Source organism: Microcebus murinus, chromosome 8, assembly GCF_040939455.1.
Source record: "Microcebus murinus isolate Inina chromosome 8, M.murinus_Inina_mat1.0, whole genome shotgun sequence".
Taxonomy (NCBI): domain Eukaryota; kingdom Metazoa; phylum Chordata; class Mammalia; order Primates; family Cheirogaleidae; genus Microcebus; species Microcebus murinus.
In genome coordinates, this window is record NC_134111.1 from 52,010,609 (window position 1) to 52,082,697 (window position 72,089).

The window sequence follows — 72,089 nt, forward strand, 5'->3', positions numbered from 1 at the left end:
CTACAGGCATGAGCCACCGCACCTGGCTTTGACCCTGATTTTCATTCAAGCTCCACACCAACCATACCACTAAGGCCTGATATCTTTATAATTCAAGGAATTCCATTCTCTTTATCCAGGACATTGACATTCCTTGGTATTCTAAAATTTCTAATTATTGCAACACTCCTGAAGTTATCTTCATGTCAGTCCAAGAGGCTTAGTCCACTAACATTAGATTTCTGAGTTGTAGCAATTTTCCATAAAAAAAAAATGTTTTATTTATTTCTACCTTGTCAATAACCTGTCTTAGAAAAAGAATGCTCAAAATTATCTTAATCTTAAACTGGAAAACTTAAGAGGTGGCTTTACCTAACAAATAATAATAAATAAATAACCTGACCACAATAAGTAACAACCATTAAAGTGTGACACCCTTAAGCAATGAGTAACAACCTTCAGACTGGAGTATATTCATACTTTATTTCATGATTCAGTCTTTATCTTACGATAAAATTTGTTCCCTTTAATTATGTAACCCAGACTTATATAGCAACTAATCCCAAAAGAGACAAGCATACCCAAAGTCTAGCTAGAGAAGGTAAGAGGAAGAGGAATAAAATAAAGAATGACATCGCTGGGAGAAGACTGGATAAAACTGTAGAAAATACTGTAGACAGTTCTTACCTGTCTTTAAGGAATAGAATTTTTCCAATTTCCCCTAAAATGGCTGACATGCTGCACCATATAATCAATCCATTTCAACCTAAGAGCTGAAGTAAAAAATAAATGCAATTATATGCACATACACATATATAATAGACACATATGTATAAAAGATATAAATATACAAACATACAGTATAATCCACAATGAATTTATAAATTATGGATATAGTCATTAAATGAAATTTAAAATAAATGAAGAAAGAGATGATTGTCATCATGGATAAACCTCAAAAACAATATTAAGTGAAAAATGCGAGGATAAATGGTATAATACTATAATATTTATATAAAGCTTTAAAATGTACCAAATCATATTCTATACTATATGGATATATACATGTGTAGTAACACTATAATATCTTGCAAGGGAATGATAAATGCTTAATTTAAAATGGTGATTACCTTTGGTATGAAGAGAATGATATTTGAATGAGTTCCCATAGGCTTTGTTTATATTTGCAAGTTTTTCTTAAGCTAGGCTGAGTGTACTATTATTATTATATTCTCTATACTGCTCTCTTTGCCTGAAATACTATATAATCATTATTTTAAACTAAAAAAAAGAAAATTAACAAATGAGTCCATGATAGAAATACCGTAGTAAAATAAGTATGCCAGGCAACTGATTGACTGAAAGGGTGAAGGTAAGGGAGAGAATGATTCAAATATGACTAAGTTTTCCAGGTTTAGCAACTGAAATTTTTCATTTTACTTAATTTTAATTAGTGTCAATTTAAATCTGAATGGCCACATGTGGCTACTGGCTAGCATATTGGTCAGTGCAGCTTTAGTGTTTCTTTTCCTCCCTCCAGCCCCTAAATATGAACATTACTCCAGACTCAGTTTTTGATTCCTTCAGCTTTTCTTTAGAAGCTCATCCCCTAGAAACTCAACATTCTGCAACTTCAGCCCTCATCTCTAAACTCAATCCCAAATCCTATCTTTAGTTATCTCCTGTCACCAGAGTTCCATTCCATACCCTTAAGCACTGCAAATTCCTCTTGAACGTCTCACTCTCACCTCGCACTCAGAATGCTCATAACTTTCTGTACAGAACCAGCTCCACCTCCCTCTGACACTTCAGTGTGACAACGGTGCCATCGTTTCCTCAGAAGCCTCTGACACATTTCCTCCCTTCCCTCTCACGTAGGCTGCCACTTACCAGGTGCGGACAAGTTTTCCTGCAGAGTCTCTCTCAGCTACCTGTTCCCTGAAATCACAAAATTTATTAAACCTTGTTCTTCAAGACACTGTGTAGTCCCTGTTCTCAAGAAACAGATAATCCACTTAAGAAACAAAATATAAACATACACAAATGCAAATAATAGAGAAAAGAAATAACAGAGTCTAAAATACACCAGATGCATTATGAAAGGACTGCCCTCTGCATTCAGAAATCACTGGGGGTCAGTTAGCTCCTTCTGGAAGGGATCAAAGCATGCTTTGCCCTGGCCAACTTCTGCAGCCCTGGACGGGACCAGATGTTCCTGCTCCTTTCTGTTCCACGTGTATTAACACATTAATCTTCCTTTACTTGGCTCAAAAATTTTTAGTTATTCCCATGTATAATATCTCTCACAACTCTTCATGGTCACACAGTTAGTAGCTCTTACCCCTGAAAATTTACTCATTCTCTGCCAACAAATTTTCTTTCCCCTTCCCTGTGCTTGTGCAAATTCTAACAAGACTGTAAACTTCAGTTCTTGTTCTCATTTTAATCTCTTTCCATAAAACCATTGTTTCCAGCTATTGGTCATTCCCTCTCCTTTAACTTTCTATTAACCTTAGAATGTACCCTTTAATACTACACTTACTTAATTCATGATTTAGCATTGTCACCACAATTAGAATCATAAGCACTTTGGGCACAAGCATATCTTACTCTTCTGTATTTCTTAAGCAGTGATTTTCAAGGAAAGAGGTATATATATAGCTTGAAAACAAAATAGCTCTTTGTCCCATGGGGACTTTGTTTTAAAGCTATGACATGTAACTTATGTGAAGTTCAAATATTAAAGGAAAATGTGAGCTTTTAATACTTTATCAAAAGAGGCATGTTGTTTAATGAAAGAGGTCAACAAACAGTTCTACAGTATTGAGCAATAGAACACAATCAACAGGTATCTATTGAAGAATTGATTCATTTCAATAAGCCCTGAATTTGGATTCTTTTAGGATTAAGATTTCAGACTTATTTTAATGGAGAAACTGTTGATAATATGACTTGCTGATTATAAAGGGGCCACAAAACTGGTATTCACCAGCTGAACAAATCATCCAACACTTATAAGGAAATCTTTAAATGTTTTTATTATGAACCATTTGATATATATAAAATATGTACAATGTATATGTTATAAGACATAATAAATAATAAATTAAGTGATGAAGTCACCTAATTTAAGAGATTTCTGGAACTAAATAGACATCCATAATTTAAGGGTTCTATCCCCCTTCACAACAAATGACTTCATTTTTGTTCTTACTATATATATTTCAGTGAGTTATTTTATTAGTCTAGTATATCAAAAATATGCTATTTCTTTAAATGCTATAGTCAATATTCCTGTCTTACTCATAGCATTGGAATTAATTTGTTTCTAGCATGCTTATTTACTCATCTCATGAGTTTTTACTTTTTTACTCTATTTTGAACATTCTGATTTCACATTACTGTGAGATAATCTTTCTACTTCATATTTCCTGCACACTGAATTGAATAAGCCACTTATCTGCTTATGTTCCTAGTCTACTCAAGTCATTTTATTCCTTCTTTGTATTGACTGACCCTCCCTCTAGTTTTGTGTAACAAGCTTACTACATGTTCCTTCTTCCAAGTCATTGACATACAAAATGAATAAAATTGTTCCTAATATTGATCCCTGGAGCTTTGTAACCCATCCACTCCAAACTATTCCAGACTTTGATATCAAAGCCAATGTTTAATCTACTTAAGTAGTTCATCCCTGTACCATACTTATCTGACTTCCAGATTAGGTATTTGTATAGTGTTCTTTTCATGGTACTTTATCCTAAAGTCCAAGTAATCGGTTCACAGGTTCCCTTAGCTGATAGTTGTGATGAGAACCAGAAGTAATTTTACATCACTGAAGCAGATCAGATGAGAATCCATGTTGACTCTTTAAATTGAATCATAACTTTCTGATACTTCTGATTGTCGATTTCCTACAAAATTTACCAATGTCTTATTAAGTTAAATGTCATACTTCCAAATTTCCTGCTCAGGAGAAAAAGGGATATTTGGGGAACAATAATTTAATGAGGGTTTTACTTACTATAACTCAGGAGTCCCCAACCTTTTGGCACAGGGGACAGTATCATGGAAGACAATTTTTCTATGGATTGAGGGCTGGGGTTTGGGGGTGGGGGTTGTACAGCAGAGCTTTGAGGCCCTGACCCTAACATGCTGGTCCAAGGCCTAAAGGTAGTGAGTTATCTCAGTTGATTGTTCACAGTCATTAACAGATCAAACTTTGTTCTACTCTTCCCCACTTCTCACTACTGCATTTGACTAGTCTTTAAAAAAAAGATAGGCCGGGGAGAGGTGGCTCACGCCTATAATCCTAGCACTCTGGGAGGCCTAGGCCGGTGGATGGCTCAAGGTCAGGAGTTTGAAACCAGCCTGAGCAAGAGGGAGACCCCGTCTCTACTAAAAGTAGAAAGAAATTAATTGGCCAACTAAAAACATATAGAAAAAATTAGCTGGGCATGGTAGTACATGCCTGTAGTCCCAGCTACTCAGGAGGCTGAGGCAGAAGGATTGCTTGAGCCCAGGAGTTTGAGGTTGCTGTGATCTAGGCTGATGCCATGGCACTCTAGCATGGGCAACAAAGTGAGACTCTGCCTCAAAAAAAAAAGATAAAGTATTTCAAGTCATTTTCTCTTTATTGATGAATTCAAACATCTGTTTACAATTAAGAAGAAAATATTTGGCCAGAAAAAATCAAACAACCCCATCAAAAAATGGGCAAAGGACATGAACAGAAACTTTTCAAAAGAAGACAGAATAGGCCAGGTAAGGTGGCTCACGCCTGTAATCCTAGCACTCTAGGAGGCCGAGGAGGGCGGATAACTTGAGGTCAGGAGTTCGAAACCAGCCTGAGCAAGAGCAAGACCCATCTCTACTATAAATAGAAAGAAATTAATTGGCCAACTAATATATATAGAAAAAATTAGCCGGGCATGGTGGTGCATGCCTGTAGTCCCAGCTACTCGGGAGGCTGAGGCAGTAGGATTGCTTGAGTCCAGGAGTTTGAGGTTGCTGTGAGCTAGGCTGATGCCATGGCACTCACTCTTGCCTGGGCAACAAAGTGAAACTCTGTCTCAAAAAAAAGAAGAAGAAGAAGAAGAAGAAGAAGACAGGATAATGGAGATATCACTTAACTCCAGTGAGAATGGCCTTTATCAAAAAGTCACCAAACAATAAATGCTGGCGTGGTTGCGGAGAGAGAGGAACATTCCTATACTGCTGGTGGGACTGCAAACTAGTTCAACCTCTGTGGAAAGCAATATGGAGATACCTCAAAGCAATACAAGTAGATCTACCATTTGATCCAGCAATTCCACTATTGGGCATCTACCCAAAAGATCAAAAGTCACTTTATGAAACACTTGTACCCCCATAATATGCTAAAATAAAAAGAAGAAGAAGAAAATATTTGAATTACAATAGTAAAAATCTATTACAGTAGTCAAAATTCATAGAACTGTGTACCTACAAAGCGTGAGTTTTACCATGTATAAATTATACCTTAATTTTTTTAAATGCAAGAAAGAAATAGAGAGGATCTTTACTTAAAAGAAAAAAATGTAGTAGACTACTGAAAGTGAAACACTGTGAGAATAGCATAGAGGATGGCACAGGCCCCTGTACCTAGAGGGGTTTATCGTGGACTATTTAATTGTGAAAACTTTTTTGAGAAGGAGATAAAAATGTACGAATAAAGGCTTAGAAATTAATAGTTTGGAAGTAGGTAAAATTCATGGATAAAGCAGAATGGAAAAAAGTACAAACTTTTAAAAATTTATTTAATGTATGCTAAAAGTACATGCATGAAAAGGGCAAATGAATAAACCCACAGAGTTCTCCACAAACACATTATGTCTGAAAATATAACAGCAAGATACTGGAAAGAAGAGCAGTTTTATATTTGTACTTATCTGTTTTGCCCACTCAAAAGTAGAGACCAGCAGAAAATTTTGCACATAGAACTTCAGTAAATTTTTTTATAGATGGATATTTAGCTTCTCTTACCCCATTATGAGTCAACTGTCCCTAACTTGTTTTGTGTTGTTTTTAATGAATTTTTTTTTTTTTGAGACAGAGTCTCACTCTGTTGCCAGGGCTAGAGTGCCATGGTATCGGCCTAGCTCACAGCAACCTCAAACTCCTGGGCTCAAGCAATCCTTCTGCCTCAGCCTCCTGAGTAGCTGGGACTACAGGAATGTTGTGCCACCATGCCCGGCTAATTTTTTCTATATATTTTTAGTTGGCCAATTAATTTCTTTCTACTTTTAGTAGAGACGGGGTCTCACTCTTGCTCAGGCTGGTTTCGAACTCCTGACCTTGAGCGATCCACCGGCCTAGGCCTCCCAGAGTGCTAGGATTACAGGCGTGTGTGTTGTCTTTTAAATTTTAAAAAATATGGCTCTCTTTTATTTTAAGTTGTATTTCTTTGATTACTAGTGAGAGTGAGCATTTTATGTGATTCATGCCATTTGTATCATACTATGAATTTCTTGTTTATAACCTTTGTCCAATTTTTTATTAAGGCATTCATCATTTTCTTATTAATTTGAAAGTGCACATCAATGGCATTAAGCTTTTTCTCTCAATGTTTCAAATATTTTTTCCCAGTTTTTCATTTGCCATTTAATGATGTCTTGCTATTCAGAGGTGTGAGCCATTCTCATATGCTTTCTGCCTTTGGAAGCTGTCTGTGTTGTTTGGTTTGGTGTTGGTTCTGGACCCTGGTTGCTCCAGTCATCTCGCGTGAGGTTGTGAGCCTTCAAGCCCTGTGGCACAGGAGTCTCCTCACACATGACAGTGCTCTCCTTCCCAGCGAGGCAGTGCCCCATCCTCACAGCCCCAAGCTTTGGGAGACAAACAAGAAGTGAAAACAAATTCAAAAGCAGCTGCCCTGCAATAAATTACAAAGATAATGATAACCTTCAGTGACAACAACAACAAAAAGCCCATCTTTTAACACAATTCGGCTCCAAAACCTCAAAATAGTCTGTTTTAGTGGCTTTAGTGCAGCAGAAAGTAGGGGTTCCCAGCACAGGGTTTGCGCCTCCTTCCATGGAGTCCTCCCCTAAGGCTCCCGGCTGCCTCAGAAGGAGGAATAAGAGCCTGGGCCCCCCCTCCTGCTCACAGAGGCCAGGCTTTCTCTTCCTGTTTCTCCTTCTCCTTCACTCCATTTTAGGGCTTTAAAAATCATGACAATTTTATGACAGATGTCAAGACTGATAGTTATTAGAAAGAACTAGAAAGATTAGAAAAGCCTTCTTCTTCCTCTCTTTTTAACATAAAAACACTTAAGACAATGAAAGCTTTATATTCAATTTAAGTACAGAAAAAATAAATAAGAAAGAAACACTTAAGGCAAGAAGGAGAATTGGTTCACAGATGGTAAATACAGTTTGCTTTTTCTTTTTTTTGAGACAGAGTCTCACTCTGTTGCCCGGCCTAGAGTGCCGTGGCATCAGCCTAGCTCACAGCAATCTCAAACTCCTGGACTCAAGTGATCCTCCTGCCTCAGCCTCCCGAGTAGCTGCAAATACAGGCATGTGCCACCATGCCCGGCTAATATTTTTTTCTACATATTTTTAGTTGTCTAATTTATTTCTATTTTTAGTACAGACACAGTCTCATTCTTGCTCAAGCTGGTCTTGAACTCCTGACCTCAAGTGATCCTCTTGCCTCGGCCTCCCAGAATGCTAGGATTACAGGCGTGAGCCACCACGCCTAGCCAGTTTGCTTTTTTTTTAATTGACAAAAATTATATATATGGTGTACAAAACATGATGTTTTGAAATACGAATACATTGTGGAATGGCTAAATCAAGCTAATTAACATATGCATTACCTCACATGCTTATTTTTTTGTAGTGAGAACACTTAAAATCCACTCTCAGCAGTTTTCAAGGATACCATACATTGTTATTAAATATAGTCACCAATGGATCTCATATATATATATATATATATATGGAGAGAGAGAGAGAGAGAGAGAGAGAGAGAGAGAAAAAGAGAGGGAGTACAAGAGATATCTTGAATTTATTTCTCCAGTCTAACTGAAATTTTGTATCCTTCAACCAACATCTCCCCACCTCAATCTCCAGGTCACCACCATTCTACGCTGCTTCCAAAAATAGACTATTTTAGATTCCACATATAAGTGAGATCATGCAGTATTTATCCTTCTGTGTCTGGCTTATTTCACTTAATGTCTCCCATGTTCATCTATGTTGTCACAAATGACAGGATTTCCTTCTTTTATAAGGCTAAATAGTATTCCACTGTGTATAATATACCACATTTTCTTTATTGGGGGTACAGGCATGCACCACCACGCCTGGCTAATTTTTTATATTATTTTAGAGACAGGGCTTTGCTATGTTGCCCAGGCTGGTCTTGAACACCTCAGCCTCCCAAAGTGCTGGGATTACAGGCGTGAGCCATTGCACCTGGCCTCATCTTTTTGATAATAGCCATTCTGACAGGTATGAGCATAGTTTGCTTTTCTTTGAGGAATCAAGGGACCTCAAGAAGGTCTCCTCCTTACACATTCCCCAGAATATCTCTCTGCCACAAACTCATCATAAATGGTTTGTTTCTGAAGTTCCTGACCCAATACTCAGAGTGGGAATGTGTGAGTAAGTGTTAGAAATGTAATAATCCTTGGGAATTCCTGAGGTGTATGAAGTAGGTGTCTGTCCTCAAGTCTTTGGAGATGCAGATTGCCTGGCAGAAACAAAGGAGTACCTGTAGTTCTGCCTGGATTGCTCTTTCCCATTGAGAAAAGGGGTCTTGATGGAGAAAGAGCACACAGGGCCCTGATTAAGAAGGAGCAGACTATGGGGGGGTTCTGCTAAGGTCTCAAGCATGTGCTTCCTCCTGCCTACTGGGTAAATCCAGCTTTGGTCCTCAGGGAGCTACCGCACTGATATTAAAATAGTCAAAAGGATGTGGGGTACACCCCAACCTACTCACTGCTCCCAGAAGCTGGCCTAATTCTAATGCTACAAATCAGAACAACTCAACCTTCAGCCAGCAACCCCAGGTCACATCCCTGATTCCAAAAGGCTCCAGCCCAGGTCCTGTTCAATGAAGCTGTGTTATAGAAATATTTTTTTAACACTTGTAAGCTGCCTGTTTTCTAGAGCTTCCTTGTTGGTGACCTTATTTTGCCATCCAGTTTCAATGTTACTGCAGCATGGAAGGGGAGTGGGAGGGATGTCCTAGTCTGAGCCAAAGCTGGGCTCTGAGCCAGGATACAGATTCATCTGGGCATGTCTGCTGGGCTTGCCAGGAGTCTCTCGGCATGAGGGATTGAGGAGCTCATAGAAAATAACATCCTAAGGCAGTGGGTGTGGGAGGGGACACATCGCAGATATCAGGATCACCAGGAAATCTTTTAAAAAGTGTACCCTGAACAAGTACATCTCTCATTCTGATTGTGCGCGCGTGTGTGTTGTGCACACTCGCAAGGAGCCCTGCTTTTGCACCAAAATTGGCCCTCAAAGTTATGCAGATCAGCCTGCACCCAAGGCACTGAGAGCTTCAGAGAAAACAATGTGGCTCTGTACATCAGAGTTCCCAAGACTCTGGCACTGGGAGCCTGCTATGCTGGTCTGAACACCAATCGCTTCAGTACTTCAGGTACTGTCTGCATCAGCAATTCTTAAACTAGAAACCATGGACTCCTGGGAGTCCAAGAGTAGCCTGCAAGGGTCCATGAACTCCTGAAAACTGCATGCAATTTACTAAGTATATGTTTATTTTTCTACAAAGAGGTTCTATACGTTTTATCAGATTCTCAAAAGAGAATGTCATCCTCAAAAGAACTACTGCCCTGGCAACTGCCAAAAAAATACTGGGCCAAGCAGAGTTTGTAAGATGCTGCACATGCTACTATGGTTAACCTTGGCCAAAGCCAGAAAAATGCTGCTTTTTCAGTTAATGTAACTTATTTTTACCTTGAGGCATCAGTGACCTTGAAAACACTGGTTATGTGAAAACTATGAAATCCCACCCATGCTTCAAGCCCACTTTAAATGCTTTCACCTCCTCCCTAGCCAAAAATCATCACTCCCTTGCCGAAGCTTGTGTCCCTCTTCTGTAACACTTACCATTTTTTACCTAGTGTTTTAGATATGAGTGCATACATCATTTCTCTTCTACAAACTATAACCTTTGAGAGTGGGAATGATGTCTCATCCATCTTCTATCTTACAGTGTCCAACATAGAACATTTACTTACTGATCATTAGAACAAATCATAAATCCAATCTACCTGCCAGAACTTTTCACTCTCTCTACTAAAAACAACCTCATTTCCTTATAAATTATGCATATTATACATATTCCTTGTAACTTATATTGTCCTAGTCAATTGATTTTCTTATTTACACATCAGCCAGTAGTTGCTTGCCTTCTCTGTTTACCTGGCTGTAACCTGCTTAGAGGGCAAGGATCACATATAACCCAAACCATGTAAACCTAAATGCCTCTTGGGGAAGAACACACGGGGTTCGGCACCCTGGTGTGTGTGTCTCACAGCACAGATACGCCACGAGGAATTGTTTTGTGTGACACAGACACAGAACAGAGGTTGGCAGGGAAATAAAAAAGCAACTACTAATGTAGGAATTAAGCAAAAGAGATAAATCATCAGAGTATAGGGCTGGATTCTGAAGAGGAGACAAACCAAAAAGAGAGACGCCTGAACCTGTCAGGAGAAAGAGCCAACGGACAGCAGCCTGGCCTCAGGGGGTGTGCGTGGCTCAACAACAGTTCAGAGCTTTGCAATTGGCCCCGCGCAGGTCTTCCAAGAGCTGCCAGGTTTTTCTAACCCTATTACCCTATTTGGTTTGTTCCATTTTTGTGTCAGGCTTTTCTTGTGTTCAAAAAAACCCTATATGTAAGTTATTATATGTAACATGATGTTAATGAAATCATTTTACATCTTTCTGTTTACAAAGTGGAACACAGGCAGAGTATTTTTAAACTGATCTGAGCACATTCCTGATTATCAGAGCAACAAGGGCACAAAGACATGGTGGCTTTCTCCTTTTTCTACTTTGTGTCTCAGTTTACTGTTTACTTACACAGCCACTCACATGTTAACACACCCTTAGTTCTGTACAAAGTTTCCAGGAGACTGCGGGATCTTACTGACCATCTCCACTTACTGACTGAATTGTGTTACAGTGTGATTATTCTGAGGACGCTGGTTAACTGATGACGGGCAGAGTCATAAATTAAACCAACCATTCCACAGGCAAGGGTCAATGCAGGTTATAGATGGAAAGGCCACACCATTTAGTGGCTACATGGACAGTAGCTTAGCTAGTGATTCTAAATACACCACTACCACCCACAGCCCTGCTGGGGTGATTTTAGGGTGAATGCACGTAGATAAATTAGATAATCTCACATGGCTCATTGAGCTTATCACAAGTTTAAAGAGTTCATTTGTCATTCAACAAGCACATATTGAACACCTATGTGTGGGATCCATCACTAAACAGAATAAAAATCCTGCCTGTTAGGATGAAGTTCACATTCTAACAGAAACAAGTCCCACCTGGGCATCATCTGTCAATCCTTGTGGTAGTTTCACATTTTCTCTAGGTCTCAATTCTTGGAGGTTATTACCTTGTTCGTCCCTGATATTTGCATCTCTGGGTCGAAGACTGAGTTCGTTTTCAGCACCCTGGGTCTTTGGAGAGGCAAGATCTCTGCATTTCTGAGTCCCGGGTTCAACCCAATCCTCTCCCATGTGCATATGCAATGGTTAAAGAGGATACTTTTCTCACCACCTCAGCTGGGGCTTCTTAGGCTCTGGCCTTCAGGCTCTCCGACTGCTGAGAGAGACTTCTGGGACAGGGGCTGAGAAAATAGGAATGGGTCCAGCTTAATCCACTTACTTCCCCAAAGAGGAAACTGAGGCCAGAAAAGCAAAGTGACTTGCCAGTGCACACAAGAGGACTTGGATGTGTCCCTTGTCCCCTGGTCCCTTCCTCTCAGCCTAGTGCTTTTCTATCATGTTATAAATGACACACCCTATACGGTTAGACCCTATGGAACAGAGGCATAGCAGGACACATGGTCAGAGACAGCTCATATTGAGAATGACGACAGAGATTTCTTGTTAGGCTGGAAATCTCAAGTACCTTGGTATCACATCTTCTCTATCGCCCCAAACAGGATTAAACTAAGGCATAGGAACCGGTATCCAGTGTTCTGAAAGATACTGTGGCTATAGGCCAGGCTATAGTTAAGTTAGAATAAAATCTGTGTTCTGTAAACTAATCCATTTACATGTTTTTATAATTGTTTTCTCAGCTTATTAGGATACGCCAATTTTGAAAGGGGTCCAGTGTTGTCACAGCTGAGCTGGACTATGCTAAGAGGAAAGAATTTTTCTAGATCTCATTCAATATTGGGACCAGGAACAACAGCTGCCTGAGCCAACAGCACTGATGACTATGGGGCCAAGAAAACTGAAACCATAGGAAGCTTACCCTTGCTTCCCATCTGAGATTTTTCTCTCAAAGAACTCTGACAAAACTTAAAACTTTAATAAGAAACCATATGATCCAAGACACCCTATACATAATTCATTAGGTTTTAACAGTCCTTACCAACTAATCAATTAGCAGTTAAGCAAGAGCACGGGTTTGGTGTCAGATTTAATTTTTCCAAGTACCAGTGTTATGACTTGGGGCAAGCTCCTTAACTTTTCTGAGACTTGGTCTCGCTACCAATAAAGTGGAAATAATAAAACCTCCCCGATCTTCCTCTCTAGGTTGTGAAAATTAAGTGAGCAAGCATATGAACACTTTTTATAAACTGTAAAGCACTGCAAATATTTAATTATCCTTATCAATTAGCATTCCACTTAAAAATTTTCTTAATTAAGCTCAATCTTAAATTTAATAACAATACGAACTTGAAACTCTGCTTTGGGGGGTTTACATGTTACCAATGTCACTATTTTAAAATTCAAGGACAAAGCAAATTCCTGTATAATCATGTGCACAAAAAAAAGGGTTTTCTTCTTACTTGCTTGCTTTCTTGCTTTTTCTCTTTCTTTTTCTTTCTTCCTTTTTTCCTTTAATAAATATACAATTTCTTTCTCTTATCACAGATAATTTTTTTTAAAAAAGAGCCACCGAGATGAGTTTTTCTTTACACATTTTATGGAGTAGATAACATATTGTTTACTCAATGCTGAGTTCTGCAGCAGAGCTCCAATCTGCATTCTGCTTAGTAGTAACTGCCTGTCCTTCAAAAGGGCTCACACTTTGATGACTGGGAAAATCTGTTCCTTCAGATCCTGTACTTTTATTTTCAACCATGGAAACATTTATTCTTCCATCCCAAACTGTATGAAAACTTCCTTTGCTGAGATAGGCAAAGCTTTTCCACTTTTGGTAGCTTCAATCCCAAACTGATCCTACAGCTCTGGTTGCCCAGACAAGGTGACTGACAGGCAGATGTTTGTTAACATGCACAGGACTGGCCGGGCGCGGTGGCTCACGCCTGTAATCTTAGCTCTTGGGAGGCCGAGGCGGGCGGATTGCTCAAGGTCAGGAGTTCAAAACCAGCCTGAGCAAGAGCAAGACCCCGTCTCTACTATAAGTAGAAAGAAATTAATTGGCCAACTAATATACATAGAAAAAATTAGCCGGGCATGGTGGCGCATGCCTGTAGTCCCAGCTACTCGGGAGGCTGAGGCAGAAGGATCGCTCAAGCCCAGGAGTTTGAGGTTGCTGTGAGCTAGGCTGACGCCACAGCACTCACTCTAGCCTGGACAACAAAGCGAGACTCTGTCTCAAAAAAAAAAAAAAAAAACATGCACAGGACTGAGGGATACCCTTACAATGAAAGAATTCTTAGACTCACATCTGCCAACCTCCAGGGCATAATTCACATTTGTATTTTATTACTTTATTTTATTTTTAAAATTGTACACTGTGCAATTGCCACTCTTGGATGTTAATAGAGAAAACGAGCACATTTTAATAAAGTATTACAGAACAATAACTAATAGTTTATACCAATTAAAAATGAGAACCTACAAAATAGTCTTATTGCCAGGCTGCTGGGGAGGAGCAAAGTCCTTTAACCACTAAGACTGGGACGCAATAGAAAGAGACTTTGCAAGTCAGGTGAGGTGGTGAGTGCCTGTAGTTCCAGCTACTCGGAAGGCCGAGGCAAGAGGACCCTTAGCAACTGTAGTGCACTCAACTGCACCTGTGAATAGCCTCTGCAGCCAGCCTGGGTGACACAGAAAGACCTCAGCTCTAAAAAACACAAAAAGAAAGAAAGAGACTTTTTGTAAGCAATTCAAGAGACATAGGAATTGGTAAAGGGAAAAAGGACTGGAGGAAGAAAACAGCAAGCTTTATTAGGAGCAAACTATTTCCCAGCCAGGCCCATGGAAGGATCCTGATGTGGTAATGAGCTAGTAACGCCCAGATGACCACAAACAGGTCAGGTCATCTTTGATTCTGGAGACACAGAGTCCAACTTTAAATTGTTAACTGAAGCCTCCTCCCCTGTCTAACTTTCCCACCAGAGCTACTTGATGTTATCGCCCTCATTTTCCCAAATGAGAAAACTAAAAAAAATACATTATAAACATACACATGTATACACACACACACACACACACACACAAAAGTATACACATACACTTGAACGTGTATGTTCATGAACTTACAGGCCCTTCCGCCAATCTGATAACACAGGGAAACATAATTAATCTACTGGCCAAAATACAGAGCCAGTCCACTAGGCTTCCTTAAAATAAGAATGTACTCTAATTTTTCTTTAAGCCTCTACAAAGTTTTGCATTGCTATCAAAATATTTTTGGAAATTCTGTAATGTTTCTCCTTTTCTCTTGGCTTCTTATTTCTGGCAAGGACTAAACCCCAAAATATCTTTCCTCTGGGACACTGAAATAACCGTCCCAATGCAGCTGCCAGAGCTATAGCTATTCAGAGATTTGAGACAGATTTTCATGGAAGGCCACTTGTAATTTTAATTGTTTGAGTCAAAAGACCAACTTTCTGAAATGTTCAAAGAACAGGTGTGCGAGAGTTTATATTCGTGCTGGATGCTCTCATTTTCGTTCATGATGCTATCTGCTGTTTCACTTCTGTTTCGTTCCTCCTTGTCTTTGCCCCACCCCTCCTCTGGGTTTTATTTTAGATGTTCAAAAAAGGTCAACCATCCCTTCCCCACCCCCCACCTAGCCTACCCAGTGCTTTGAGGTTGTATTTCTCCTCTAGCGACCACTCAAAAGCTTCTTTCCTATAATGGTACCAACAGCACTGGGGGCTTTTTACCCAAGACAACCTCCCTCAAGTTTAGACCAAGTTCAAGGGTGTATCTGGTCGATAAACAGACGAAGAAAGTGGTCTCTGCCAACAAGCACACCTGCTTGGCTGGCCCAAACTGAGAGGCTTCCTGCAGATAAACAAGGCTCAGACCCATTATGTAGCACACAGGAACATTTTCTGTGCTTGTGCCCAAGCTACTCACCTTCAGATCAGTGGTTCTCATCTCAGAATCACCTGGGAATTGTTTTTAAAAACACCTTTGTCAAAAAATATTTTTTAACAAAAACAAAATCTTTATTTAGAGCCATTGAACCAACTCTTTGGGCCTTGCAATTTTTTTAACAGCTCCCAGATGATTCTATTGTGCAGCAGGGCTAAGAACCACTGATTTAGATTCTGCTCGTGGAAGTTATCCAACCCCAAGCTTACTCCCTTCCTTCCAAATACACCCCAGGAGATTCCTCTGCCTGTTCTCACACCAGAGATTTCTGGGAGCCAGGAAATAAAGTAAGGCGGCTTAGGGAATGCAGGGCTGTCTTAGAAAGGAAGAGGGCTGAAGAGAGAGGTGGTGCCGAGGCTGAGGCGGGAGGAGGCTGGGGTTTGTGGCCCTCCCTCCACCCCTCTCTGGACGCGGGCTGCACACAGCTGGTGTTCATGAGGCCACCTCCTCTCCTGAAGGCTGAGCCTCCTAGGATTTGGGGTTGAGATACTTTAAATGTCACGATGCTCAGTTTCTTTCTCGCTGGGGTGGGAGAGGAGAAAACATAAGTGCTGGAGAACGCTGGAGGCTCCGGAACTGGAACACAGGGACTCTGGGGAGAAGAACACAATCCCCAGCCAGCAAGGGGCAATTTAAAAATTAAGTCACAGCCATGCTGAAAGGGTTAGGATACAGTAACAAATAATATGATTTCACATGCAGGTCTTAGCTGGGGAGGCACACCGCTGCTGCTGTGACACAGTAGCTCTGCTGGCCAGGGGGAGCCCCAAACCACCCTGGTCCCTTCAGCCTCTCCAGCTGCTCCCCACGACGTTAGGAAAGAATCAGGAAGCCCCCAATTGGAGGCCAGATCAGAGCTCAAAGGAAACGCTGGGGACTGTAGACACCCCCTGGTTGCTTAGGCAACTGGTGGGCACCATCTAACACTTCCAGACCAGCGACTCTGCTGGGAGAGGGGGCTGCCCTGCTGCTTAGCTTTTGCTCAGAGATCCTTGGCTATCTGCCTGCCTGCCTCTGGCACGTTCACGGCTGCTGTTGCGCTCTTGGCTTATTCTATCCCGAGGAAGTCTCCCTGCCTCCACCCCTCTTTCGATCCCTCTCTCTCCCCAGATGTCTCAGAGTTTATGTGGGAAAGCATGTTCTTACAGCCTGCTAGACACTTTCCAAGTCATGCCTTCCCCTGCAGCCCTTGGAAGTGTGTGAAGGGGACTGCGTGCTCTGGGCAGAGTTGCTAAACGGCTCTGGGTTTCCCCTGGCACCGCTCTGATGTGTGAGCATCCGAAACTCAGGTCCTGGCCCTCAGAACAATCAGCAGCAGCAGGATTAATGCAGATGTGCATATGGATGAGTTCCAGCTAGGGAGGAGCAAGGGTGTTTCATATTTTCTTGTGCAATGAAAATCCTCCTCATTCACACAACCTTGGTGCCTTCAACTTAATGAAGTTCCATTACCTGAAATTTGGGGTGTGTGTCTCCTTTTCTTTTCCAAAAGAAATCCAAGCATAGACCAAATGTGGGTGAGTGATCTCAGATAATGAGCCACAAGGACTCTTGCCAGATGCTGCCCCACCTCCAAACCAGCATGTGTCAGCCTGTGCTGGTCACCACTGCTCCTTCCTGCACTCAAGCCAGCCAGCCCAACTCCCCTGGGGCTGGGGAGGGCCCTTCTTAAAGCTTCAGCATAATATTGGCAAATGTGTGCACCTCCCAACTTTAAAACAATTTTTTTTTTTTTTAAATGAAATGGATCCATGCAATCTGCATTTGCACTCTAATCCAATAGTCAGCCCAGGACACATCTGAAATGCTGAATCTGATATAGCTTTAAAAGGTATCAGAGCAAAAGGCAGATCCTCCTACTGGGGGAGACTGGCAGGAAACACCCTGCCTGGAACAAATACTCCTGCTGCAGGGGTTTCTTGCCATTTTCATTTTTAGAAACCAGAAAAACGTGAAATGTAAAAAGGGCTCCAATTCTACATATCCCACTCAGGCCTGGCCCCAAGCAAATCTAGAAAATGGAGGCGCCAGGAGGGCCAGCCCAGGCTTCCAGCCCCTACCTGCCCCTGTGAAAGTCAAGCACCTGGTTAGGGACACCCTACTCCCCAGCAGAGGGTAGGCGGAAGCAGCAGAGTAGAAAAACCAGAAGCATATCATGGAGTCAGTACAAAAATCATCATGAGGCCGGGTATGATGGCTCACGCCTATAATCCCAGCACTTCGGGAGGCCAAGACAGGAGGACTGCTTGAGCCCAGGAGTTCAAGACCGGTCTGGGCAACATAGGCTGTCCTTGAAAAAAGAAATTAAAAATTAGCCAGGACTGGTGGCATGTACCTGTGGAACCAAACTGAAGAACACAATCCCCAGCTGAGGCAGGAGAAAGAATTGCTTGAGCCCAGAAGTTCAAGGTTGCAGTGAGCTATGATGGCACCACAGCACTCCAGCCTGGGTGACAGAGCGAGACTCTCTCTAAAAAGGAAAGGAACCAGGTGAGATCATACAAAAGAGACCATGTGAAATTTCTTTTGAAAATACAATGTTGATCTGTCACTTATTTAGAATATTTATTCTTTTTTTTTTTTTTTTTTTTTTTTGAGACAGAGTCTCGCTTTGTTGCCCAGGCTAGAGTGAGTGCCGTGGCGTCAGCCTAGCTCACAGCAACCTCAAACTCCTGGGCTCGAGTGATCCTTCTGCCTCAGCCTCCCGAGTAGCTGGGACTACAGGCATGAGCCACCATGCCCGGCTAATTTTTTTTTTTATATATATATCAGTTGGCCAATTAATTTCTTTCTATTTATAGTAGAGACGGGGTCTCGCTCTTGCTCAGGCTGGTTTTGAACTCCTGACCTTGAGCAATCCGCCCGCCTCGGCCTCCCAAGAGCTAGGATTACAGGCGTGAGCCACAGCGCCTGGCCAGAATATTTATTCTTATTAAGACTCCTTCACACCAAGTTCCAACAGATACTACACCTAAATATTACACCTGGTATTTAATATCTCAGTTATCTATTGATGACTAAAGATGCAGGATTTGGTGGTTTTATCTGCCATATCATATTACTCTTATAATATTCCATACTGTTACTGAGGATATGTAAATAGCTTCCTTGCATAAAACCAGTTGCCATGGTGTTTGCTAACGTGGACTTCTACCTAGCGATATGGTATAGTTTCAAAGGTCCCTAAGGGGTGCTCTGAGCCACTCTGAGTGGGTGGTGCAAGTCTTTAACCAGACCATATAAAAATTATATCCAGTCTCATTGAATGCAGCTATCTCTATGATTTGTGAGTGGACTGTTCAATGAGTTCAGAAAAACATTTCCCTCCAGCTCCAGCTGGCAAGATGTCAAGCCTGAAAAACACATTTCCTGGCTCTCCTTCTTGCCCCAATTGGGATAGATGACCCTAATTCTCACCACCCCATTTCCTTGAGCCATTAGCAGTGATAGCAGTGATTGAATTTCTGCCCATCACGACGAGCCTCACGCAGACGATTTCAATGCACAGCAGCACCCGTAATAGAGAGAACTATGTTGTGAAACTTCAAATTTACTTTTAATTCCATCTTTGACAGGCCAAATTGAAGCCATGGGTTATACTTTGCTATGGCCACTTAATACTAGCTGGAGATTCAGGCCCCCTCCAGTTTGTAAAAGTTTTCCTCTCCCATTATCCTCAGATCAGATACAGGCTTCTCCATTTCTACCTCGATGGCTTTCAACCCAGAGAAGGGCGCATCTTGACTGGCAGAGGGTATAGAAAGGACACCCTGGAGCTGGTGTCCCTGAGGAATTGGGGATCTGAGGGCAGAGAGACAAGACAGCCAAGCATCCTCTTACCGTGCGTGCATTCACCATGCACTTGTTACACACTGCTGAGCAGGGAAGGAGTTTCATGAGACACACCATACATTGCAGGTAATATGTATTCATTCTTAAGCAACCTGGCATTATTTAGTCTGCTGTACGTTTTCAGAGAAGGAAAAGATAATAACAGCAGCATCACTCTTGATTATCTTTATTTTCACAACGAATCCACGAGGTACCTAGGACCCCCATTTTGTAGATGAGGTAATAGGAGGCCTTGACCAATATTCCATAGGTATTTGGTGGCAGAGCAAAATTCCCACCCAGATTTATCTGGTTCCTAAGTCTTTGCTCTTAACCAGTATACTTGGTTGCCTTCCCAAGTTGGGAACCACTGAGAAGCTGAGGTTTGTTTCGGCTCCTGAAGGCAGTCTATGATTTGGATTGCCTTGGATTGAGGGAGGAGGGGAGAGAGTATATTCCAAATTGCTGAGTTTATATCCTGGGGGCCCCAAACACTGCCTAGCATGTGGTAGAAGCTCAATACCTACTTGATGAATGAATGATGGATGGAGGAGAAACAGCATAAACAAAAGCATGGAGAGGGTGTCAGGGTTGGGGGCAAGGGCTGAGAAAGGGAAAACGAGAGCGTGGAGGGAAAGGGACTAGAGCACAGTGTTCGTCACCTAAGCCAGCTGGACCCACTGGACAGCAGGCTGAGAATTCTAGGGTGAGGAGTTTGGATTTAGTTCTAGGAATTGTTGTAAAGTTAACTCTTACAGAGGGGCCTGATAAGGTGAAAGCCATAATTTAGAAGGATTAATCTGGCTCTGGCACGCAGGAGGGGCTAGAAGTGCAGGGACCAGAGACAGTGAGACCAGCCGATGACTGTATGGACCAGGTGAGAACACAGGGGAACATGCAAGGGAGGTCCCGGGGGCTCTGACTGGGGACTTCGGGTCAGAGTCAAGCACAGACTTGTGTCTTAAAGAAACAAGAGGGTTGGGCATCCTATCATGAGTGAATTGTTTATAGCAAGTAGAAGACAGCAGGGAAACATGCAAGCTATCTACCCATGAGAGTCTCAGATATGGAGATATTCTGAAAATATTCAGCTCAGCTTCACTGCACAAATAATCACTCTTAAAAATCTTTGATCATCGGGCCAAAGGAACTGGCTACCAGTATAAGCAAGTGATTATAGGTGCTTTTTTTTTTTTTTTTTTTTGAGACAGAGTCTCGCTTTGTTGCCTAGGCTAGAGTGAGTGCCGTGGCGTCAGCCTAGCTCACAGCAACCTCAAACTCCTGGGCTCAAGTGATCCTTCTGTCTCAGCCTCCCAAGTAGCTGGGACTACAGGCATGAGCCACCATGCCCGGCTAATTTTTTCTATATATATTAGTTGGCCAATTAGTTTCTTTCTATTTATAGTAGAGACGGGGGTCTCGCTCTTGCTCAGGCTGGTTTCGAACTCCCGACCTCGAGCAATCTGCCCGCCTCGGCCTCCCAGAGAGCTAGGATTACAGGCGTGAGCCACCGCGCCCGGCCTGTAGGTGCTTTTAATGATCTTCATTGGCCTGAGAGAGAAAAAGGCCTCAAATTAGAGCAGTTTCTTTGTTAAACTTAGGTGCATCCTCTTGCTGATAAGAGTCAGGATGCATAGAGTAGCCATTACTATAGACACTTCCCCAGCCAGACCTCAAACCTGTTAAGAACAGTGGCTTCTCCTTTTGGGGGAGCCCCACAGTGGGTTCACTCCAGGCACAGGCACACAGAAATGAGTGCTTCACAAATACACACTGACTTGACTTACTAGTGACCAAGAGACCTTTCTCCTTATGTCCTAAACAAAGTCAGCACTGAGCTGCTTCTAGTACGTGCTCAAAGAGTGACTAGAACTCCCAACACTTGTGTGCCAGCATCAGTACTCTGACTGAACTTTGATCATATACACCCCCAGGGGGTTTAAGAAATGTATCTTAGGTTCTTAGATGTTAGTATTATTCTATGAACAGAAGAGGATTTGAAAGTACAGATATATAGATGTCCATTCAATCATTCAACAAATATTTACTGTGTGCGTACTATACACCAGGCACTGTTTGTGGCACTAAAGATAGATGAGTTAGGACAGGCTCACACCTGTAATCATAGCACTCTGGGAGGCCAGAGGCAGGAGGATCCCTTGAGCTCAAGAGTTTGAGACTAGCCTGAGAAAAAGTGAGACCCTGCCTCTACTAAAAATAGAAAAAATCAGCCAGGTGTGGTGGCGCATGCCTGTGGTCCCAGCTACTGGGGAGGCTTAAGCCCAGGAGCCTGAGGCTGCAGTGAGCTATGATGAGGCCATGGAACTCTACCTGGGGCAACAGAGTGAGACTCTGTCTCAAAAAATAAAAATAAAAATCAGTGAACAACACAGGCAATCTTGCCTTGGTGAAGGTTACCTTCTAGTAAAAGGAGACAGACAATGAAAAATGAACATAATAAATAAGTAAACTAGTAGGTCAGAAAATGATATGTGCTATGGAGGAAAGCAGTAGAGTATGGCTGTTGGGGACTATATTATACTTTTATTTATTTATTTGTGAGACAGAGTCTCGCTTTTTGTTGCCCAGGCTAGAGTGAGTGCTGTGGTGTCAGCCTAGTTCACAGCAACCTCAAACTCCTGGGCTCAAGCAATCCTCCTGCCTCAGCCTCCCGAGTAGCTGGGACTGCAGGCATGCGCCACCATGCCCGGCTAATTTTTCTATATATATTAGTTGGCCAATTAATTTCTTTCTATTTATAGTAGAGACGGGGTCTCGCTCTTGCTCAGGCTGGTTTTGAACTCCTGGCCTCAAGCAATCCACCCGCCTCAGCTTCCCAGAGTGCTAGGATTACAGGTGTGAGCCACCGTGCCCCGCCAATCTTTCTGGCAAAGGGAATTTTCCTAACTTGTTCATATACCACTGGATTGATGCTAACACTGGCTATTGGCTATTAATTATCTCCTACAAAAATGTGGTTTCTGTTTTTAATCTTGACAAGAAAGCAGTTGTTATTGTAGTCTTCAGAGAAAGAATGGAACCAGAAAGAGCATGGCACCAGTAAGTAGGACCAGAGTTTTAACAAGGGGAGCTGTATTATATAAAAAGGATTTGGGAGTTGATATTTCAACACATTCTGCCTCAGAAAATTAAGTTTTGTAATTGCTTTTGTTGTTAAATACAAGTATATAAAATATGTGTCTGATTAGTTTCATGATAAGAGGACAAGTCCCCAATTCTGCTTATACCAGATATAAGCTGATGCATTAGTTTTACCTTAAGTTTGATGTTTTCAAAAAGACTTTAAATTTAAGTATTGTAACTAAGGGGCAGCACTGATAATTATGTCCTTTAGGTCTCTGATCAATGTCACCATCTCAAAGAGGCCTACTTTGACCACCTTAATTAAAAGTGTGGTTGAGGTTGCTGTGAGCTAGGCTGACGCCAAGGCACTCAATGTAGCCTGGGCAACAAAACGAGACTCTGTCTCAAAAAAAAAAAAAAAAAAAAGAAAGAAAGACAATCAGCTGTCCCACTGCTCACCCATCAGCCTTCGTTTCCCACTTGGTACTATATTCATGGCTTCTATCCAGAAAAAAAGAGGCTGGGAATTATGAGTTGGATAAACTTGATATCTGTCTAACCAATGATAATAATTCAAGTTTAAGTGCATATGTTAAAATTATGAACCTCTGTTCCAGATTCTAAGCTATTATGATATACTTATTTTCAAGACTTCCAAATGTCTCTCTAATATAGAAAATTATCTTATGGGTCAGGGATTTGATCTTGAACAGAACCAGTTTAAAGAAAGTTCCCATGGGGAGCTTTCAAGATTCCTGAAATACAACACATGTCTGAGAAATTAGAAAGTCCACAACAAGTTTGTGTTACACAGATTATAACTGGGTTTGTGAGTGATTGGTGTTCACAGCTACTAAGCAGCTTTGCTCAAAGATCCATCCCCAATGCCACCCCTCTGAGTCTGCCTCCTGCCCCCATTCCTCTGGCTGCTCAGACATCTTCACTTCTGAGTTCGCACTACACAGCTCTGGCCTTCCCCAGTCGTGAGCTGCCAAGACCAGAGTGTGTGGCTGACACACTTGAATACATATGTGAAAGAAACTCAACTTCTGCTTTTGGGGAACTTACTGACAGTTGCTTTATTTCCTTCTCTTCTATTAAGCAATTCTATTTGCACAGAAGAATAGAGTCAACAAGTGGTGTTTTTTTGTGTTTTTTTTTACCAAGTCATAAAAACAATGATAATAAACTAAACTCTGCCAGACTTTTACATAACCTACTCTGTGCTCACTGGGTACATTTGGCAATGTGTCGTGAGCCCTTTTAGAGGAGAAATAATAAAGAACTTAAATGTTTAAAAACTGTCTTTACAAAGAAATAGAAGCATGGCTTAATTGTGATCTGAACTGACAAGAAATACTTCCTGTTTCAAGCAAAAACACTATGGACCACTGGGCACTTTTACATCGAAACACCAGGGTAATGTTAAATACTCCTGTTTATTTTCTTCCTCTTTTGCCAGATGCTCAATTTCAAGAATTAGTCTAGTGCCAATAAATCCTACTGAAGCATAGTAAAAAAAAAAAAACAAAAAACCAAACAAACAAACAAAAAACCTTTCTTTTACATGAAGACTCAACATATGAATACATCCCCTTTGACCTACCCATTCTCAAGGCTTCATTCATGACTGTCTCCATCCACCGAGCAGCATGGCTCTATCTCACTATAACCTCGACCATCCCCCCTTATTGTGTAGTTGGATTAACTAGGACAAGAAGAAGTGACTTGCCCAAGATCCAAGTGCAGGTGTCAGTACCAGAACTGGAGAACTCAGATCTGACTCCAGGCTAGTGCTCTTTTGCCCAAAATTACATGAGTTTTTAACAAAAGGTGAAATGATTTCCCTGCTTTTCAGCTCCCAGCAGCACCAGATTCCCTGACTTCTCCCATGCCCTTCATGTTCCTGCTGTAACATGCATTTGCGTACAGTGTCCTTCCTGTGTCATCTGGTTGAGTGCTGCCTCCCTTCAACACAGGGCTGAGATCCGAAATATTTCACAACTGGTGTGGCCTGGGCACTGTCCAATTGGAAGACCGCTGGCTTACTGCTGGGTCAAGGCTCCCTGCCCCACGCGACAGGCCCACTTAGCTGCAGGTGCGTAAGTAGGTTAGAGGGGTCCCAGGGAAGCCCTGCTTAGAGGCAACTTCTGGACGAAAACTTGTGACTTGTCCAGTCTTCTGTAACTTGTGTACCCTGTATACAGTACTTCTGATTCATTATTCACTCAACAAATATTAAGTACCTACAATGTGCAGACCCTTAAGGGAAGAACAAAGCCAACTGGACATGCCCTTATGCCCACCTTATTTCCTGGGAGAATAGATAAGAAATGTGCATCAACAGCTATAATAGAAGCCAGATAGTTGTTGTTTGTCTTCGAAGATAGGTCCAACAAAGTGGGTATGGCAGTTACAAGGCAAAAAAATAAAGGGGGGGATCCCTTCTGGTTGTGGATTATAGAGGGCTTCCTGGGGGGTTCGTGCAGCTGTGGCTCTTGAAGCGTGGGGAGGACTTGGTGAGGAGGAGCTTTAAGGGAGGAGCAGTCCAGGCACGCACAGGTAGGAAATGGGAATGGTGAGTGGGTGACCCCAGCAGCCCTGCGGGTCTGGACTGAAGGCGCCCGAGGCCACTGATGGCGCATGCGCGGCGTCAGCACTGAGTGGGGGTGGCAGACAGGTAAGGCAGGGGTCGGTAAACACCGACCTTGAGTCCCCACCAGTGCTCCCTGGGGTTCGGGACGTGCTTTCTCGGAGCCCTCTCACTTCTAGGACTGGCAGGCGCCCTTCTCCCCGGTTCTGGCCGTGCTGGAGAACAAGCAGGCATTTGCCAAGCGGTGTAAGGGATTACAGGCCTTTTCTGGGCTCTCAGGGGCCAGGGAAGAATTGACGATTGAATTCTGCCCGGAATCGCTGCCTGGGAACAGCAGGCATTTTCTCAGGCTGCTTGGAGGCTGCCCAGTGCGGAGTCTGGCTCTAGTCCAGCCTGGATCCCGAGCCAGGAGGGAGTGCATGGCAGTGGGCCGTGGGTGTTCCCAAGTTCCTAGCACTGACCCAGTTGAGAGGTGGGAGGAGGAGTGGGTTGGTCAGTGGCAGATGTCAAAAAGGGGTAAGTAAAGAACACCAGGGCAGAGTCATTTGAGAAGAACCAGCGATTGTCAGACTGCTGTAGGCAAAATTGGGAAAGAGATAAAAGGATGCTTTTACCTTCTCCTGTGGTATGTAAGGGCCCCTCACAGTTTTAGTTCAATGAGGGAAACTAGCAACGGGCTAATTGGAAAGACTACAGGCTCTGGAGTTCCACTGGCCTGGTCCACATCTCTTTCTTGTCAAGTACAAAGTACATCCTATTTACCTAGAAATGATGCACTGGCAGGGAGGGGTCGTGGATTCAAAATAAAGTCTAGGAAAAGGGAAGTTAGTGAGTAATAATTTGTCAGTTTTTCTCAACCTCAGCGCAAGAAAGATGGTGCTCTGTTCTCCATGACTGGTAGAATCTTAAACAGAAATATTTGGGCAGCAAATGCAGGCAGGATAACTCGCTACCCTGTCTGAGTGCCATATTCCCTGATAACAGCCAACTGCCTCTGTTCTTTTTCTATCCTCACCAATCTGCCTTGTAATCTGTAATACCGTTTCCTGAGTGGACTTGCTTTAGAGCATCCTGTATACACAAACAGCCCCAAGTTTTCAAACAAAGCCTTTCTCCTATTACATTGTTTTTCAGATTAGACTCTTAAATCATGTTTTCAGAGGTCCATAAATTCTTTAGAAGAATTTTTAAACTTTGTCTTTTCATTTTAAAGATAATATAAAAATTTTAACACAAGCATCACCTGGATCACCACCTTTTTACAGAGTACTACCACATAATATGGATGCCCAGACCAGATGTGGATTTCTGACTGTTTTGGTCTAGTGATCACCTAAAGTCTTCTAATGGAAGTTTGAATGCAATGTTTATCAAACAGGGATATATTCAAGAGTATATAGGTTCTCAAGTGTGAGAAACACTCCCTATTATAAATAATCTGACAAACAGATTTACACATCAGTCTCTTACAAGTTTGGCTATGATGAATTGATCCTTTTCTACCTAATCACCTTGAGCAAAGGGCCCAGTAGTTATTGGATCAGATCTGTAGTATCTGTACAAATATTTTACCAGTCAGTGAAGCAGCCAGCTAGCCAGTCTCCTCTTAAAAGGCTCTACTCTCTCCATGTGACAGATAGATTGTAATTATTCAGATAGATTAATCTTAGATTTGAAATAGAAGACTTTTCTGATTCTGGGTCAGTCCCATAATCTCTACCCTAAACTCTGTAGACTACAGGCAATATAAACTACTAACTGTCACATGGGGGTGTTATGCTAATAATTTCAGGCTTTCTGCCATGCTGAGTTGGTCTGGCCTTGCTCCTGGCACAGTGCTCTAAGGAGTTTGTAATTTGCCAAGAGTCCAATTCAATGAGATGAGAGAGACATGAGAAAGAATGTTTGAGGAAAATTGTCCCTGAGGTCTGTAGTCTAGCTCTGGTGGAACTGACAAATTTCTTTAAATGGTGCTGGAACAACTGGATACTTACACACACAAAAAATAAATCACACACATAGACCTCACACTCCCCAAAATTAACTCAATATAGATCATAGACCTAAATGTAAAATGCAAAACTGTTAAACTCCTAGAAGATAACGTAGGAGAAACTTCTGTGAAAGGCACTGTCAAAAGAATGAGAAGACAAGCTACAGGCTGGGAGAAAATATCTCAAAAGACACATCTGAAAAAGGACTGTTATCCAAAATATAAAAAGAATTATTAAAAATTCAACAAGGAAAAAGCAAACAACCCTATAGTACCAGCATCTTGGTACCTATTTAAATGGCCAAAATCCAGAGCACTGAAAATACCAGGTCCTAGCAAGGATGTGGAGCAATAGGAACCTCACTCATTGCTTGTGGAAATGCAAAATGGTTCAGCCACTTTGGAAGACAGTTTGGTTGTTTCTTACAAAACTAAACATATTTTTACCATATGACCCAGCGACTAGTATCTTAGTATCTGCCCAAAGAGTTGAAAACTCGTGTCCACACAAATACCTCTGCATAGATATTTATATAGCAGCCTTATTCATAATTGCCCAAACTTGGAAGCAACCAAGGTATCCTTCAGCAGGTAAAGGACATCTTAAATGGATAAATAAACTATGGTACATTTAGACAATGGGATATTATTCAGCACCAAAAAGAAATGAGCTCTCCAGACATGGAGGAACCTTAAATGCATATTAATAAGTGAAAGAAGCAAATCTGAGGAGGCTACATCTGTCTGATTTCAACTATTTGACATTCTGGGAAGGACAAAAGTGTGGAGAGAGTAAAAATATCAGTGGTTGCCAGAGGTTGGGGAGAAGAAGGGATGATCTTTAGGGCAGTGAAACTACTCTGTAAGATGCTGCCGTGTGATGATATAAATAGTATGCGTAATTATACTTGCCCAAAGCGCCAGAATGTACAACACCAAGAGTGAACCCTAATGTGAACTAGGGACTGCGGGTGATATGATGTGTCGACGTAGGTTCACCAGTCGTAACAAAGGTGCCACTCTGGTGGGGGACAGTGACACGGGGAGGCTATGCATGTGTGGGACGGGATACATGCAAAATCTCTGTATCTTCCTCTTAATTTCGCTGTGAACCTAAAACTGCTCTAAAAAAGTTAAGTCTTTTTAAAAGTTTCTTTAGGCCAACAGTGCATCTGAGAGCCTCTTCAGAGTCTGGGTCGGCGCAGCAGCAAGCACGCTTTGGACGCAAGTACTAGGAGACATCCAGGGAAGGCACCGGCTCACGGAACTCAAGGTGCAGCGGCAGCTCGGGCTTCAGGTGTCGGTGCAGTGGCACAGCACTGCCCCAGGACCGTGGGGCACTTCCTGCCACTCTGCCCTGCCAAACGCAGCACTGGCTCCAACCAACGCTGGAAGTGCTCCCAAGATGCGGAGAAAAGGCATGACATGACAAGAAAAAGTCGAATTACTTGATAGGTACCATAGACTGAGGTCTGCAGCTGCGTTGCCCACCATACAGATGACTGATCTTGTAAACAGATGATATAAACTTATATCAACAAATACACTGTAAATGTATTTTCTCTTCCTTATGATTTTTTTTTTTTTTTTTTTTTTGAGACAGAGTCTCACTTTGTTGCCCAGGCTAGAGTGAGTGCCGTGGCGTCAGCCTGGCTCACAGCAACCTCAATCTCCGGGGCTCAGCGATCCTACTGCCTCAGCCTCCCGAGTAGCTGGGACTACAGGCATGCGCCACCATGCCCGGCTAATTTTTTGTATATATATTTTTAGTTGGTCAATTAATTTATTTCTATTTTTGGTAGAGACGGGGTCTCGCTCAGGCTGGTTTCGAACTCCTGACCTTGAGCAATCCGCCCGCCTCGGCCTCCCAAAGTGCTAGGATTACAGGCGTGAGCCACCGCGCCCGGCCCCTTATGATTTTTTAATAACATTTTCTTTGTCTTTTCTTTTTTTTGAGACAGAGTCTCACTTTGTTGCCCAGGCTAGAGTGAGTGCCGTGGCATCAGCCTAGCTCACAGCAACCTCAATCTCCTGGGCTCAACCAATCCTACTGTCAGTCTCCTGAGTAGCTGGGACTGCAGGCATGCGCCACAATGCTGGGCTAATTTTTTTTATATATATTTTTAGTTGGTCAATTAATTTCTTTCTATTTTTGGTAGAGACTGGGTCTAGCTCAGGCTGGTTTCGAACTCCTAACCTCAAGCAATCCGCCCACCTCGGCCTCCCAGAGTGCTAGGATTATAGGCGTGAGCCACCACGCCCGGCCATTCTTTGTCTTTTCTCTAGCTTATTTTATTATAAGTTCACAATATATAATACATAAAACAAAATATACAAAATATATGTTGATCGACTATTTATGTTATCAGTAGGGCTTCTGGTCAACAGTAGCTAAATTTTGGGGGAGTCAAAAATTATGCAAAGATTTTTGACTGCTCAGGGTGGGCCCCCTATTCCCCGCATTGTTTAAGGGTCAGCCGTAACTATATCTACAATGACTCTATTGCCAAATAAGGTTACATCCTGAGATACTAAGGGTTAAGACTTCAATATATGAATTTGGGAGGGATATAATTTAACCCATAACACCATCCATTCCTCTTATGTGATTTTGAGATCAGCAAAGAACTTTCTGGTTTCTAGTATGGTTCCCCAGGTACCCAGGGTTTAGCAGTGAGGGTCCTGGAAAACACACATGAGTCTTTTGGTCACTAGAGATGAATGTCCCCATTGTGAACTGGCATTCCGTTCACTCATGGCTCTTCAACGAGTCTGGCTAGCATGAATCAGTCCCCAAGAGCCTGGTCACTCCGGTCACATTGGTAACATTGGGTTTGGGGACTATGAAACTGTCATGACTCTCCCATTAGCCCATGTTTTCAGAATTGGTTGGCTCCTCCCTGCGATAGTGTTCGGTCCTCTCTGTAACTGCAAGAGGGAGCTTCATCTTAGAAGATTCGGAAAACAGTTAGAGAACCCAGGGATGTGCCTAGGTGCACATCTCTCACCAGCTCTGCTTCCCAGCAAGCTTCACATCAAATCTACTTCTAAGTGTCCAGGCCTGATGTCCTAAAAAGGGAAGGCTGTCATAGTGTGTACCCTCATTAAAAAGGAGATAGAGGTACCTGAGTTGCAGGCAGGGATTCCCAGATATTTTGCAACAGATGATCCATTCTTTCACTGGCCCCATCTTCCCTGAAAGATGGGCATTTTGAAAAGGGATAAACTTCTGAGAGCTAGTTCTATAGACCAGGGTAAATAAAGCTATCGTCCCAGGAAAATACCCACCTACCTTTAGTATGCTCTCTGGTGAGATAGCCCCCAATACCTTATATCTGGGAGCCTCTATCAAGGAGAAGGAAGGTCTTGATTTCAACTTAAACAAATATTCTTGCTTTCCATAAGCTTTTCTGGCTCCACCAAGTATCTCTCAAGTCCTGTGTCCCTGGAAAATTTGTTTGTTTGTTTGTTTTTTGACTTTTTTTGTTTGTTTGAGACAAACAAGACTTTTTTTGTTTGTTTGTTTGTGACAGAGTCTCTGTTGCCCAGGCTAGAGTGCTGTGGCATCAGTCTAGCTCACAGCAACCTCAAACTCCTGGGCTCAAGCAATCCTCCTGCCTCAGCCTCCCAAGTAGCTGGGCTACAGGCATGCGCCGCCATGTCCAACTAATTTTTTCTATATATTTTTAGTTGGCCAATTAATTTCTTTCTATTTTTTAGTAGAGACAGGGTCTCGCTCTTGCTCAGGCTGGTTTCGAACTCCTGACCTTGAGCGATCCACCTACTTCGGCCTCCCAGAGTGCTAGGATTACAGGTGTGAGCCACCGTGCCCGCCCAAGGGCTAAGACTTAAGTGGAGGTTCTTAGAAGCCTCAGACATTGTCATAGACTAGGAAAGATGTTTTCTTTGATTAGCTTAAACATTTTATCAATCAATCTCCTTGTTCTATCCATAGAAAAGGATACAATCAAATGGCCTTAAAACGGCTCAGTTATGGTTAAATATGTAATTTAATATGTAATATGAACTTTGTGGGCAATTAGCACTGACTCTAAGCTCAAGAACTCTAGATCTAGGCCCGGTATCTTTCAAACTCAAACCACAACAGCCAGAGCTTGAATGCAATGAGGTTTCCAAAACCTAGTAGTTGGTCCAGAATTTTAATCCAACAACACTGCTTAACCAGCTCTGGATTAACTGACTCTCTATCCCTCTCTAACAGCCACTGATGCCTGTGGGCACTGAATGCTGGGAGGCTACTCTTTGACATAGTATTTTTCAAATTTCAGGTCTTCACACCAATTTACTAGGGTGAAATAAATCTCTTGGATCATGACTAGTGTTTTTTAAATGAAACAGTACAAATCAGTTGAGTTCTATGTTTAGAGTTAGTTAATTGTTCTAAAATTTGTTTATGCCTATTACATAAAATAATCAAATATGAATGCAAAGAAATCCACCATGAAACAAATGAAAAAACCAAATTATGAAAATGAAGTGGAAATGAAGTTGTTTTAAAAAGACTCTACAAAGGCCAGTTACTAAAAAATAAACCAAAAGTCTTGTCAAATTAGTTATGAACTAGAAAACTGTAAAAGAGTAGGAAAAGAAATTGTAAAGCCTAAAAGAACTCCACACCGGATATTGTTTTACAAGTGTCTTTAAGCTTTCTCTTCTATAGAAAAACAAAAGCTGGAAATCATAAACCCAATGTAATCAAGGGTGGAGTTAGTACAAGAAAAACAATGAGTAATTTCAGTCAGAGAACTCACACACTGAACCCGACATGTAATGATTGAGGAATGAATGTACAATCATATGCTTTCAGTAAAAATGAAAAGTTTAAGGTATATATGTTTTATAAATCTCAATTATACCTGATAAAAGAACTAATATATTTTTAAAATTTGGCTAGTTCTTAGAATATGATAGAATAGGATTTAAATATTATAAACTTATTGCATTTATCCATGATGGAAGCAATCACAAAGCATACCGTTAATGTATCAGAAAATGTCATCAGACAGCTAGTATATAAGACAACATGACTAGGGCAAAGTACAGAAAAAAAAAGTCACACCAGGAAGAACTACTACTTATAGCTACAGATTTGTAATCAGCCCAGATAACTGGTTATCTATGAGGCTTCTCCTGGTTCCTCCTCTTTACTGTCCTTCTACCTCATTACAATTGGCTACTCCTTCATGTCCTACTAGCTGTTGTAAGTCTGTCTACTTGGGTCTACCAAAGCCCCTGAGACAATTCTCTGTATGTCACTCTTCATACTGTGTTTCCCTGAAAATAAGACCTAGTGATGGGCGTGGCTACGCACCATATCTGCACAATGCATGCATGCATTTCGTCACAGAGCGGTAAAAAAGACGAGCAGCCCTTCTCATCTGCCCCATCGTGACAGCTACTATCCCAGAGGTGACCGGAAAGGTGCGGGCAGCCCCACCAACAAGGTCACCTCCCCCTGTCAGGTCCCAGCCATCCTGTGTGTGCTGCAAGCTGAGGCTTTGAGGGGAAAATAACACATCCCCTGAAAATGAGCCCTAGGGTGTCTTCCTGAGGAAAAATAAATATGAGACCTTGTCTTATTTTCAGGGAAACACGGTATATATGTCCACCAACTACACACTAAGCTTCTTTCTTTTCTTTTCTTTTCTTTTTCTTTTTTTTTTTTTTTGAGACAGACCCTCACTCTATCCCCCAGAATGGAGTAATCACAGTTCACTGCAGCCTCAAACTCCTCAGCTCAAGGGATCCTCCTGTCTTAGTCTCCAGAGTAGCTAGGACTACAAGCACGTACCACCACACCCAGCTAATTTTTTATTTTTTAGAGATGAGTTCTTGCTATGTAGCCCAGCCTGCACCCTAAGCTTCTGAAAGATAAGAATCAGGTCTTGCTTGGGTATCCCCAGCATCAGCATGGGGCCTGGCACTTGGTAGGTACTTAGTAAATTTTTGTTCAAGGCATTGTCCTTATTTTCAATAGAAATGGAAGGTAATGCTGGTTGAAGTGAATTATAAATTTGGAAATTGTTTTTATTTAATAAAAAGTGTTACAGTAATATAAGCAGAAGAGCACATCTTTAAGGCTAAAAAAAAAAAAATCACTGGAAAGGTGAAGTTCACTAGACTAGTTGAAATAACCATTAAGACCATTTGACTCACTTTGTCTTGACTCTAGATTTAGTATGACCCTTCTGTGATTTTAGTTCCCTGCCTGGGATCTTGACACTTCAAAGAAAGTCCCTTATATAGGTAAGACAAATATTCTGGTCACTGAAATAGAAATATCTCTACATTTCAAACTGATGAATTGATTTTCTAGCATAAATCAGTAAAGATTGGCTGGTCTAGAAAAAAAATGAAGGAGAACTATTGTTTTGTTCTCAATATTCTTTCCTCCAAGGCCATCTCCTCTCTAAATATGCAAAACATGATCATTTTTATCAGCTAAATTGTATATAAAATGAAAGTACTTTTCCTGAGTAACTAAAAAATACATCCTGACTGTAGAAAAGTTGGAAAGGACTAAAAAGTATAAAACAGGAGAGAAAAATATCACTCATAATCCTACACTGAGGCATCAACGATGACATTTGGCATTTTACTTCCAGTTTTATTTTTTGCAGTTTTCTTTACATAGCGGAGATTACTATACATGATGCACTTTTATGGTCCTAAATGAACAAAGTGACTTCATATCTTAAGTTTTCTTATATTCATCCTGCCCCATGAAGAGTTTTCTTTTCCATAACTTAAAATTTTCTAGAAAAAAAATCTCTGTCTAGGTATCAGTGAGGTTTCACACATCATTCAATCAAACATTTATTGAATATGAGCTGGGTGCAATGCACCACGTTGCTGCCCTCGAGTATACATAGAAATAAAAGTGACTATGTTTATTAAAGAACTTAAAAAGTAGGTGGAGGAAACAAGCTATCTATACACAAAAAAAGGTACTATCACACAAAAAAAGGTACTATCACTGGTCGCAATAGCTCACACCTGTAATCCACTTTGGGAGGCTAACTAGGGAGGACCCTTGAGCTCAGGAGTTCAAGGTTGCAGTGAACTATGATGAACCATTGCACTCTAGCCCCAGCAACAGAGCAAGACCCTGTGGCTCAGGAAAAAAAAAAGAGAGAGAAATGTACAGTCAAGCAACCTCCCATTTAATGAGTTAGGAAGCAAAGTAAATGGGAAAGGGGGCTCTTGGCTCTGACAGATAAGACTAGATAAACTCTACTTGAATCATTTCATTTAATTAATCCCCATTTTACAGCACTGGAAACCATGGCATAGGGAGGTTAAATAACTTGCCTTAAAGCATAGATAGAGCTAGTTGGTGGAAAAGCTGAGATTCAACAGTGAAAGTCTGTCTCCAGAGTTGGGCTCCTAACGTGCCTTCTAGGAGATGTCCATTGGCCTAGGCGAGACTGGATAGTCAAGAGAAACCCGGAAACATCCGACCAAGCATTAGTAGATACAAAAATATGAGTCTCTAACCTGGGATTGGGAGTAGAGAACAGGTGAGAAGGGAGAACAAATACAACAAACGTCACTATTTAATGGTAAGTATCCCATGGGATCACCAGGGCCAGGACAGGACAGGGCAGGAATGGAAGACAAAGTATCTGGAGCATTCTTTAAGATGCTCAGCACTTCGGCCACATTGGAAGGCTGGGCTTCTCTGGGGCACCTCCCTTTCAGGTAGCCCTAACCCTTCACCCCACCACTCAGCAGAGGTTTGGGAGAGGGGATCCTGAACCAGCGCCGCTCATCCTTCGTGGCGCTCAGCCCTGCTGGGTGCACGCTCGCATTCACGCACACCTCCAGCGTGGGGGAGGAGTGAGCCTCCTACCCTTCCTCTGCACGTTTACTACATGGGGCCCACACAATTGAAGGCCCCCTCCCCTTTTCAGGCCCGGGAGCCCCTTGGAGGGGTTGGTTGGGGAATCTTATGAGTCGCACTGAACCCCTGACCATCCAGCTCCCAGATGCACTCTTGGCCTTTGCTTCCTACACCCCCGCGACTCGAGCCCACCGCCGCCGGCGGGGGCACTGGGGAGCGCCGCGGGCTGCAGCTCGCTTCCCGGCCGCCCGCCGCCCCGCCCGGCCGCCCCGCGGGACGGAGCCAAAGTTCACGCCGCCCGCTCTCGTTAGCAACTGCTGGCCGCCCCAGCCTGCGACTTCCAGGGCCCCGGCGCCGGCCCGGGCGGCGCGCACCGTGCAGGGCAGCACTGTAGGCCGGCGCGGGCCGGTCTCGGCGCCCCGCGGCCCTCCTCCTCCTCCTCTCTTCCTCTTCGTCCTCCTCTTCCCTATCCACCCCCCGCCCGCCCGCCCAGCACCTCGGCCGTCCGTCCCCCTCTCTAGCCTCCCCTCTCCCGCCCTCTCATCCTCCACCCCCTCACCGCTTCTCTCCCCCACCTCACCTCTTCCCTGCTCTCCCTCCTCCCTCCCTTCCCCCTCCTCCCCCGGGGCAAAGGTGAAGGCCCCTCCCCCGCTCCGCCCAGGGAACTAGAAGCCTTGGAACCTGGGGCCTCAGCCGCGCTGGCGGCAGGGTCCCCGCGCTTGCAGACCCAGAATCTGCAAAACAAAGCAAGCGACACCTACCCAGCAGGTTAAAGACTCAGAAACCAGTTTGGAGGAGGCCCTTTAGACAAATGAAGCTTTTCACACGAGTAGCTCCTCCCATAGGACAGGGAAGTGAGAGGCAAGGTTGCAACTCCTTGGAGAAAATGTTTGGACACTGGTGGGACTTGTGGCCCTGAGGCGCGGTGGAGGGAGGGAAAGACTGTAGGTGAAGGAGCAAGAGAGGCCAGGTCAGACCCCTTCACCGGTGTCCTGCTCTGAGCTCTGAGTCCCCGCCTGTGCCCTTCAGGTATGAGAACCTTCGTGGGCACCTTCCCCTGGTGGTCTCCAGAGCTCCACTGGAGAACAACGGAGTCGGTATTTCAGTGTGGGGGAAGGGATTACAACCCCAAAGCGTAGAAATTTACAGCCAACATTCCAGTTTGACGAATAAGCTAAGTAGCGTGTTCAAGACAGAATTAGAGGTACCAGAAGAGCATCAGATCTAGAAAAAAGAGTGGTTTAAGTCTGGGCATTGCCTCTGGGTGGCTTAGGGCCTTAAGCTAGTTATTGAAAGTTCTTGGAGTCCATTTCTTCATCTATAAAAACGGAGTCATTATCCCTGCCCTCAGGGTTGTTGCTGGAGAAATTGAGATAATGCATGGGATAATGTAAACTATAAAATACCATACAAACGTAAGCTATTATATCTTCAGAGATTTATGGCCCAATCAAAGGAGGAAAAAAACCAGGATAGCTTAACCTTGACTTCCAACACCGCAGTGAAAGCCATGTTTCCCAACGCTGTTTTTAGCAATACCCCGGGGGAGACCCCAGGGACCTGCGGGACAGTCACAAAGTTCTTGCAAAATTGTCTTAACCAGGATCCTTTTATTTCATGATCATTAAAAAACAGCTTACCATTTAGTACATCTGGGAAGAGGGAATGTTACGAAATCAAAGATTGAGTGTCAAAATAGTGAAGAGGTAGATGAAGATTAGGAAACATTCAGTGAAACCAAATAAAAACGGGTTCTTTGTTTGTTGTTGTTTTACTATAGAATTCCTCAGAGCCTTTGGTATGCATATTGTGACTCAAAAAAGATCCATAGGATCAGCACTTGAGGACTGATCTGCCAAGGAATGCACTTGAACGGGAGCTATCCTTTGTTCACATCCTTGCAGGCAGATTGGACTAATCTCATACTCAGGATTTTGAAGCTTTTGTACCTGAGGCCTATCACTGCAATTTCAATTTCCTCATTATAGCCAAATGCTTGCAAAGAATTGACCTTCATAGACTCATTCATCAAATGTTTATTTGATTTATAGCCAGGCACAGAGCTATAGGCCCACAAACACATAAAACAAGTAACACTCCAGCCATCCCAGTCTCACTGGAGGAAACAGACAAAAATATTGTCAAAGACAATGAAAATGCAATTCACTGTCAGCAGTGATCAGTTGGCCTAGAACAGGAGTGAGGTCTCAAACTCAAGTGCTTCCAGAGACCGTGACGGTGAGAAGCAGGGCTGTGGAGAACTTTGTCCTGGTCTGATGGTGGGGAGTCCCTGTGTTGCCTGCAGTGATTATTGTGTGCATGGCCAGGTTACTACCTCTCCTAATTTTTCAAGAGAAGCCAGAAATCTGAATTTTGATGTGAAATCACCTGATTTTTAACTGTTGTCAGCTGATTCAAGCTTTTTATCCCTCTTTCTTTCTTTTTCGCTAGAGACAAGGTCTCACTCTGTCACCCGGGCTGCAATGCAGTGGCATGATCATAGCTCACTGCAGCCTTGAACTTCAAGCAATCCTCCCACATCAGCCTTCCCACTAGATAGGACTACAGGCATGCGCCACCACACTGACTAATTTTTTTGGTAGAGACAGGGTCTAGCTATGTTGCCCAGGATGGCCTCAAACTCCTGGCCTCAAGGGATCCTCCCCCCTCAGGCTCCCAAAGTGCTGGGATTACAGGTGTGAGCCACTGCACTGGCCCCTGATTCAAACTTTTAGGAAGACACTTGCAGGACCATCAAAACTCATTCTGTGGGCAGCCAGTTTGTAACTTCTGGCCTGTGTCACCAAAGACTATTCAAAAGTTTGGCAAGAACCCAAGAAGAGTGAGAAATACTATTCATACTGACGAACACTAAAGGAAGCATAAATGCCAAGTAAATAATATTTAATCTTCATAACTATCCAAAAATATTTATTATGGATTTAATATGTGCTGACATCTCTGTGAATGGGTCTTATTGTTTCAATTATAATAACTTACGTGACTATGTCATCAGAATACTATACCTCAGTTTATCCATAAAAAACAAACCCCCAAAACTTGGCTCCATCTGAGTAGCAAAACATTATAGTTCTCCAAAGCAAATGAATACACATGGTGGGAGGAACCTACATGTTTGCTGAGTCTAAAATACTATTTTATGATCCCATCCCTTTGGGTTCTGAGAATACTTGGGTTTGGGGGAGGAATCCTGGTGTACACACATACAATATTTATATATAACTGCCAATTCTTTTATTCTTTAATTTTTATTTATTTATTAATTTTTGAGACAAAGTCTTGCTGGGTCACCCTGGCTAGAGCGCAGTGTCATCATCATAGCTCACAGCAACCTCAAACTCCTAGGCTCAGGTTATCCTCCTGCATCGGGCTCCCAAGTAGCTGGGACTACAAGCACAGGCAATGAGGTCTGGGTAATTTTTCTATTTTTAGTAGATGCGGGGTCTCTCCCTTTTGCTCAGGCTGGTCTCAAACTTCTGGCCTCAAGCCATCCTCTGGCCTTGGCCTCCCAGAGTGCTATGATTATAGGTGTGAGCCATTGCACCCAGCTTTCGATTAAATTGCTGTCCAATACAGTTTGCATTTGCTTTCCCAGACATGTCACCCAATTGCATTAGATTATTAAGTATGAAATGTCCGATTTCCTTAAGTACTAAGTTAGACAGTTGATATCTCTGACATTTCACTTTGACACTTCTTTTTTTAATTTTTATTGTGAAGGTACATCCTCTTTCTTTCAAATGCATGGATTGTTTGGCTTGTGATTATCTTTCAAACTTTTTATAGAGCAGTTTTTGTGAAACCATGGATAAGTCAAAAATTTGTGGTTTTCGAATATGAGTTCCATCATGAAACCAATGCAGGGCAGACAGCTAAAAATATTAAGTGTTTGAAAAGGATGTAGCTAATGAACGAACAGTCCGTCAATGGTTTCAGATGTTTCATTCTGGTGATTTTAATCTTGAAAATGAGCCACGTGGGTGACCTGAGACCAAGGTGGATAATGATGAGCTGAAAGCTGTAGTGGAAGCGAATCCATCTCAACCTACGTGTGCATTAGCAGCAAGGCTTGACATTACTACTCCAACAATATTGGACCATTTGAAACAAATCAGCAAGTTAAAGAAGCTGGATAAATAGGTTCCACATGAATTAAATGAGCACCAGAAGAGAAATCATCTCAAAGCTTGCCTTTGCTGACACTACATAAAGGTGAACCATTTCTATATCATATTGTTACATGTGATGAAAAATGGATTTTTTTGACAATCACAAGCATTTAGCACAATGATTGGATAAAGATGAAGTGCCAAAACACAGTCCAAACCCGAATATTCATTAAAAAAAGCTAATGGTGTCTCTTTGGTGGTCCAGCGCTGGTATTATCCACTAAAGCTTCATGAAACCTGGTCAATGGATTACAGCAGATGTCTACTGCAACCAGTTGGATGAAATGATGAGGATGCTTGCGATTAAGCAGCTGAGATTGGTCAATAGAGACAGGCCAGTCCTCTTGCAAGACAACACTCAACCATGTTACACAAACAATGCTGCTCAGACTACAGAGGCTGGACTTGGAAACTTGCTGTCATCCACTGTATTTACCAGACCTTGTGCCAACTGACTACTCCTTCCTCCAGCTTTGGACCACTTCTTGCAAGGAAAAATATTCAATTATTAACAAGCTATGGAAATTTCGCAATTTCATCACCACTCTCTCCGGGCTTCTATTATCACATGGACACTTAAACTCAGATCTGTTTCTCAAGCCCATCTCTCTGTCCTGAACTCTTGGTCATTCTGTCCAAAGACCGGACAGCTCCAAAAGGATATCCCACAGATCCCTCCAACGCTTCTGTGAATAACTGAGTGTATCCCCTTTACCCCAAATCCTGCTCTCCCTGCCCTATTCCTGTCTTGCTCATGATGTCAGTTACCTGTGTTAGACTCCCAGGAGTCATCGGGAGCTCTTCCTACGTGCCCCACCTAGGCCAGCCGGCAAGTTTGATCTCCGGAGTCCATTATCTCCTCTTCACTCCGGCAGACTCCTGACGTTGAACAACCTCCACCCCTCACTTTAGTGTTTGTCAGCAGTGAACAGATGTGTTTCCCTTAATGTTAGAAGTGCTCGCTGCCGGTGTTTTCTTATTTTGGAGAAAACTGAGAGCCCGGTTTTCTCCCATAGGCCTTTCTCCACTCGTTCTGTTCCCAGCCAGACCACAGGGAGAGAGAGGAGACCCCATGCAGCCATGGCCTGAGGTCAGGTGACATTTCTCAGTGTCGTCAGGGCCCCGGGCCTCCACGGATATCGTTGGTTAGGAAGAGGCTAAATTCGCCATTCATGTTTTTCAAAGTGAATTTATTAAAAGAATATTGTTCAATAAAAACCCATATGGTTTGTGAATAAGGCAAAACCTGAAGGTGGTTTACAAATGATTGCATTCGGAGAAATGTTCATCAAACGAATAGCTCAGGTGGGCTTCCAGGAGGGTGCTGTGGGGAGGAGGAAGGTGGAGGAGTCTGGGGGAGTGAGAGGAGGGGAGGGCTTCCGTATGAGCCAGGAGGGCCGTCCTCAGCACATCACACCTCCACGCTCTTCTTTGACAACATTAAGAAAATCCCAACATTCTTGACGAGAAAACTCATTGGGGTTTTCAGTGGGAGGGAAGGAGTTTTCATGACACTCTCTCCTACAATTAAGAGAGAGCAGGAATTGCCTTTGGGTGGCTGAGTCTGCGTGTGGGGAGGAGAGGCCACACTGTCACTCTGCAGCAACAAATTGCCGATTTAATTATCTATTAATGTCCCACAAACTGTAAGTTATTTGATATGTTCTCCAAGAAAACATCTCCAAATTGTCAGCAGTCTCCCCTGCGTCCTAATTATTGTGTCACTAACTGTGTTGGTTCCATTTCTTTTTTCCACAAAATGGATCCCTCAGCATTGGCTGATCATAGTTATCATTTTTTTAATGGCCAAATTTGATGGATTTACAAAGACTTTCCCCAAAGCTGCTGGCCATTTGGGCCTCGTGCGTCAGTGCGAGACAAATGTGAATTGAGTAATGCCATCACAGCCAGTTGTCAACACAGCAGAGGGGAAAATGTCAGCAATGCACGATGCTGATCAAACTGGTTGTGAATTTGAATTTGGCTGTTCTCCTTTCTTCCAAGGATTAAAGCTGTGTGATGTGAACCATCTATTACCTTTACATTTCATAGTGGCTGTTTTTTTAACTAGATAGTTTAATTTTTCTGCTATAATGCTTGGCCTACCAAACAAGGGTAGGCGCACATCAAAGGAGCCAGAGATTTAGCCTGCAAGAATAATCATTACAAACAATAAATAGCTAACAGCAAGTGCTTCCTACATGCTAGACCCTGTTCTGAGTGCTTTGTGTGTATTGTCTCGTTTAATCCTCCAAAAACTCTACAAGACAGGGATTGTGATTATCCTCATTTTACAGATGAGAAGCTGAGGCACAGAAAGTTTTACTGAGGTTACACAGCCAGGCAGTCTGCCTTCAGAATCCATGCCCTTAAAACCAATCACCAGCACCAAAAGCAGTAGCATCTTCATTATCATCAACAAATATTTATTAAGTATTTATGACAGGGCTGGGCACCATGGTGGTTTATGCCTGCAATCCCAACATTTTGGGATTACAAAGTGAGGATTGCTTAAGGCCAAGAGTTCAAGATGAGCCTGGGCAACATAGCAAGACCCTGTATCTACAAAAGAAAAAAATTAGGCAGGTGTGGTGGCGCATGCCTCTAGTCCCAGCTACTTGAGAGGCTGAAGCAGAAGGATCATTTGAGCCTAGGAGTTTGAGGCTGCAGTGAGCTATGATCATGCCACTGCACTCTAGCCTGGGTGGCAGAATGACCCTGTCTCTAAAAAAAGTATTTATCACAGGCATGTGAACTGCTTCCCATGCATTCTGTCATTGAACCCTCACAACAACCCCATAAGGAAGTATGATGATTTTCCCTTTTACAGAAGAGAACACTTAGGGGCTGACATAGGATGATTTGCCCAACGCCTATGTGCCAGGGCAGGGACAATGAACTCTGTAGCACTGTGAGAGTCCCTCCTAAGGAAAGGATTGTGATCCTGGCAGAGCAGCAGGTAAAATCACTAGCATATCAGCGGGGAAATCTAAAATGCCCTGGCAGGCCCTATGAGAAATGGAGAATTCTAGGTTCAGAGCATCTGGGGCTCAGCCTGGAGCATTTTATCCTGAAAGAAAGTAGAGGAGTGCTCAGAACACACACAAAACAAGCAAAACATAGAAAAGGATGAAGTCATGCCGAAAGGACACAGGACCAAACCCAAAAAGGCTCCCAATGTTCCAAACTGGAACAATTTGAGCAATAAAATAACAATAGTATTGGATTCTAACCCAAAGAATAAAATAAATACCCATAATACATAGTGATATAAATAAATGATGAATAAATAAATAAATGAGTAGAAGAGACAAACTGTCCGTACAGAAGGATCTCAAATTATAACTGTAGAAGGAATGAGGGAAGTAGAAAATCACACAGTAATAACCGCCACAGGCAGGGCTCACTGGTGAATGCTAAAATTAGCGGGTGAAACTTTGAGAAGAAACAAGATTTTGTATAGCCTCAAAATATCTACCCCAAAATATTAATTAGTTACTGCAGTGGTTTTAACATATGTCCACAAAGTCTTTGATACTCCTTCCTCCAAAGAAGGAGCTTAATTCCTTTCCCCTTGAGTGTGGGCTGGACTTAGTGAGATACTTCTAACAAACAAAGTATGGAAATATAAAATTACTAACTTTATAGGAGCAAAACCTGGCAGACACCACCTTAACAGAGTGATCAAGGTTAACATCATCTGTAATCTGTCATGCTGAAATCATGTACCCCCTAATATGATGTCATGTGAAAGACACTTCCCCTAGTGGTAATCTTCCCCAAAATTCATAGCCCTAGTCTAGTCATTAAAAAAAATAATAATAAGACAAACCCAAACTGAGGACATTCTACAAAATGCCTGACTGATAGCCTTCAAAAGTGTCGAGGTCATGAAAAACAGGCTGGGTGCTCACACCTTAAGCCCAGGAGTGTGAGATTGTAGTGAGCTATGAAGACGCCACTGCACTCTATCTCGGGTGACAGAGACCTTGTCTCCATCCCCAAGAAGGCAAAGAAAAACAAGGAAAGCCTGCGAAATTGTCACAGATTGGCAAAGACTAAGGAGACGTGACAACTAAGTGCAGTGTGGTATCCTGTATTGGATTCTAGAACAGAAGAATGGGTATCAGTGGGAAAACTGGTAAAATCTGAATGAAGTCTGTAGTTTAGCTAATAGTCTGGTGTCAAGGTTACTCTCTCAGTTTTGATAACTTCACGGTTGTGCAGTTATCCACTGCATGGTTATGTAAGACATTACCATTAGGGGAAGCTGGTGAAGGGTATAAGCGAACTTTCTGTGATGCCTTTGAGGAAGGGCTTGCCCAGAAGTTAAAGGATGGGGCAGGAGGCTACTGAAAACACCTCACATTTGTAGATTTCACTGTGACTGTCTAGTGCTCCCATATGTCCTCTCACTATGGGACCCGCTCATCACAGCTCTACGACTTTTCTCTGTTAGCTTATGAAAGCCTGGAACGGGATTAGAGGAAACAGCAGGGTTAGGAAGGGGCACAGTGGACATGGAGATAACTCCTGTTGATCATAAAAACTAAGAAAATCAGAATAAAATATGGACTTTAGGTAATAATACATCATTATTTATTCATAAATGTTGCATGCTAATGTGAGATATTAATAATATGAGAACTTTGTGTGCTATTTTCTCAGGTTTTTTTTTTTTTTCCGAGACAGAGTCTTACTCTGTCACCTGCAATAGAGTGCAGCGGTGTCATCATAGCTCACTGCAACCCCACACTCCTGTGTTCCAGCGATCCTCCCACCTTGGCCTCCCAAAGTGTAGGGATTACAGGCATGAGCCACTGTGCCTGGCCTTATTTCTCAGTTTTTTTGTATATTTGTAACTGTTCTAAAAAATAAATTCTATTTAAAATAAAAAAAATTTTCCTACTTGCCTTCCTCAGAGACTCAGGTTCAGCAGAGCCACCCTGGTTTGGCTCCAAGGCACTTGCCAGGGTGTGCAGAGACAAGGAACAAGACATGTGGCGGAAAGAAGAGCCATGGAGAGGATAGGCAGAAGGACATGGGAAAGGGACACACTCAGTTATAGGAAAACAGGAGGAGGGCTGGAGGGATGGCAATGAAGGAGACTCTGCGCTTGAGGTAGTTCTTTTCCTAGACTGCCCCAGACTCCTTACCACCGCTTACCCTGCTGTGTCTCCTAGCACCTGCTGCCTCCTGGAAGACTGCGTGATCGTGCTAATGCTCTCTGCTTGTCCCTCCGAGCCACCCTCCAGCCTTTCCACCCTCTGGCTTCCCTGGGCCTGGGCCGAGAGCCTGAGCAGGGAGGGAAGTGGGCTCTGAGTACTTCTGCCCCTTCCCCGTCCCGCTGCCCGGGTGCCCAGCAGCAGCCCTCCCTGCCGCCTCTCACTGGGCATGGGGATTGCCCTGGGCTTTCCCTCCAGGCCTGGTGGTGGTAACGGTTCCCCACGGTGGGGCACTCTGCCCACATCTTGGTAAATGCTTCCGTTATTAAACTCTTCTCAGTTACTCAGTGGAGTGCCTCATCATCTCAGTTTCCAGGTGGGACCACAACTGATAGAAAAAGTTACTTACTCCTTATGTTTTTTGCCTAGTGCTTACCTTCCCCTTTAGAACATAAACTCCATGAAGACAGAGATTTTCTATGCTTTGTTCACTGCTGTGGCACTCCACAAATAAATGAGCAAATGCTCATTTTATCTGTACTGTCTCATACAGTACTCACTAGTGGCATGTGGCACTTGAAATGTGGCAAGTGAGGCTAAAAACCTGAATTTTACATTTTAATCTTCATAGCCACCTGTGGCTAGTGGCTACAGTGCCATCTAAGGAGATTTCCTGTGTTTAAAGCAATTCGCTAGCTAGTCAAGTCTCCTTGGCGACCAGAGGGGTTAAGAGAGTTGCTCACAGCAGGGTGTGGTGTGTGCTGCTTTAGTCCCAGCTACTCCGGAGCCTGAGGGAGGATCAACTGAGCCCAGGAGTTCAAGGCTGCAGTGTGCTATGATCACCCCACTGCACTCCAGCCTGGGCAACAGAGCAAGATTCTGTCTCTAAAAAAAAAAGAAAAAAATGAAAAATAATTTTTAATTTTTAAAAAATTATGAAAAAGCAAAAGAACAGAGAGAGAGAGTTGCTCAAGACTGAGGTGAGCCCCAAGGCGGGGAAAGTAACTCCATCCCTTCTGCTGTTTCCTAAGCCCTGGGGAACTGGGCTGCTGGGTTTTCTGGTTTCTCTCCGGAAGGCAAATTTGGGAATGTGTGCCTTTGAAACATTTGCATTTTAATTTCCCTGCAAACTTTCTGTGTCTTGGATAATAGAATTACAGTGTGTTCACTGCAGTCACTTAAAACCTGCAGCTTGTGAGCGCCCTGGCCCCCGGCCAAGGGAGTCTCCTGCTGCTGACTGACCCTGCCTGGAAAGTCAACTTGGAAGAGCCGCAAATGTCCTAATCCTCTTCCAAACTGCTCTAAGTAGGTTTATCCAGTGACCTGTAAAACCAAATTAGTAAAGGGACACTTTAATTCCAGCTCGTTAGAGAGCTTCTAAAATCGTTGAGAAAGCCAACACAGCAAATTCTGCGCTGGGGGGCTGAGAAACACATCCCACTTTCAAAAGCAAAATGTCCTTGCTTTCTCATGGTTTCTCTTAACCAAGTCAAGGTGGGAAGCAGTTCTTGGGAAGGAGAAAAATATGGTGGCCTAGTGAGGTCAAGTGATTTTCCCCAAGTTCTGCCAAGCCCAGCCCCGGCTCTGGTCTCCTGACTCTAGCAGGGGCAGCATTTGCACTGCTCTTGTTACTTACCCCAGGAGCGGGCTTATTGCACAATATCAGGAAATAGTCCATATGAAATCCTGGTCCACAGAGCCTGCATGTTCTGTTTTTCATTCTGCAGCTTTTTTATAAAGTGTGTTTTCCTTTCCCATAATGTCATCTGGAAGCAATTCCTCCCAACAGCTGGATTTGCTTTCGCAATTGGTAAACACGTAAAATGGAAGGCCGGGGAAATGCCGGGGCTGCGGAGGAGCCTCTCCCCGCCGCTTGGCTCGCGTTCTGAGCCTTATCTTGGGTCTCTGCAAAAGCCTCATCAAAACTGAGCACGTCTTCAAACGGGCGACCCACACCGCATTCCCTCCTTCAGAGGGTCAGCATGTTCTCTGCGAGAGAAATTTTCTGAATACTTTGCAGATAAAGTTGATCAGATGCAGGCCAGCTTGCAGCGGCAAGGACCCTGCTGCATGTGGAGCCAGAGGAGCAGCGTCGCCCCAAGTCCCCACCGCCACCTACAGAGCCCCTGGGGGCCTCTCTGAGAGCAGCACCCTCCCACCAGCTGCTCCCAAAGCCAACAAAGATAGGACGAGAGCCCAGAGAACACTAAGTGGGTCATTAAGGAAGATGCACGTCCCCCAAACGAGCTCCTCAGGGACAAGTTTTCTGGCAGATGCAAACGGAAATGCTGGGGGGCCCAGGCTGGGCGCAGCCCAGAGCACAGCTGTCTGGGCCTGCGGGTCACCCACAGGGTTAGCTCTGGTCTAAGAGGACCCGGGGCGCAGGGTAAGCTGGAATACAGCATAGGGGACAAAGACAGGCTCCAGTCAATCCATCCTCTCACGTAAGAAATGCTTTCTTTTCATCAAAGTTTCTGCATGGAGAACCAGCCGAGCTTGCGGCTGAACTCTCAGAAGGAGCAACAGGAGTGCCAGGGACCCCAGGGACCACGTTGCAGCGCTGGCCAGGTGGGGCGGGGAGGGGCGCCCTCTAAGCACCGCCAGCCCTCTCTCGGGGCTCACCCCAATGAAGGGGCCTGCCCAGTGTCATGGGCGTCTGACTGCAAAGTTCTCAGGGCAGAGAGGGGCATCCTTCCCACTGCACAAGCAAAAGGAGACTGCCACCGGGCAAGGCTCACCAGAGGACCCTGAGGAGGGTGACTGCCGGCTGTGGTGGGGGGACCCCAGCACAACCCCACCCCCACCCCCTCACCTGCTTCTGTGAGCCCATCTGCCCCAGCCCGGGTGTGTGGGTGGCTTCTCCTCACTCCTTCTATCTTGGGGTCAATCCTGGGGGCCCTCTTCCCTCCCTCTCCAGCCTGGTGGGAGTTTTTTCTTGTCTGGGGCCAGAGGACAGAAACTACATCATAAATTTTTCCGTATCTCACAGTCTCTTGCCTGGAATTTTGAAAATCTCTGAGGTTCTGGTTCTATAACAAGGCTCATTCCTTCAGCCCCTGGTCCCTCCGGTCTGGCTGCCTGGACTGCGAGGGAGGGGCCTCGGAGAACCCCTGGAGAAAGCCACTGAAGCAGGGGCCAGAGGGGTGGGTGGGCCAGAGCAGCCCATTCATTAATACTTCAAAATGGCCCTCTAGATTAAAGAAATGGAACAGAGATAACAACCTGATGCAATGTGTGGACTGTGTTTGGATCCTGATTCAAACAAACCAGCTGTTAAAAAGATATTTTGGAATGACCAGTTGAATTTGGGTGGTGTGTTAGAAAATATTAAAGAATGATTGTTAATTTGGATATGTGTGATAATAGTGTTGTGGTTATACAAAAAATGTGCTTATCTTTTAAAAGGTATATATTGGAGTATTTAAAGGTGAAATATAATGTCTGGGATTTGTTTTTAAATGCTTTTTTAGAAAAAGATGAAGTAAACATGCCAAGGTGTTCATGGTTAAATTGAGATGATGAGTATATGGGATGCTTTATACTATTCTCTTCACTTTTATGTACGTTGAAAAGTTTTATATACTAAAGAGTTGAAAATATAGATAATTTTATCATTGTTCGTAAGAATTCATAAAGGAGAACCAATACACACGTGTTTATATGTCTCAATGGTGGCTGAATTCTGTACTTAGGTCCTTAGTCCTCCCAGGGGTCAGCTCTCGGGCAGAGTAGGGAAGTGACAAGATGGGCCAGTCAAAGGTGACTCCCATGAGCTTTGACCATAGGTTGTAGTATCATCCTCAGATCCTCTGCCTGGCAAGAGGAGGGCAGGGAGCCTCACTCACTCAGGACAAATACACCCTTCTGCATTCCAGCTCCCACCAGGTTCATGGCTGTGGCTTTCTCCTCCGCAGGCTGCATTGCTATATGAGTGGCTCAGAGCCTGTGCAGAGGACAATGGGACCCAGACCATATGGCATTGAGTAACAACCAGGTAAGTTTCCTGTTATCACAGCCTTGGATTGTTCCTGCTTCCCTCACACCAAAATTTCTACATGTTCTCATCACTGTGCTGGCTGTCACCACCTACTGACTGGCTCAACACACTTGTCTTCAGGAATAATCCCATACCAGTCTCTTGCAAGACACTGGGTACAGGTCTGGGCAGGCTAAGGACTGTCCTTCACAGCCTCCTGCCAGGAGAGTTAAAGCAGGGCCTGGCACACACATTCCCTTCTTCCTGGCCCTGGGCCTTGGCACCAACTTCCACCTTTCCATTCTTGGTTGTTCTACAATTTTTAGCCTTAGCTTGGTCTTGTGAAGGATGGGCTTCTTTGCTATTTTCTTATCTCTGCTCGGCCTGTAACATAGACTTTTCTAGAAAACAATTTTTTTCCTTCTGCATTGAAATATGCTGGGTATTCTATTTTCCTTTATGACCATGAGTGAAAGGTAGGTTCCGGAAGGGCTGGCCACGTCACAGTCCTTTCTTAGTACTGACCACAGCTCGAAGGAAGACCTCACGTGGAGAGGCTGTGCTTAGAGAACGCTGCTGCTGAAAACCTGCCGGAGCAATTGCCAACGTGTTATAAGAAAAGACTGCGCTCGCAGAAACAAAAAATAAATTTTAAAAACCCTAATTATACTTTATCTGTCCAACTCAATATTTGATGTTCCTAGAATATTTTAAATGAGTTCTCTGATTTTGCTTTTCTTCAATGGTTTCCATCTTTGTCTCAATTATAAGAAGTTAATGAGAATTGCATGCCTTGCCAATAGCATCCACACTTTCTGTTTTAACATTTCTGCTCTTTCTTAGTGAACAATAAGGGCACCAGCACCACAGGACAGACGAGGGGGCTGACCTGGGACAGGATGAGTGCAGTCCAAGCAGTGACTTCACGCAACAGCTCGGACGTCTCGCTTGCCCGTGGGTCCAAATTAAAACCTAGAGAAGGTGAGTGAAGAGGGTCAGTGTATACAGTTGGAAAGTGTGGGTTGTCCGAAAGCCAAATATATACAAAAGTTGAAAATGTTGCCTCGCCCCACCCAGACCGTAAGCCCCTTGCAGGCAGGCACGTTGTCTACTCTACACATGGCTGCATCCCTGTGCCTAGGACAGATGCATGGTAGATGTGCAACACTTACTGAATGCATGAACCGCCTGTGCTTTGGAATGCTGGTAGCCACTTGTCCCATTCTATCTTGTCTTACTGTATTGTATTTTACTTCAAGATTGAAAGTTTTCTGAAAGCAGAAATAAATCTCTCCTATAAGACATACCTCATCCATAACTAGGATTCAATAACTCCATAGTAAATTATCTAATTTAGCTGATGGTTGAATAGCTTAAAGACAAAGTCCTAAATAGGTCCTGAGAAAAGGCACAGGCTGTGTGATAGAAATGGACAGTTGCTGGAACCTCCCAGAAGGCCTAAAGTACCATGTGGCAGGGAAGTCGATTTCCTGCCCCAGAAATCTGGCAAAAGAATTCACTTGAGGATTTAAGTCTCAGAAAAAATAGACCCAGGGAAGGAGGAAAGAAGGGGAGGTCTTTTCCAGGGCCTAGAGATTAAGGGTATTTAGATACCACTTAAGTAATGGACCAGATGCCAGCCAGGTTTGTGCTTCAGTTTAACCACGTTCCCTGCAAAACTTGCTTGTGGGAAGATCAGAAGCTCTGACGATCATTACTGAAGAGGATTCAGAGAAATTATTGCCTACTCCCGGTTGAAGAGAGAACAAGTCCTGGTCTTTTTTTGGTGTCAACCTCTATTGAAATGTGCTGTTGTCAAATCAAAAAGGGGACAGATTCGGAATTTTACAACTCTGATAAAAGTGAAATAAAAGGACATCTGTATCTTCTTAATCAAAGCGTGTGCCACCTGAGTCGGCTCCCCGTCTCGTCCCTTGGCCTTGGTGACTCTCGTGTGCTGGAGGTTAAGGGTTTGTTAAAGAAGATGGGTTTTGATTAAGTGTCACATTTAGTGTGATGTGACATGCTCTTTATCATTGCAAGGGAAGATTGGGGGCCAAGGGGAGCTTTATAGCTACTTCCCAATATAAATTAGGAGTCTTGGGGAATGGGTGCTTTGCAGTTGGCCTTGATCTTTCAAGGGCCCAATGAATGTGTGTATGTGCGTGTGGGTTTGGAGAGACAGCAGAAACGTCGGTTTCCAGGTTCCTGCGCTAATGGGCTTGTTACCCCTCTTAGAGTTTGACTCGCAATTGTATCACAAGGCTCCAGTTCTAAATTTGTCCACATTCTTGATGTACCAGGCAAAGGTCTTCACGTCTTTTACTCCTTTGGAATTTCAGTGTTGCCACTGCACAGATTTGAAGATGGAGAAGCAGGAAGGTGCATCCCAAGTGCTGAATGCCATTTCTAACCAGCGGCCATGGCCGAGGCCTCCCCTGACTTCACGTCGGGAGAGAAAGGGCAGACCCAGAGCCCCCTCCCTCCAAATCTAAGGTGCTCAACACACCTGCAGATTCTGGCTCTGGCGTACCTTGGAGCAGTGAGAGCTCAGAGGAAATGGGGCACAGGAAAGCCCCAGACTGAGCTGGAATGCTTGGGAGAAAGATGGGGGTGTAAGAGGCACATCCAAAAGGGACCACTCCCACCCAATGGGCACCCTGCCTCCAGCTTCACCTTCCCAAAATATCACTTGCATCGAGTCCTTTCCCTGCTCAAAATTTTTCAATAGTCCTCCCCTTCCCCACTATTGCCTATAAAGGAAAACGCACACTCCCCATCGTGGCATTCGATGCCCACACCTTGGGCACCACCAAACCAGCCTGTTCGTTGCCTCCCAGATGACTGACTTGTTCCTATCTTCAAACATTTGCTCCTGTCACTCTGCCACCTGGAATGCCTTCCCTGTGTCCCTTTCCTGTCTTCCAAGGGTTGGCTGAAGCCCTTCCTGTTTCATGAAGGAGTCACAGCCCCCTGAGATAGCTCCTTTTCTTTACTCCAAAAATAAAAATTGAGAGCCTACTACGTGCCCAGAACTACTCTAGGCCCCTGGGATAGGTCAGGGAACAAAAGAGACAGTAGGTGACAGTTGCTGTGGAAAAGAGAACAAAACAGAGCAGGGAAAGGCGGCCGCCCGGGGCGGGGCCAGCTGCAGTATTTGGAAGGGTGGTCAGGCCTGGCTCACCGAGGTGGCCTAAGCCCCTCTGGAGGGGAGAAGTCAGCCAGGCAGATGCCTGGGGAGAAAACTGCAGAGCAAAGGGCCCAGGAGGGACCGTCTCCAAGTGGACCTGCAGGCAGCACCGCTCTGCAAACGTATCTGTGGGCAAAGAAAATATAAGAAAATCCATATGGTGAAATACTGAACACAAAGCCCTCCAATGTGCCTTGCGGCTTTAAAGAAGAGTTAAAAGAGTAATGAAGGGCTGCCTACGTTTCTATTGCTACATTCAAGGGCTTTTTTAAAAAGACATCAAAATTATAGAAGTATTAATTGGCTATTGCTTCTTGATGTGGCAAACAAATACGAAATACACCTGGTGAGATGGCAAACACCCTTTTGCCCTTGTCCCTTCCTCACCTCCTGCAGCCTCAGGGCTCCCTGCAGCAGGGCTTCCAGCCTTCTCCTCTCAGACACTGCTCCAGCCTCGCTCCTACCAGGGGGCCATCTGGCCCGGGTGGAGCCTGGCGCGAGTCCCTGCTCCTGTGTGACTTGGGGAGCGGCCCAGCCAGTGTGGGCCTGGGATTCCGCACTGGAAAGTGGGTGTCCATGCAAAGCACAGGGGCCGGGCCTGGCTCAACGTCGGGTCAGCGGCAGTGGGCACTCAGGTGTCACTCCCAGTCCTGCCACAGCTTCCCTCCTCCTCTTCCTGTTGCCGCCCACCGCCCACACTTCCGTGGTGAGGTTTCCCAGAGCTCTGCCTTCTCCCTCTGCCCGCACTTCCTGTGGGGCTTCAACCCCACCCCCCCAAGACACACGCACTCTTATTAGTGGCCACGACCCGGTTTCTGTCTCCCAGCCCCTCACCTGCATTCAGACTGGTATAGCCACTGTGTGCTGAGCACCGCACGGGAGGGCTCTGTCCACTCAACCCGAGCCTGGATCAGCTCACCTGGCCTCCATCACCCCCTTTCCTGACCCCTGTACAGTGTCACCACCCCTCCTCCCAGCCTGTCATTCATCATCACTCTGGAATGTCTGCAATGTTAAACAAAGAGCCCTAGGATGTGGTCCCTACCCTTAGGGATCTCCCGGGGCAACAGACCCAGGCAGATAATTACAATTCAAAGAGGAAAGGGGTTTGACACCAGGAAGCACAGGACTTAGGTGAGATGGCAGGAGAGGGATGCACCTAGCCTAGGAGGCACAGGACTTCTCTAAGAGGGCTGAGGAGCCCACGCAAGATGTTAGCAGGAATACATTTGCATTTCAGAGCAGCTCCAGGGCTGGGACGGGAGGAGGGCTCCTGGGCTGCTTATTGCCTCAGGAAAGAAATAACTATGGCTTCCCTTTCCAGACCTCCCTCCCGCCCGGGCACTCTTACGTTAGAGACCCTGCCCCGCCTAGGAACAGGCATGAAATGCATGCCTACCGCCCACATCAAAGGTACACTGCATTGCTGTTTCCGAGAGATCTCTTATAACTTTGGTTTTTAAAATTATTTGGCTGCAAAAAAACTAATTTAATATATATTGCCTATGATTTCTTTCAAGGCCATGAATAGTCAGAAACTTGTATATGAGAAAACCCTAACCTAAAAATTGCTCTCAAATGTGATGAAATTTTTATGAAAGCAAAAGTCAACAATTAAGGGAGCTGATATAATTTGCATTTGTAGCCATTGAAAGAGATATTTGTTAATTTTAATTTTACACTCTTCTTGTATTTTGGAGCCAATATCCTCCCTCCTCCCCTCCTCTGCCACCAGATTTCCTGTGTTTTAGTGGGACTTTGGCAAGTATGTGGTCCTGGTGGTGAGCTCAGGGAGCTTAATGGGTAACTGAGCTATCAGGACCAAGCAGAATGAAGATGAGAGGGATGATAAGTCTGGTTTGGGGCACGTTAACTCCAAAGCACCTGAAAGACCCCCAAGTGGGAAGGCCCAGGGGCCTTTCAGATGTCTGGGCCTGGGGGCGAGAGGGTGTTGAGGCTGAGAGGTGATATCTAGAGAGGGAAGCAGGGTCCCACATTTCCTGTTGAACTAGAAAAGCCAGCAGACAGTGGAAGATGAATGGATGAACTAGGCACTGAGGTTATGTGGAGACCCAGTAGACAACTTTCCAATCGTCTTCTTTACAGCCACATAATATAAAGCTCCGTCCTGAATTACCTGCACCCCACTTCGGTATGTCCTTCAGAGGTGACAGTTTCAGGCTGGGCATGGTGGCTCATATCTGTAATCCTAGCACTCTAGAAGGCCAAGGCAGGAGGCTTATTTGAGCCCAAGAGTTTGAGACCAAGGCCGGGCGCGGTGGCTCACGCCTGTAATCCTAGCACTCTCAGAGGCCGAGGTGGGTGGATTGCTCGAGGTCAGGAGTTCAAAACCAGCCTGAGCAAGAGCGAGACCCCATCTTTACTATAAATAGAAATAAATTAATTGGCCAACTAATTATATAGAAAATATTAGCCGGGCATGGTGGCACATGCCTGTAGTCCCAGCTACTTGGGAGGCTGAGGCAGTAGGATTGCTTGAGGCCAGGAGTTTGAGGTTGCTGTGAGCTAGGCTGAGGCCACGGCACTCACTCTAGCCTGGGCGACAAAGTGAAACTCTGTCTCAAAAAAAAAAAAAAAAAAAAAAAAAAAAAAAAAAAGAGTTTGAGACCAGATTGAACAATATTAAGAAACTATCTCTACCAAAAATAGAAATATTGGTTGGGTGTGGTGGTGCATGCCTGTACTCTCAGCTACTCAGGAAGCTGAGGTGGGAGGACTGCTTGAGCCCAGGAGTTGGAGGCTGCATTGAGCTATGATGATGCCACTGCACTTCAGCCTGGGTGACAGATTGAGACCTTGTCTCAAAAAAAAAAAAAAAAAAAGAAAAGGTGACAGTTTTTGATTTTCAGTCAGCTTTCCAGAAAGGAGACATGCAGTTAGTTTGCTCCTAAATATCCCTGGCTCCACTCAGACTGGAATGGTGACATTAGGCACCAAAGCACAGACTGCCGAGGGCACAGGGGACTCAGGATAACCAAAGCTTAGCACCTTCTGAGATGGAGTGGACGGCACTTTGACGTTCACGCAGGAGGCTGACTCTGAACATTGAATTACCAAAGTAATTCAAGCTCATAAAATAAAATTTGGAAAACTCAGGAAAGTAAGTTAAAGAAAATATATCATACGTAGTCCCATTATCCAAACACAAGCATTCCTCACTTTTTTAGTCTAGGGATTTTCTCTGGTTAAGGTTATTCTGTTTTATTTTAATTTTTTAAACATAGCTATAATTGTGTCTACAATTTCCTACTTTCTATATTATGTTTCCTTTCATCATTACTCACTTTAGCTTATTGTAATGAATGCATAAAATATCAACATGTGAATTTATCAAAGTTTGCTTAACCATTGCTCTGTAGTTGGATAGATTGTTCTCAATGTTTTGCTATGATAAATTTTTTGTTATTATAAATGATTTTGCAGTGCATATGCACACATAAACTTTTTTTTGGCATTTAGGGTTATTTCTTAAGATGAAGTCTCAGAAATAAAATTATTAAGTTAACAAATATGAATGCTTCTAAGAGTTTTAAATTCCTATTGCTCCCCAAAGAGGGATTAGCAAGATGTGAAATTTGAACTTCAGATGGCTTCACTGGCTATTATCACTTAAAAAAATGATGTTTTTTGCTAAGATAATAGAAAGTGAGCATTTTAAAAATGTAAACTTTATAGTGAGGTTTATTATACATTCAGAAAAGTACGCAAATCCCAAGTGAATTTTCTCAAAGTGAACACCCCTGAGTAACCAGCACCCAGATCAAGAAACAACATTACCAAAACCCTAGAGGCCACACCAGGGTCCCTTCCCCCTCATCCACCCCACCCAAGGGTAGTGGCTATTCTGACTTCTCATGCCGTAGTTAGTTTTGGAAAGTGGCGATGTTACAATTCTCATTTCCTGGGTTGCTGGAGGAGCTCACCACTCTTACACATCTCAGTTGATGAGTTGTAGTTCCTCTTCTGTAAATTGCCTTTTTAAGTTCTTTGTCCAGGAAATGGTGGATTCTTAAGCAATCTCCTAATGTTTGCCTAGTAGGCGTATAGTCATGATGACATTGTTTAAAAAAATGGAGAAGCATGTTGTACGTGTATGTTTCAGGCTATCACGATCTCACCCTGATAACACAAGAGTGCCCCCATCCTGAGTTTTACTTTCCAAGGTTTCAGTTGCCCACAGTCGGCCTTGGTCTGAAAATATTAAATGGAAAATTCCAGAAATCAACAATGCCTAAGTTTTACATGGTGTACCATTCTGAGTATCATGATGAAATCTCGCCCAGTCCTGTTCTGTCCCCATCCAGGCTGTGAATCATCCCTTTGTCCAGCGTATCCACAACGTAGACGCTACCTGCCTGCGAGTCACTTCGTAGCTCTCTCAGTTGTCAGACGGTCACAGTATTGCAGTGCTTTTGTTCAAGTTACTCTTGTTTGAATTAATTGTTATATTTTATTATTAGTTGTTGTTAAATTTTTACTGTGCCTAATGTATACATTGAACTTTATCATAGGTATGCACGTGTGTGTAAGGCTCGGCACCGTCCATGGTTTCAGGGACCCTGGCAATACCCCCGTGGATCGGGGCGCTGCCATGCGCCTCTTTTTTTTCTTTTTGAGACAGAGTCTCACTTTGTTGCCCAGGCTAGAGTGAGTGCTGTGGCGTCAGCCTAGCTCACAGCAACCTCAAACTGCTGGGCTCAAGCGATCCTCCTGCCTCAGCCTCCCGAGTAGCTGGGACTACAGGCATGCGCCACCATGCCCGGCTAATTTTTTCTATATATATTAGTTGGCCAATTAATTTCTTTTTATTTATAGTGGAGACGGGGTCTTGCTCTTGCTCAGGCTGGTTTCGAACTCCTGACCTCAAGCAATCCGCCCGCCTCGGCCTCCCAGAGTGCTAGGATTGCAGGCGTGAGCCACCGCGCCCGGCCTCATGCGCCTCTTATTTATGCTTCCCCATCACAAAGCAACATGGAGCCTCTCTAGGCAACACCTGGCAGGGCCGCTTTTCGGTGACAGAGCTCAGCCTAAATAGACCGCTGTTCTTTCAGTGACTGTGAGAATTACAGAAATAGGTCACTGAACCTTTTTAAAAATAGAACTGACACATTTGGGGAAAAGCAATTTTTCTGCTGAGATAGCACACAGTACAAGATGAAATGATCTCTAGAGGGTAGATGAATTTAGACATTTGTTATTAAAAACAAATAAATATTCTTAATGATAATGACACCCAGGAAATATGGTGTCTTTCATAAGAAAAGTCTCTAAACATTGTTACCTAAACAGCCTACATAAAGTTTCAAATAGAGACTCTTCCAAGGGACGAGCAATTGCTGGCTAGCCCCTGCCTCGCCACACCTGGCTCTTGCTAGGAAGAGAAGGGCCAGTCATCGACTGTGGGTGGCATTTGCTCCCTCTCTAACGCCAGAATGTCCTATCTCACTGAGTTTGCTTTCTCCCTGCTCAGGTTCCTACACAGCCCACCAGCTCACCCTTGGACAGCTACATGTGGCTGTGTGACAGCCAGGGACAAGGTTATTTTGCCACCCATGAGCAGCTCTGATCCTGTGCTTCCAGCAATTTTTGCCCAAGGCTCCCAAGAGCTGCTCTGCATGGGCCCCTTTTCAGCCTGCTCCTGAGCCGTCCTCAGAAAGCTCCCTCTAGCTGTGGCCCCAGTCCCTCCTGACACACCTACCCTGCCCTGCTGCCTTCAGAGAGCTCGTGAAGCTCAGGGGTGGACACTCGTGTCTTCTCGATAGATCCCCAGGGAGCTGTCCACACTCCACATTGGCTCTGCCCTAGAGAGGAGCAAGGTCTATGGGCCGGGGAAGTAGAGCCTCCGGTTTCCATGGGGAAGACCCTTGGGTTCAGCCCCGAGAACAGCAGAAGACACAGAGGGACGTGGCTGTCCCAGGAGTGGGGGATGAATGTCAGCAGGGCTGGGTGCAAAGTCGGAGTGGGGCGACCTGAGTCTATAGGACTGTCACAACCCAGGTATCAGAGCTGCGGCCCTGGGAAGGTAGGCAGTGGGCGGGGACAGAGAGACAGGTGTGGGACACTCTTCCAAAGGAGAACACACTTAACGACTTAGAGTTAGCACCGAGGGGGAGAGGAAAGTGGAGGGTGCTGGCGTGGCACTTTCCAACAGGAACACCACTTCTCTCATACTACAGGCGCCCATTCCACAAGAGCGTGTTGAGTTCTTACCTGGTGTCAGGAGCCGATATAGACTCTGGGAATAACACGTGGTCACTGCCCGCAGGGTGTGTGCATTGTGTTGGATGGGGAGCAGGCAGTGTGGAAAGTAAAATAGATGATTTCCATGGTAACAAGTGCTCTTGGAAGGTAGTTCAGGCTTGGGTAATCGGGGAGGACTTTTCCAAGGAAATGACACTGGAGTGAGACCTGAATGATAAGAAAGGGCTAGCCAGGGGAAGAATCTTGGCAAGAACATTCTAGGTAAATAAAAGAGCCTCTGCAAAAGACCCCACAGAAGGCCGGGCGCGGTGGCTCACGCCTGCAATCCTAGCACTCTGGGAGGCCGAGGCAGGCGGATTGCTCCAGGTCAGGAGTTCGAAACCAGCCTGAGCAAGAGCGAGACCCCATCTCTACTATAAATAGAAAGAAATTAATTGGCCAACTAATACATATATAGAAAAAATTAGCTGGGCATGGTGGTATATGCCTGTAGTCCCAGCTACTTGGGAGGCTGAGGCAGGAGGACTGCTTGAGCCCAGGAGTTTGAGGTTGCTGTGAGCTAGGCTGACGCCACGGCACTCACTCTAGCCTGGGCAACAAAGTGAGACTCTGTCTCAAAAAAAAAAAAAAAAAAAAAGACCCCACGGTAAGAACAATCTTGGCGCATTTGAGGACAAGAGAGAAGACCATGGCAGGGCGGGAAGTGGTGTGCAGGACTCAGTTGCGTACTGACCTCTTTGCTCAGCTGCCGTTGGAGTGAAACTAACTTAAGAGTTTCATCTTCGGTTTCTAGATACTGCAAGCACTTCCCATATCTCTTTTTTCCTTCTCTCCAGATCAGCGACAGCAAGAAGTCCTTCTGGTAGCCATAGACCTCATCTGGGACTTGAGGAGGGACCAGAAGCAGCTCAGTCCCTCCAGAAAGCAAGTGTGGAGGGCTCTGGGGCCAGTCTGGCTCTTTTTTTCAAGACTGTGGTTCTTACCACTGTGAGCTGTGAGCCCCTCGGGCAATCTGATACAAGCTGTGAGCAACACACACACAGCCTCAGGGGAAAGCTCATCGCAGACCCTCTCCTAAGGTCTCTACTTCCACAGGCCTTTTTAAGCTAGTTCGTTTTCTCATTAAGGCTATGCCCCTTCCACAAAAGAGAGGACACGTGGGAAAATCACCTTATAAACAGCAAATCAGCCTATAAGTACAAGTTGTTATGATATAAGATATAATAGATCTTCCAGAGAACCATAGCCATAGATGACAAAATACAGCCATAATAATGGTGAGGACACATTTACACAGTGTTTTTTACTTGGCAGCACACATATATCATTTTATCCCATTGACATCCTTGGCTCATGGTTAGGGAAGGCATTGTTGTCTCATTTTACAGATGAGGAGACTGAGGAATAGAAGGCTAAGTGGCATGTTTGCAGTGACAGGGCCAGTTGCCAGCAGCACTGGCACAGCAATCAAGGTCTTGTCACTCCCAGGCCCAGGCTCCCTAAGAAGCCCATGTCAGGGCAGTGCCATCTTGACTTCTCTTTGACTTCTCTCTCCCACTGCCCTGTGCCAGAGCCCGGAAGCATTCGCTGCAAGGCAGTCTTCGTGCATACACGCTTGACCCACACCAGCCTCCTGGTGGGAAACAGACTTGGAGGAAATGATATTTTCTAACAGGAGGAAAGAAGCACAGAGCCTGCCTCCAGAAATCAAGCCTGCACGGATAGAGGAGGGCTTTTTACTAGGGCTTCCTCTTGGCCAATTAAACCTAAGCAGTCATTTCCTTTTTCTTTTGAAAACTTAACAGCATTTTCTCCTACAGTCCCATGGAAATGAACCTGGAGGAACGCCACCTAGTGGCCCAGACCATAAGAATCTTGGCTCTTTTTCCCCCATGCCACCCCACCCCCACTCCATGGGGCCACCTTGCCTATTTGAAAACTGGACCCATGCCTCTTCCCATCCACAAGGATAAACTCCAAATGGGTCAGAAATATAAATGTACAAGATAAAACCACACAAAAATTCGAGGAAACATCAGTGGATTTATTTATACCCTGGGTGTAGGAAAAGTCCTTTTATGATTCAAACCCCAGGTGCAAACCAAGGCAGCTCTGGGTACCTGCTCCTCCAGCTGAGAGAGGAGACATGGGGCAGTTTCCTTTCCCATGTGGCATCTTCCCTCCCCAGTGAGAGCTAAGTGAATATCCCCAACCTGGGTTCCTTGGATCAAGGGATGGGACGTAGAACTCTGGGAGGGAAATGGATAAAAACCCAATTAGACTGGCTGGCCCTCTACCACCCCCCTTAGCCTTCTTGGCAGAGAGGAAAAGAGGTCTCACTGCCATGCCCCACAAAAGGAAGACATTTACTTTACCGATGACATGAAAATCCAGTCCAAGCCCAGCCCAATTCTCAAATAAATGCTCACTAATGAAAAATAAAATGTTCAGATGCAATACAAGAAAATATGCATAAATTCAACAACACTCAAAAAACCTGCTACATGGCAAGAAAATTCACACATTGTGAGAAAATGCTTGCAACATTTATCACAGGTACAGGTTAATCTGTAATATTGGGAATATAAGGAACAATATTGAAAAAAAGGCCAAAACTGAATAGAAAAGTAGGCAAAAGGCATGAACAGATAGTTCACACACATGAACAAAAATATGTAGATGGATCATAATATTTTAAAAGTTCAGTTTTACTCATTATGATATAAATGCATCTTAGAACTATTTTGAGATACCAGGCTTTAACAAATTGTCATAATTTTGGAAGTTCGATAATACAGTCTGTTGGCAGGGCTGTAGTGATTCTCATAATCATTGGTGACTGTGCAAAATGATACAACCCTGGGGAGGGAATTTGGAAGTATTTAGCAAAACTGTGTATGCATTTACCCTTTGATATGGCAATCTTAACTCCAGGAATTTATTCTAAAAGTATGCTTCCACAAATATAAAACAATATATTTATAAGAGTATTCACTGAGACATTATTTATAATAGCAAAATATTAGCAACAACTTAAATGCTTCATTCAATTACAATACTAATTGAATAAACTGTGATGCTTTCACATAATGGAGAGGTATACAGCTAAAAAAGGGTTGAGGAATATTTCTATGAATTAACATGTGATGATTTCCAGGATATAGTAAGTAAAAAATTAAAGTACTACAGATGGATAAAGTATGCTACTTTTTGTATAAGAAAAAGAAACACAGGAAGAATCAACCAAAAACTAGTAAAAATGGTTGCCTCTAGGGGATTGGTAGGAATGGAGTGGAAGGAACAGGAAGGAGTAACACTTCTGGGTGTACTTTGTAATATGTAGTTTTGACTTTTGAACCATGTAGAAGTTTTACATATTGAAAATTTTTTACACGTTAAAAGATTTGAAAAAAGAAATTAATTTAAATTTAATTTAAAATAAATACAAATAGAGACAAAGGAACTTAACTGCATATGAAATTAATAATAGAACCATACAGAAAAAAATAACTAAATGACCTATGAATGTAGTATTCTGATTGTATATCCTTAGTGGGATGTATTCTAAGAACAAATAAAACTTTAAAGAAGTCTGGGCCGGGCGCTGTGGCTCACGCCTGTAATCCTAGCTCTTGGGAGGCCGAGGCGGGCGGATTGCTCAAGGTCAGGAGTTCAAAACCAGCCTGAGCGAGACCCCGTCTCTACTATAAATAGAAAGAAATTAATTGGCCAACTGATATATATATAAAAAATTAGCCGGGCATGGTGGCGCATGCCTGTAGTCCCAGCTACTTGGAAGGCTGAGGCAGGAGGATTGCTTGAGCCCAGGAGTTTGAGGTTGCTGTGAGCTAGGCTGACGCCACGGCACTCACTCTAGCCCGGGCAACAAAGTGAGACTCTGTCTCAAAAAAAAAAAAAAAAAAAAAAAAAAAAAAAAAAGAAGTCTGGAACTTTTCTTGGGGCCTATTATTGGAAATGGTATTGGCATAGTAATTCTGAAAGTATTTGGGTGTGTTGTAAAATACAGCAAATGGTTAAATGTATTGATTTTGTTGGAAATCAGGGTTCTCATTGTGGAAGAAGAAAAAATACAAATATGGAATGGGAAGGTGAGAAAGAACCCTGCGGAGCTACATTTGAATTGGAGAAAATTTCTTTTTTTTTTTTTTTCCATTTTTTTGAGACAGAGGCTCACTCTGTCACCCCAAGTAGAGTGCGGTAGTGTGATCATAGCTCACTGCAACCTCAAACTCCTGGGCTGAAGGGATCCTCCTGCCTCAGCCTCCCAAGTAGCTGGGACTAGAGGCCTCTGCCACAACACCTGGCTAATTTTTCTTTTTCTTTCTTTCCTTTTTTATTTTTGTAGAGATGAGGTTATGGTCTTGCTCAGGCTGGTCTTGAACTCCTGGCCACAAGCGACCCTCCAACCTTGGCCTCCCAGAGTGCTAGGATTATAGGCATGAGCCACTGCCTATTTTTTACATTTTCTTTTGTTAAAAAAAATGCATTTCTAGCTCTGTCCACTAAAAGGGTGTATAAACAATGATATCCCAGTAGCAATGAGCGAACCTAGTAGCCAGACCTCGATTTCTGAATGCCATTCCTTGTAAAAGAAGACTGGGGAAAAATAGCTGATTCCAGATCTAGAGCAAGGAAAATAGAAAGTGATACAGAAAGTAAGTAAGAAAGTGCTTTACTGATGGGGTTATGTCAAAGGGATACTGGCATCAGCTTGGGGGAACTCCCACTAACCAAGTTGGGACAATCTGACTATCAAAAATAAGTTGTTGTAGTGGACTGTAACACGCAGGCCACAGAAGATTGGCCTCCAAGGTCACTCACGTGGGCCCTTCTGTAGGGCTGTCCCACCACATGGCAGCTGGCTTCCCTCAGGGCATGCCAAATGACAGCTCCCAAGATGAAAACCATTGTGCTATTATAATCCAATCTCAGAAGTGACATTCCATAACTTCTGACTTCTTTTATTCTTTAGAAGCAAGTCACTAAGTCCAGCCTACACTCAGGGAGAGGGGATTCAAGGATATGAATGCCAGGAGGTAGGGACCACTGCCCACCACACCAAGTCATCCAACATGATAACATCCCAACGAGGGAACAAATTGACATCATGTGCCTCTTGACACAATGCAGTGGGAAATACATAATTATACCTATGATGTATTCTTGGGGGGGAAGGGAAGAAAGGGGAAACAGACAAATCCAGAATGTGGGATGCTTTAAGAGCGAGAACTAATCTGTCCTCTTCAAAAATATCAATATCATGAAAAAGAAAAAAATAACTGCTCTAGGTTGCAGAAGACTAGTGAAACATGACAACTTAGTGAAATTTATGATCCTTAAGTGGATGGGAAGCAAAAAGCAAAAAGATCTATAAAGGACATTCCTGAACCAATTAGGGAATTTAAATATAGACGTATATTAGACTATTGAGTATATGTTAAATTTGTTGGGTGTGATAATGATATTGTGATTATGGAGGTAAATCTTTCTCCTAAGACTGAGTACGGCCAGGGGCCTGTTAGAAACCAGGCTGCACATCACCACCTGAGCTCCACACTACCAACCTCCCCCTGCAGGTCCCCCTCCTGCTCCATCCGTGCAAAAATTGTCTTCCGTGAAACTTAGGAAGGAGGGGGCACACAGCAGGAGGTGAGCAGTGGGCGAGTGAGGAGCGAAGCTTCATCTGTATTTACAGCCGCTCCCCATCACTCGCATCACCGCCTGCGCTCCGCCTCCACTGCCCCTGCTGCCCCTCCCCCACACATGGGAAAATTGCCTTTCATGAAACCAGTCCCTGATGCCAAAAAGGTTGGGGACCTTTGTCCTAAGAGAAACATGCTAAAGTATTTAGGAGTAAGGTGTTATGATAGCTGCAAGTGATTTGCAAATAGTTTAGGAAAACAAAACCCCTAAGATATAAGTACATACATAAGTGTGTACATATATATGCAAATGTGAAAAATACACTCATGTTCATTGTACTACTCTTTCCATTTTTCTTTCTTTCTTTTTTTTTTTTTTTTTGAGGCAGAGTCTTGCTTTGTTGCCCAGGCTAGAGTGAGTGCTATGGCATCAGCCTGGCTCACAGCAACCTCAAACTCCTGGGCTCAAGCAATCCTCCTGCCTCAGGCTTCGGAGTAGCTGGGACTATAGGCACGCACCACCATGCCCGGCTAATATTTCCTATATATATTAGTTGGCCAATTAATTTCTATTTATAGTAGAGATGGGGGTCTCCCTGTTGCTCAGGCTGGTTTCGAACTCCTGACCTCAAGCAATCCGCCTGCCTCAGCCTCCCAGAGTGCTAGGATTACAGGTGTGAGCCACTGCGCCCGGCCTCCATTTTTCTTGAAGTTTAAAGTTTCCCAAATAAAAGATTGTGGAGGTGGAAGGTGGGGATAGATATTAGGAACTCAACCACATCTCCATGGGAAAGACTCTTGGTATTGGTTGGGCTGTCCTGAGGATTCTGGGGAAGCCAAAAATAGTTTCGCGTGCGTGCGGGGGACGCTCTGAGGCAGTCCTCACTCCATCATGAAAGGTAAAAAGGTCTCAGTCTGTTTGTGCTGCTGTAATAGAATACCCGGGACCGGGTAATTCACAATGACCAGAAACTGACTGGCTCACAGTTCCGGAGCTGGGAAGCCCAGCATCTAGGTGCCAGCCAGTGGGGGCCTTGCCTCATCTTCACATGGCGGACAACAGAAGGGCTCGAGGGAAAAGGAGGCCGGACTCCCCTCTCCTAATGGCGCTAGTCATTAGGTCCCACCTCCGAACACTGCCACAGCAGCAACCAAATGTCAACTGAGTTTAGGAGGGAAGAAACATTCAGACCATAGCAGGTGATGGGTCTGGGGAAATCAGACAGACGTGGATTCCAATCCTTGTTCTGTCCTTTTCTGGCCGTGTGACTTTGGGCAAGTTACTAAACTCCTCTGACCCTCACTTTCCTCATTTGTAAAACGAGAGAGATGACTGCCACTCTGCAGGGGTGTTGTCATGTGATACATAAGTAGTGCTTCCCTTGTCTTCCCTTCCTTGTCCTGCCTCCCAAACTGCCGGTTCATTCATTCATTAGCCATTGGTTGTTATTCCCAGCAGTCGGTATGGGGTACAAATCTGAGTCCAGTTACTTCAGGTAACTCATGATCAAATGGGGAGAATCCAGCGTGGTCGATGCTAAAAGTACTGGGTGTTGAGGGGTGAGGAGTTGCCCCAGAAGGTTTCACAGTGCCCGGGCAGGTGGGCAGAGTCTGGCATGGTGAGCTTGGTGGCCGGTAATGAAGGAGGAGAGTGACCTGCACTGGGGGCCCTCAGGGGCGAAGGTATCGGTGTCAGGAGAGTGGCTGGACCTGGGGGAAGACGGTGTGGTAGACTGGGCAGGGCCAGGTCAGGAAGTGGGTTGGGCCCCACTTGAGCAGTGCAGGGCCAGTGTAGGGTGATGGGTTGCCTCTAAATGATGCATTTCCAATCATTTATTACTGACCACGGCGGGCCTCGATGTTTGGTTCCGAAAATATAGACAGTGAAGCTCAGCTATGTTATTACACTGGTTTAAAAAAATGCACGAATTGATAAATAAGTAGAAGGAAGCTATAGACCCTACCTTTTGTCCTGTGGCCGTCCTCTCAGCCTTCTTCCCAGAAGGAGAGGAGGAAGCCCAATTGGGGACCAGACCTGACAATAGGGCCTGCCTTTGAGGAGGGAGATGTTGATTGCAAAGAGTAAAACTCTGCTGTCTCCTGTTGCCACCATCTCCTTATTTAATCTCTGCCCCCAAGCACTTAAAGCCCCCCACCCCCACCCCAGACTGCTGGGACTACCGCTTTCTAAATCATTTATTTCTGTAATGCATTAATTTTCTTTTTGTCACAAATGTAAATTACTCTTGTAACCTGAAATAAGAATGACCAAAAAGGGAGAGAGAAGGAACCCCCAAACACCCAGTTCCCACCCCAATCTAGATTTGTCTTCCTAAAAGATCTGTTTCCGCCTGCACTGGTGCCCCTGTAATTCCTGCCATTCTCTACGTCTCCTCTGCCCCCTCCTCATTTCTACATTGCAGAAAGGAAGAAAGAGGAGGGGGCATCACAGTGGCCTGGCTTCAAGCCCCTGCTAGGGAAGTACACCTGTGCCAGCCCGGCGCCGAGAACTCCCGTTCCCGGTCCCCGGGCACCCAGGCCTCACCGCTGGGACCCAGGGCGGCCCGGGGAGGTCGGGCCAGGGAGCATCCAGCCCCCGCCGGGTGCGCGCACGCAGAAGGAAGCTTCTTGACTCATTCCAAATCATTTTTCTAAGAACAAAAACTATGTACAAATGAATATTTCCATCTTTATTTCAAATTCTAGGTTTCAACTGCAATATTAATGCTACTCCACAGTGTAATTTACTTGTAATAATATATCATTATTTCTATTTTACAGTTCTCTTCTTAAAGTAGTAAAGCAAATGTTTAAAACAGCACAAATCCGCAGCCCCACAATTCTCCATTCAGGCTCAGAATTTGTGCTCTCCTTTCAGAATGGCACATAATTGAAAACAATGAAAACCCCCGATGTGCTAAATGCTCTAGTCATTAAAGCATTTTTTTACTTTGGAATAAAAGGCTGTTCGTGTGGTTGTGGTTATTATTTATTTATTTATAGAAACCCCAAACACGCTGCTTCCTGTTCCCAGACTGACATCTGCTGGGGATGTCGGGCCGCCTGGCTTCCCAGCAGGCCCGCAGCCGGCTGCCACTCCACGCCACGGGGGGCAGTGGACGGACCGGGGCCAGGGCCAGGCCCGTGTGGCCTCTGCTTGGGCGGCCTCCCGCCGGCCAGGATCCGGGCTCGGCAACCAGCTCTGCAACGCCCAATTTCTCTTGGGCTACCAGCAGCTGAGTTAAGCTCCAGGATGGCACTGGCTTGGCACAGGATCCCGGCTGCTGGTGGCTCAGGCAAGGAACTGATGGCCGGGTGAAGGTTGGGGACAAAAATAGGCACACGGGCAGGGCGGGCGTCCTCTGTGCGTTCGTTGATCGAACGCAACCAGACCTGCAGGCTCGAGAGAGGCAAGCCCTGTTTCTTTGCTTTCTGGAGAATGTCTACACGGGCATCTTTCACTTTTTTCTGTCTTGGTTCCTATGCCTTTGGTACCCTTGCACTTTGGATCCTCTAAGGGAGCGTCTGTCCATCACCCGTCAGATCCCAATTCTAGTGTCTTTATATTTACCAACCAGGAGCCAAGCTTCCTTTTCCACCTAGAATGAGGTAGCATGGGGGACCCTCCGTCCCTTTCCCAATTTGTGGCAAGCCTGGGTCTCTCCCCCCCCACCTGTGCCTCTGCCCACCCCCATTCTGCCACGTAAGCTGTGTGGGGGGGGAAGATGAGGAGTTGGGAGAGTGGAGTGTCCCTTTTCTCTCTCCAGGACATGTTCTCCAGCCCTGGGGCCCATTATGATCTGAAAAAGGATCTGAACCTGAGTCTCTGTTGCGGAACTCTGGGCATGGGGTAGCCCCTTGCAGGACCCTCCCCTCGAGATGCCCTCAGCCCTCTGGAAGTCAGCATCCTGCCCTACCTGCCCCCGACACACTTCCCTATACAGGCGTCCCCAGTGGGCCTGCATTCCTGCCGCTCTGAACCCTCCAGTCCACTCACGTCTGTCCCACATCTGTCCCCTCCTGCCATCTGCCATCAGCTGGCCAACCTGGCCACAACTCTTTCCCTCTCCTCCCCAATCTCTTCCTTCTCTGGCCAAACTGCTTACCTGCATCCCCAAACAGTATTCTCAAGGCACCTCCAAAGCCACTTAAACACCTTGGATGAAAACTCATGTGCAGAGACAACATGGCCCCGCCCACCCAGCCAGGGTCTCCCAAAGCCTGGGTGCCTGCCCTGGGGGAAGGGGAGGTCCACGGAGTGATTTTCAAGGGGAAGAGGAGGAAGTATTAAAAATAGAACCACTGAATGAGAAAGTGATTTTTTGATGGAGAAGGTCTGATTTGGTGCTAGTTGCCTTTTTTAAAAAATCAGTTTTAAATTTGAGAATAGTTTAAGATTTATAGGAAAGTTGCAAGAACATTACTAGGGTTCCCGTATACCCGACACCCAGCTGCACTGTCCATGTTGCAAGTGGAGGCTCTGAACGCCTCCCTGGCGCCTGTGCCTCTCCTCTCCAACAAGGACAGCGCCTCTGGAGCCACGGCTGCAGGGCGAACTGGACTCTAATCACGTCTGTTTGCAATGAATAGATTTTCTGTCACCGTCTAGTTCCAGCAAGTGATACTGCTCATCCACATTCTAAAATCTAAACAGCTCTGAAAAATGAAAAGTTTTTATAAGTTTGGAGCCAAAGCTCATTTGAGACAAGTTACATACAGTCTTTATCCTACTTGATGTAAGTATGCATGCAGTTCTCTGAGAAATATTCATTGATTCTTTGGCCCTCGGTGGGTAACTACTGTGGGGCATATGCACTATATCACCCTTTGAAATCAGAAAAATATCTGAATACTGAAACACAGCGGACACCGTGAGCTTCCCATTTCTGGTTGTGATATAAAGTTTCTTTTTAAAAATACGTTTAAGTAAAAAGAGCAAGGCATTTAAAGAAAAACATAAGTAAATTGTAAGTACAGATGACCTATATTTTCAAGTTTCTCTTTCGCTTCTCCACCTGCCACCACCCTTCCTATAAACACTCAAATGACTAGCACCAAAACCGGAACACAGAATCTGCACTGCCCTCAGGACTCATTCCAAACTCCTCAGCCATCTGTCTGTGCTCTGGCCCCTCGTTCCCCTCACCCCAAGCCATACCTCAGTCCTCCCAGTACACAGGCTTGCTCATGCCTCCAGGCCTTTACACAATCTGCTTCCTGTCTTTAAAATGTCTTTCCCCACTTCTTTCCCTGGCAAACTCTTGGCCTTTGTTCCAACTCAAAGTCAGCTTAGATGTCACCTCCTACAGGAAGCCCTCCTTGGTTGCATCCAGTCTCTCCTCTCTCTCTCTCTCTCTCTCTCTCTCTCTCCCTCTTCCTCTCTCTCTCTCACTTTTTTTAGAGACAGTCTTGCTCTGTCACCCAAGCTGGAGTGCAGTGGTGTGACCAGAGCTCACTGCAGCCTTGAACTCCTGGGCTCAACTGATCCTCCTGCTTCAGCCTCCCAAAGTGTGGGGATTACAGGTACGGGCCACCGTACCTGGCCTGTATCCACTCTTGATTAGGTGGTCATCCTGTGTGGTCCCATGGTATGCTGCACACAGTATTGTAGGTAAGGAAGAGATTTGACCTAGCTCTTCCCCGTTTTAGCTGGGTGATTTAGGTCATTTAATCATACTCACTAAGCCTAATTAGTGAAGAATACAATGAGATATAGTGATGATAGCTACTATGTATTGAATTCATGCACTATTCTAAGTGCTTCACATGTATAAATTCATGTAATCCTCCAGTAAGCCTGACAGGTAGAAATTGTTATGCTCCCCATTTAATATATGAGGACACTGAGGCCGAGGAAGGGTAGGTTCCTTCCCAAAGTCATAGTAGGCAGGATTTCTTCCCCATCCTGCTTGCCCCCACTTTAGAGCAGCTAGGAAGGACCTGTGTCCTGGGTTACCTGAGAGTACAACGAGATAGCCCGATAGCCCGGGTCAAGTGCTAAGCCTGCACTCCGTACCCCAGACTCGCAGGCCCTTATTCATTCGCTTCCCAGGCTGGCCCAGCCAGGGACCTGCAAGCTGCTGTTCTCTTCTGCTCTCCTCGGCTTTATCATCCCCTCGCTGGAATCCTCCTGCCTGGCCAAGCCGGGTGGGGCCTGCCCACCGTGCTTTCTACTGTAATAAGTATTTACGATCCTGGCCTCTCCCTCTGAGCTCAGCAGAAAGAAATGTGCCCAACTCAACATTTGTCTTTCATCTAGCACTCTGCTCAGGGTCTGAACCAGAAGAGCTTGCTAAACATGAGAAGGAAAAAATGATGAAATAAATATATGGATGAATGGATGGATGGATGCACGAAGAAGGAATGAACACATTTTTGTCTTTAGAATTTCTAACACATTTGACATACCATGACTAAAGCAGAGTGAGAAATGACATTACCCAGATAACACTCTTCTAAACAGATGTTCAGAGACTGAAGAAAAAAGGGAAAGAAAGAAAACAGCTCTTCACACTGCGCTGCATTCGATGTCTGCCTTTCTGGCACAATAAAGCGGTAGTGCTAGTCGACCCTCACGGCCCTCACTTGAGATGGAAGCTGGAAAAGCCACAACTGACATTCACGAGGAAGTTAAAACATACTAACTGGCATTGAGAAGTCTGATGGTATAATAGCACTTAGAAATGGACCGGAGGCACGATCCTAAATGGCAGCCAACAGCTGCGGTGTGAGAGCAGGTGTCGAAAGGTGCGAGGCCACCTCATCCTGCACCTGGGGGTCGTCACACTTCAGCACTGGGAAAGTAGCTCCTCGTGGAAAACGACATACAGGACCAAACGATGGTCCAAGACACAGGCTTATTTCAATGATTTGCAGAAGAATGAAATGTCATTAGCGTTCAATTTATTAAATTCCTCTTTCTTAATTTTTTTCTCCTCTTTTAAATTTGGCAGTAGAAGGGTAACTGTGGGGCGCGGCGGCAACGCCATTCTAAGATGGCGCCCGCTTCCTGGTCACACCCTACTGTGCGTCTGACAAACAGATGTTCAGCGCATGTGCAAAGCCTTGCCTCCTCCCCTGTTCTGTGTTGGCCAATCAGGGTATGCCCCGTGTACTTACTGTCTATATAAGCAGCTGCCGAGAACACCTCGGCGTCTTCCGCATGTAACTAGCTAAGCAATCCCCATTAAAGCGCTGTCAGAAGAACTCTGGTTGCCGTGTCTTCCTTGCTGGCGAGGCGGGCGCGACAGGTAACATATTCATTGATCACAGTTTTTAAAAATAAAAATGTCTAACTATGGAATAAGAGGAAATTATTTCTCTGGAGAGCACGGAGCAGCCTTTGAGTTGGGAATGGCACCCTTAGATGCTATTTAATTTATAAGCTGTTTATCTCTCCGAGACCTACACCCAGCAGAAACAATTAGCATTTGGTGATTTGTTGATCTTATCTAGGTCTCTTATCTAGGCCTTATCCAGGTCTAAGATAAGGATCTGTTATCTTAGTTGCCACAAATATAAAAGCTAAAATATATGAAATAAAAGATTTAGAAATGGTTGGCTATCAAATCATTCCCACTTAACTGGTTTTGAATTTGTTTTAGTCCGGTGGAGACTTCACATTTTGGTCTCACTTCTAAATCAATTCATTAATTTTGGGGTGGAATTATAAGATGCTTCCAGAGACTTACACGATCACAGTGGGGATCAGAATCCTTTTCAAAAGAGCCACTGTCCTCTCAGACAGTATTTTCTGTGGAAACAAGTGCAACTGGATGGAGAAAAATGCAATCCGGTAAGATAGTTTTCAGAGTCACCGCAAACAGCAACCCCTCCCGCACCAGCCCTCGGCTCAGGACTCAGTCACTCCAGGTCAACTGGGTTCCGGGGCCTCTACCCTGGGAAGGGCTGACAGTCTGCACACGAAAGTGCTTCCCCTGCTGGGTGTCACACACTGTGAGCCCAGAGGCCACCCTGGGGCACCTCCTTGGCTCCCAGCAGGGAAGTGGCCAGTGGGAAGCCATTTGCAGAGTTTCCCTGAACTGTTTGCCGCAAAACTGTTGCAAAGTCAAATAGGTGGAGTGAAAGGCAGTTTTAGACAGGAGCTTCTTCGCCTCCCCTCCCCTCAGTTTCCACACCTTTCTCCCCACTTAAGCAGACAGGGAGGGGTATGTGCACATTACCTCTGGGAGGCTTCTGGTAAAACAGGAAACAACACCGATGTCCTCAGGAGAACGCAGCCGACTCTCAAGCAAAGGCTGCAGGAACAGAGAGGATTTACCTTGGCCTGGAAACAGTTTCAAGGAGGGATGGAAGAAAAGGAGAAGGGGAGGCAGGGAGGAGAGGAGGACAGGGAAGAGGAGGGAAGGGAGGGCAGCGGCAGAGGGAGGGAGCCCATCTGTCGTGGTTGAGCATGGGCCCAGGCCCAGCCCTCAAGCAGAGCACCAGGGAGGTGACAGACAAACGGCCACATGCTCCCATGAGCCAGGCAGGGCAGTGCGACAGGCCCGCACCGTGGGGCTGGAGAGAGTGCTCCCGCCTTAAGGACAGAGATGTCTCCCAGAAAGAAGCTCAGTGCTCAGACCTGGCAGGGTGTGTGGCAAGTGGGCAGGGATTCGGGCACCCCAGCAGTGGGACCGACGAGTGAGGACCAGAAAGGTTGGGTGGGTGAGAGAATTCTAGGAAAAGGGGAGGTTATGCATCCCCCCATCAATCAGGAAGAAAGGGACTTAAAAATTAAATAGCTTCTTATATACTTGAGTCTGTGGACTGCGATTTACACCCATGTCAGA

The 72,089-nt window shown here is 44.5% G+C and overlaps 1 long non-coding RNA gene across 2 annotated transcripts; it reads right to left on the reverse strand.

Moving 5' to 3' along the window:
• Positions 1–6,245: 6,245 nt before the first annotated feature.
• On the reverse strand, positions 6,246–52,043 carry LOC105865066 (uncharacterized). Of its 2 annotated transcripts, XR_012920572.1 has the most exons (4): positions 51,800–52,043; positions 49,112–49,194; positions 17,862–17,996; positions 6,246–6,821 (listed from the first exon to the last, which is right to left on the reverse strand). It is a non-coding gene; the product is annotated as an uncharacterized LOC105865066 (long non-coding RNA). The 2 variants fall into 2 exon arrangements; XR_012920571.1 differs by lacking the exon at positions 6,246–6,821 and having other exon boundaries at positions 17,012–17,996.
• Positions 52,044–72,089: the final 20,046 nt, after the last annotated feature.